Source organism: Oncorhynchus keta, chromosome 3 (assembly GCF_023373465.1).
Source record: "Oncorhynchus keta strain PuntledgeMale-10-30-2019 chromosome 3, Oket_V2, whole genome shotgun sequence".
NCBI lineage: Eukaryota > Metazoa > Chordata > Actinopteri > Salmoniformes > Salmonidae > Oncorhynchus > Oncorhynchus keta.
Window position 1 is genome coordinate 28,653,206 of NC_068423.1, and position 72,089 is coordinate 28,725,294.

Consider the following 72,089-nt stretch of genomic DNA (forward strand, 5'->3'; position numbering starts at 1 on the left):
AAGCTACACTGGGCAAATACGTCTCCTGGTCTGACGAATCCCACTTCCTGTTGCGTCATGCTGATGGCAGAGTCAGGTTTTGTCATCAGCAGCATGAGTCCATGGTCCCATCCTGCCTGGTGTCAACGGTACAGACTGGTGGTGTAATGGAGTGTGGGGAATGTTTTCCTGGCATTACGTTAGGTCCCTTGATACCAATTGAGCAACGTTTCCATGCCCACAAGAATGCAAGCTGTTCTGGAGGCAAAAGGGGGGTCTGACCTGGTACTAGATGGGTACACTGGCCACCTAATAAACTGGCCACTGAGTATATACTTACATACATTTGAACCTAATATACTAAATCATTCAAAGAAATGAAATGTTGAAATCTGTATGGCCATGATTCAATCCAAGGTGCGGTATAGCGCCAGGCACTATGAATCTGACAATGCTTATTTTATAGGCATTTTCCATGACGTTCGCAGAGATCGCATTTCATGGCAAATGCTGTGCATGTAGTCGGGTGCGACATAACGCGACTTGAAAATGAATCCCGGCCTATGTCTATAATATCTGTGTGTTTTATCTGTAGGTCCTCTATAGAGAATTTGATATCTGTGTGTTTTATCGGTAGGTCCTCTATAGAGAATTTGATATCTGTGTGTTTTATCGGTAGGTCATCTATAGAGAATATGATATCTGTGTGTTTTATCCGTAGGTCATCTATAGAGAATGTGACATGTTTAGTAAGTACTGTACTGTACTCTTAGTTAATCAAGATGGATGTACTGTGTGTAGACCTAATGTTTGCTAAACCAGTTACCTTGGCAACCGTTAATGCTTTAAAACCCCTTTTTCTCATTGCACAAGTCTAGGTAGTCCCTCCTTGTTTTCTTCCATTTGGTGTCTAATCGACATGACCCTGGTCATATCCAACAACGTTTTCATTCAGAAATGTACTTACTATTGTTACAGGATCTTTCCAGCAGCTAGACAAGGAGGGAGAAGGAGTGGCTGAGATGAACATCACTGAGGTGGGTCCTGGATCTGAGATGAATCTCTCTGACGTGGGTCCTGTATCTGAGATGAATCTCTCTGAGGTGGGTCCTGGATCTGAGATGAATCTCTCTGAGGTGGGTCCTTCATCTGAGATGAATATCTCTGAGGTGGGTCCCGTATCTGAGATGAATCTCTCTGACGTGGGTCCTGTATCTGAGATGAATCTCTCTGAGGTGGGTCCTGGATCTGAGATGAATATCTCTGAGGTGGGTCCTGGATCTGAGATGAATATCTTGAGGTGGGTTCTGCATCTGAGGTGGGTCCTGGATCTGAGGTGATTATTTCTGTGCTGGGTCCTGGATCTGAGATGAATATCTTGAGGTGGGTTCTGCATCTGAGATGAATATCTCTGAGGTGGGTCCTGGATCTGAGACAAATATCTCTGAGGTGGGTCCTGGATCTGAGACAAATATCTCTGAGGTGGGTCCTGGATCTGAGATGAAATATCTCTGAGGTGGGTCCTGCATCTGAGGTGATTATTTCTGTGCTGGGTCCTGGATCTGAGATGAATATCTTGAGGTGGGTCCTGCATCTGAGATGAATATCTCTGAGGTGGGTCCTGGATCTGAGACAAATATCTCTGAGGTGGGTCCTGGATCTGAGACAAATATTTCTGAGGTGGGTCCTTCATCTGAGATGAATCTCTCTGAGGTGGGTCCTTCATCTGAGATGAATCTCTCTGAGGTGGGTCCTTCATCTGAGATGAATCTCTCTGAGGTGGGTCCTGCATCTGAGATGAATATCTCTGACGTGGGTCCTGTATCTGAGATGAATCTCTCTGAGGTGGGTCCTGCATCTGAGATGAATATCTCTGACGTGGGTCCTGTATCTGAGATGAATATCTCTGACGTGGGTCCTGTATCTGAGATGAATATCTCTGAGGTGGGTCCCGTATCTGAGATGAATATCTCTGAGGTGAGTCCTGGATCTAAGATGAATATCTCTGAGCTGGGTCCTGGATCTGAGATGAATATCTTGAGGTGGGTTCTGCATCTGAGGTGGGTCCTGGATCTGAGATGAATATCTCTGAGGTGGGTCCTGCATCTGAGGTGATTATTTCTGAGCTGGGTCCTGGATCTGAGATGAATATCTTGAGGTGGGTTCTGCATCTGAGATGAATATCTCTGCGGTGGGTCCTGGATCTGAGACAAATATCTCTGAGGTGGGTCCTGGATCTGAGATTAATCTCTCTGAGGTGGGTCCTTCATCTGAGATGAATCTCTCTGAGGTGGGTCCTTCATCTGAGATTAATCTCTCTGAGGTGGGTCCTGGATCTGAGACGAATATCTCTGAGGTGGGTCCTGGATCTGAGACAAATATTTCTGAGGTGGGTCCTTCATCTGAGATGAATCTCTCTGAGGTGGGTCCTTCATCTGAGATGAATCTCTCTGAGGTGGGTCCTTCATCTGAGATTAATCTCTCTGAGGTGGGTCCTGGATCTAAAATGAATATCTCTGAGGTGGGTCCTGGATCTGAGATGAATCTCTCTGAGGTGGGTCCTGGATCTGAGATGAATATCTCTGAGGTGGGTCCTGTATCTGAGATGAATCTCTCTGACGTGGGTCCTGTATCTGAGATGAATATCTCTGAGGTGGGTCCTGTATCTGAGATGAATATCTCTGAGGTGGGTCCTGGATCTGAGATGAATATCTCTGAGGTGGGTCCTGTATCTGAGATGAATATCTCTGAGGTGGGTCCTGGATCTGAGATGAATATCTCTGAGGTGGGTCCTGGATCTGAGATGAATATCTTGATGGGTTCTGCATCTGAGGTGGGTCCTGGATCTGAGATTAATATCTCTGAGGTGGGTCCTGCATCTGAGGTGATTATTTCTGAGCTGGGTCCTGGATCTGAGATGAATATCTTGAGGTGGGTTCTGCATCTGAGATGAATATCTCTGAGGTGGGTCCTGGATCTGAGACAAATATCTCTGAGGTGGGTCCTGCATCTGAGATGAATCTCTCTGAGGTGGGTCCTTCATCTGAGATTAATCTCTCTGAGGTGGGTCCTTCATCTGAGATTAATCTCTCTGAGGTGGGTCCTGGATCTGAGACGAATATCTCTGAGGTGGGTCCTGGATCTGAGACAAATATTTCTGAGGTGGGTCCTTCATCTGAGATGAATCTCTCTGAGGTGGGTCCTTCATCTGAGATGAATCTCTCTGAGGTGGGCCCTTCATCTGAGATGAATCTCTCTGAGGTGGGTCCTTCATCTGAGATTAATCTCTCTGAGGTGGGTCCTGGATCTAAAATGAATATCTCTGAGGTGGGTCCTGGATCTGAGATGAATCTCTCTGAGGTGGGTCCTGGATCTGAGATGAATCTCTCTGAGGTGGGTCCTGCATCTGAGATGAATCTCTCTGAGGTGGGTCCTGTATCTGAGATGAATATCTCTGACGTGGGTCCTGTATCTGAGATGAATATCTCTGAGGTGGGTCCTGGATCTGAGATGAATATCTCTGAGGTGGGTCCCGTATCTGAGATGAATATCTCTGAGGTGGGTCCTGGATCTGAGATGAATATCTCTGAGGTGGGTCCTGGATCTGAGATGAATATCTTGAGGTGGGTTCTGCATCTGAGGTGGGTCCTGGATCTGAGATGAATATCTCTGAGGTGGGTCCTGCATCTGAGGTGATTATCTCTGAGCTGGGTCCTGGATCTGAGATGAATATCTTGAGGTGGGTTCTGCATCTGAGGTGGGTCCTGGATCTGAGATGAATATCTCTGAGGTGGGTCCTGGATCTGAGACGAATATCTCTGAGGTGGGTCCTGGATCTGAGACAAATATTTCTGAGGTGGGTCCTTCATCTGAGATGAATCTCTCTGAGGTGGGTCCTGCATCTGAGATGAATCTCTCTGAGGTGGGTCCTGCATCTGAGATGAATCTCTCTGAGGTGGGTCCTTCATCTGAGATTAATCTCTCTGAGGTGGGTCCTGGATCTAAAATGAATATCTCTGAGGTGGGTCCTGGATCTGAGATGAATCTCTCTGAGGTGGGTCCTGGATCTGAGATGAATCTCTCTGAGGTGGGTCCTGCATCTGAGATGAATCTCTCTGAGGTGGGTCCTGCATCTGAGATGAATATCTCTGACGTGGGTCCTGTATCTGAGATGAATATCTCTGAGGTGGGTCCTGGATCTGAGATGAATATCTCTGAGGTGGGTCCCATATCTGAGATGAATATCTCTGAGGTGAGTCCTGGATCTAAAATGAATATCTCTGAGGTGGGTCCTGGATCTGAGATGAATATCTTGAGGTGGGTTCTGCATCTGAGGTGGGTCCTGGATCTGAGATGAATATCTCTGAGGTGGGTCCTGCATCTGAGGTGATTATCTCTGAGCTGGGTCCTGGATCTGAGATGAATATCTTGAGGTGGGTTCTGCATCTGAGGTGGGTCCTGGATCTGAGATGAATATCTCTGAGGTGGGTCCTGCATCTGAGGTGATTATCTCTGAGGTGGGTCCTGGATCTGAGACAAATATTTCTGAAGTGGTTCCTGGATCTGAGATGAATCCCTCTGAGGTGGGTCCTGGATCTGAGATGAATCCCTCTGAGGTGGGTCCTGGATCTGAGATCTCTGAGATGGGTCCTGGATCTGAGATGAATCCCTCTGAGGTGGGTCCTGGATCTGAGACAAATATTTCTGAGGTGGGTCCTTCATCTGAGATGAATCTCTCTGAGGTGGGTCCTGCATCTGAGATGAATCTCTCTGAGGTGGGTCCTACATCTGAGATGAATCTCTCTAAGGTGGTTCCTGGATCTGAGATGAATCCCTCTGAGGTGGGTCCTGGATCTGAGATGAATATCTCTGAGGTGGGTCCTGGATCTGAGATGAATATGTGTGCCGGTTCCAGTATCTCAGAACCGTCCGACCTTCTAGGATTTTCCCGCACAACAGTGACTAGGGTTAACAGAGAATAGTGCAACAAACAAAAAAACATCCATTCGTTGATGAGAGACTTTGATAAAATGGTTACAGAGTGTATATTCTTGGAAACAAATAACCATTTGGTGACCCTGCTGAAACATTAATTTCAAACCAAAAGGTTACATCCTGACATGCACAATCTAGGGCTAGATTCTATCAGGTCCTCTGACACCTGCATAGTGGTGGTTTTGGTGTCACGAGTTGGAACTGTGTTAGAGCTGTCAAATCCACAAGTGGCTACGGGCATGATATCTAAAGCGGACATTGCCATTGGCTGCACGGAGCTGCATTATGAGAGATCCCATGCAGCCTTGTTTACATGTTGGAACACTGGAAGTAGATACACCTCCGGCACCAAAACAAAACCAGCTGTACAGGTAAGGGAAAGTGGGATACCTAGTGAGTTGTGCAAATGAATCAGAGAGGTGCGGGGGACTGCCGTAATCGACATCTACGTTTTTCGGAGCTCGGGGAACATTGGGTTAACTGCCTTGCTCAGGGGCAGAATGACAGATTTTTACCTTGTCAGCTCGGGGGATTCAATCTAGTGTTGGCTATAGAGTGTTTATTCTTAATCTGATTGAATCTAGGCCTTAATGTCTAGTGTCCCTGAGAAATGCTACTTTTTAGTCGGTGTCAGCTAATCACACACTTATTGACTTGATTCTGGGCAACTTTAAGCAAAGTACTGAATTGTATTCTTGAAAATAAACCTGTGGCCGATCTCTGCGAAGCTGGAATTCAGCAATCCGACTCATCCCAAAGGGATTAGATCAAATCAAATTTTCTTGGTCACATACAGATGGGGTTGAGGTCAGGGCTCTGTGCAGGCCAGTCAAGTTCTTCCACACAGATCTCGACAAAAAACATTTCTGCATGGATCTCGCTTTGTGCATGGGGGCATTGTCATGCTGAAACAGGAAAGGGCCTTCCGCAAACTGTTGCCACATAGTTGGAAGCACAGAATCATCTAGAATGTAATTGTATGTTGTAGCATTAAAGATTTCCCTTCACTGGATCTAAGGGGCCCGAACCATGAAAAACAGCCCCAGACCATTATTCCACCTCCACCAAATTTTACAGTCGGCACTATGCATTTGGGGAAGGTAGCGTTCTCCTGGCATCCGCCAAACCCAGATTTGTCCTTTGGACTGCCAGATGGTGAAGCGTGATTCGTCACTCCAGAGTCCAATGGTGGCGAGCTTTACACCACTCCAGACAAAGCTTGGCATTACGCCTGGTGATCTTAGGCTTGTGTGCGGCTGCTCGGCCATGGAAACTCATTTCATGAAGCTCCTGACAAACAGTTCTTGTACTGACGTTGCTTCCAGAGGCAGTTTGGAACTCGGTAGTGAGTGTTGCAACCGAGGACAGACATTGTTTACTCGCTACGCGCTTCAGTACTCAGCGACTCTGTTCTGTGAGCTTGTGCGTCTTACCACTTCACAGCTGAGACATTTTTGCTCCTAGACATTTCCACTTCATAATAACAGAGCTTACAGTTGACTCTAGCAGGGCAGACATTCGACAAACTGACTTTTTTTGGAAAGGTGGCAGTCTATGGCGGGGCCACGTTGAAAGTCACTGAGCTCTTCAGTAAGGCCATTCTACTACCAATGTTTGTCTATGGAGATTGCATGGCTGTGTGCTCGATTTTATACACCTGTCAGCAATGGGTGTGGCTGAAATAGCCAAATCCACTAATTTGAAGTAGTGTCCACATACTTTAGTGTAAATAGTACATATATATATATATTATATTTCTCATATAATTATTAGTGAACTTTTTATTTATCTATTATTTATTTTATTCTTGATGCATCCATCTAATAGGATGCTAATAAAATAATTTAATAAAAAATAAAAATTTACATTTTCATGAAATAACTGTCACTAACAAAATACCGTTCTTGAACCATCTTTGGAAAAATTAAGATCTATTCTCGTATTTTGTCTTTGTTATTCCAAATCAAATAAATATGAGGTGATATATTATGTTTATATACAATTAACTAGGATAGTAAACGCTTGCTTATGGAAATTGGCTATTATAAGGGGAATTTTATTTTGTTATATTTTAGGAGAAATTCAATGCCAACCTTTTGGGACACAGCATTTGGCATGGTTGTGTTGGAAGCAGAATCGACGACGTCACTTCCCCCACGATATCTTTCGCGTGAACAGTAGATGGCGGTCATTTCATGGCTGAGAGAGAAGTGTGTCTGTAGGCTTCTGTAACTTGAGTCACGAATTGAAATGCAACTTGTTTTTTGAGTTATAATGAAAATATTTTATTGTACGGTGAGTCATTTGTTATTTAATTGTAAATTGTACAGGTTAAATGTGTTTGCCCCTCTCTGTGGAAATGGCTTTGAAGCAGGGCCCCACAGGTTTTTAGTCACTCAATACAATTTTCACATGTTTCTAATGTGCAAATCTCTCATTTACAATTAACTTTTAATATAACACAGTCATGTGAATACTGTGCAAACTTAAACTAAGTAATTTACTTCCTTTTATAGTTATTATTGTATCACTGTATTCAGTAGCTGATAGGTTGGTTTTGCATCAGCAGTTTTTCTCTTGTTATGTCACTCACTAGCCAGGTTTCCATAGAAACGATGGCGACAGATTTTCATACGAATATTCTAACATATTCATTAATAAAATATGCACATTTGTGCACAGAGATGTGTTTCCATGCAAAATTACTTGGTACGGATTTTGTTTTAAATCTGTGCGTAATGATGTAGTGCACATAAAAATACATTTGTGCAGTTAATTTCCCACGTGCCGAATAAAAAATACAAGTTAAATGGGTTTCCATATTATTTTCTAATGTTTTCCATTATATAGTGAATGTGCCCACTCCGGTATTGGCAGGTGTGCTCGAGCCAACAGTTCGTAGATAGTCTACATGATGAGATTTACTACGGACAAAAGAGCGAGATTATTTTAATTTATCAAACGGCAGCCAAGCATCGATCATCATGTCACCAGAATAAGACCCTGGATATTTATTGTAAATCAGCATCCAACTCGTCACCGTGCACTTTCACCACCCCGTGAAGTTCATCATAACTTATTTCATCTGCAGCCTAATAAACTGCCTGGTTTCCTGAGTCGTAGTGGGACGAACACACAACAGATGATCCCGTGACTCTATTTTACTTCGATATGACGGTTATTGTATCAACAGTCGTGCATAAAAGCGTTTCCACCACCATTTATCGCATCATTTATTTTACTAACAGGTTTGACAAAATGTTGAAAGTTTACCGAGAATTTAGCTGTTTCCATTAGGTTTATGACCTTTAATCCGACATAAAAGGTTGAATGGAAATCGGCCTATCGCATCCATATCATTCAATACCCACTACACAGGAATGGGAAAAGTACCCAATTGTCTTACTTGAGTAAAAGTAAAGATACCTTAATATAAAGTCACCCAGTAAAATACTACTTGAGTAAAAGTTTAAAAGTATTTGGTTTTAAATATACTTAACGATGCACTATGCAGAAATCCCTCTGCAATTTCCCGTTTCCTAAAATTCAAATAGTTTGCTTAATTTCAGTTTATGTGGCAAAACAAGCAAGTACAGTGTTGAGAATCCTTATACCATCTAAACAGCTGTGAAATATATTTTCCATAAACACAAATATTGTATTTTCTGTTGTTTGAAGCTGGTGTACAAAACAGAAAGTAAAAGACACAAAAACTAAATTTAAGAAGAAGGGAAGCATAGAAATAGCACACATAGAACAGATCTACCGCTTCGTACACTTGGTTTCAATGAGAACGACAGATCTATAACTCACATGTCTATATGAATTTTGCAGCTGTAAGCATCCCGAAGTAAATGTAATTGCTCAAAAATACTTAAGTATCAAAAGTAAAAGTATAAATCAATTCAAATTCCTTATATTATGGAAACCAGATGGCACAATTGTTGTCTCCCAACACAAAGTATTTGTGTTTAGTGAGTCTGCCAGATCAGAGGCAGTAGAGATGACCAGGGATGTTCTCTGTTTAGTGAGTCCTCCAGATCAGAGGCAGTAGAGATGACCAGTGATGTTCTCTGTTTAGTGAGTCTGCCAGACCAGAGGCAGTAGGGATGACCAGGGATGTTCTCTGTTTAGTGAGTCTGCCAGACCAGAGGCAGTAGGGATGACCAGGGATGTTCTCTGTTTAGTGAGTCTGCCAGATCAGAGGCAGTAGAGATGACCAGGGATGTTCTCTGTTTAGTGAGTCTGCCAGACCAGAGGCAGTAGGGATGACCAGGGATGTTCTCTGTTTAGTGAGTCTGCCAGATCAGAGGCAGTAGAGATGACCAGGGATGTTCTCTGTTTAGTGAGTCTGCCAGATCAGAGGCAGTAGAGATGACCAGGGATGTTCTCTGTTTAGTGAGTCTGCCAGATCAGAGGCAGTAGAGATGACCAGGGATGTTCTCTGTTTAGTGAGTCCTGTTTAGAGTCTGCCAGATCAGAGGCAGTAGAGATGACCAGATCAGAGGCAGTAGAGATGACCAGGGATGTTCTCTGTTTAGTGAGTCTGCCAGATCAGAGGCAGTAGAGATGACCAGGGATGTTCTCTGTTTAGTGAGTCTGCCAGATCAGAGGCAGTAGGGATGACCAGGGATGTTCTCTGTTTAGTGAGTCTGCCAGATCAGAGGCAGTAGAGATGACCAGGGATGTTCTCTGTTTAGTGAGTCTGCCAGATCAGAGGCAGTAGAGATGACCAGGGATGTTCTCTGTTTAGTGAGTCTGCCAGATCAGAGGCAGTAGAGATGACCAGGGATGTTCTCTGTTTAGTGAGTCTGCCAGATCAGAGGCAGTAGAGATGACCAGGGATGTTCTCTGTTTAGTGAGTCTGCCAGATCAGAGGCAGTAGAGATGACCAGGGATGTTCTCTGTTTAGTGAGTCTGCCAGATCAGAGGCAGTAGAGATGACCAGGGATGTTCTCTGTTTAGTGAGTCTGCCAGATCAGAGGCAGTAGAGATGACCAGGGATGTTCTCTGTTTAGTGAGTCTGCCAGATCAGAGGCAGTAGAGATGACCAGGGATGTTCTCTGTTTAGTGAGTCTGCCAGATCAGAGGCAGTAGAGATGACCAGGGATGTTCTCTGTTTAGTGAGTCTGCCAGATCAGAGGCAGTAGAGATGACCAGGGATGTTCTCTGTTTAGTGAGTCTGCCAGATCAGAGGCAGTAGAGATGACCAGGGATGTTCTCTGTTTAGTGGGTCTGCCAGATCAGAGGCAGTAGAGATGACCAGGGATGTTCTCTGTTTAGTGAGTCTGCCAGATCAGAGGCAGTAGAGATGACCAGGGATGTTCTCTGTTTAGTGAGTCTGCCAGATCAGAGGCAGTAGAGATGACCAGTGATGTTCTATTGATAAGTGTGTAAATTGGATCATGTCCCTGTCCTGCTGAGCATTAATTCAAAATGTAACAAGTACCTTTTGGGTGTCAGGGAAAATGTATGGAATAAAATGTACACTATTTGTAATTAGAATGTAATTAAAATGTACACTATTTGTAATTAGAATGTAATTAAAATGTACACTATTTGTAATTAGGAATGTAGTGAAGCAAAAGTCAAAGATGTCAAAAAATTATAAATAGTGAAGTAATGTACAGATAGCCTTTAAAAACTGCATAAGTACTAGTCTACATTTAAAGTATTTTTTGTTAAGTAGCCTATGTTATACCACTGCCACTGCAACTCTCCAGCACCAGTCACAAAAACCTGACCCTACTGTAGCTATCGAGACTACTCTAGCATAGACTACAACACAATACCCATAAAACCTAGCGGTCAAACAAGGAAATGGTTCCAATCTTTTTTCCATCATTCATTTTTCCCATTTGGGGATTTTAGAAACGCGTAAAATAAGGGACGTGTTTTGTGTCGGCTTACGCTGACGTGACGTTTAGATAACCATGTAAATCTCTCTAGGACAAGGTGACTTTTATCAATATATTCATCTGTATTTACCCCCCCGCCCTCCAAATGACATGCTAATTAAATGCTAATGTGGCTAACATAAAGAACTACAAATGCCATGATGATCTGGCTGAGACTGACGAATTGAGGCAAAGTTAAGAACCTCTGGATGAACTATCTAATGTTAGCTAAATGTAGTAGGGAATAAATAGGCTATATTTCTTTAAATTAACAGTTCTGTGAACTGTCTTGTGCAAGTTTTAAATTGACACAATACCTGTTAATAAAGGTGTCAGCTAGAGATGACATGCAGGAGCATGCTGGGATTTATAGTTTTGCAAGATGTTTACTTTGTTGCTAATTAGCATTCTCGAATCTGAGTGTAAATAGAGCCGAATATATGAATAAAAGTCAACTTTGTCCGAAATAGATTTACATGGTTATCAAAACTACAGGCCAGGGTAAACCTACACGAAACACAGCTTTTATGTTAAATGTTTGTAAAATCCCCTATGGGAAAAATTATTGGAACCATTTTCCTGATTGACCGCAAGGATTTATGGGTATTGTGACATCTCCACTGTGGGGCTCTATCAGACCTCCTAGCTATTCACAATGAAGCACTCCAATAACCGAGAGAGAATATGCAATGAGTTGATCTCCCCCCAGCTGTGGTCTACGGTGAGTGGAGATGGGCTACAGAGTGGAGTTTTGACTGGCACACACGTTTTACCCTGTCATGCCTTCATCACGGTTCTCCCGTGGCCGTGAATGCAAGGATATTTTTTTTTTATCAGGTTAAAGAGGTCGAAAGGATTTCTTTTTGTATCAGGTTAAGGTGATTTGGTTTTGGTAGCCTAATTCTGCAGCAATAACTCCGGAGGCGCTTTAACTTTCAAGACGCGCTGTGCGCTCCTCTTCCAAAGATCAACATGATGTCTGCCATAGATACGGGTACATCTGTGTACCAACCAGCACAACTACTGAACTGGATCTATATGTCTCTACAAGACTCCCACCAGACCAATGACTTCGAAGCGTTCAGACCGGATTCTGAGAGTTCTCCACCGGACGAGAACAACTACAAACAGCGGTCCGCTGCTGCTGTCGACCTGAGCTCTGCGCTCAACTCAAACTATCTTAACAATTTCTTGCAACTTCAGAGAAATGAGGTAAAGTTGTGAAAAGTTTATTTTAAAAAACAACAACTATGAAATATGTGATTTGCACAAACTGCACAGTGTGTCATGCCAAACAACTTTGATTGAACTTCATCCAATATTGTATTCTGTCATTCATAGAACAATTATAATGTTGCCATCCTACATATTTTCACATTTTAATGCATGACCCACTTACAATTTTATTTTAGTTGGACGTACAGCAACGTACAGTAATATACAGTAAATGTACAGTAATATACAGTAAACGTACAGCAACGTACAGTAATATACAGTAAACGTACAGTAACATACATTAAACATTCAGTTAACGTACAGTAACGTACAGTAACGTACAGTAACATACATTAAACGTACATTAAACGTTCAGTTAACGTACAGTAACGTACAGTAACGTACAGTAACATACAATAACATAAAGTAACGTACAGTAAACATACAGTAACGTACAGTAACATACAGTAAACGTACAGTAACATACAGTAAACGTACAGTAACATACAGTAAACGTACATTAAACGTACAGTAAACGTACATTAAACGTACAGTAACGTACAGTAACATACAGTAACGTACAGTAAACGTACAGTAACATACAGTAACATACAGTAAACGTACAGTAAACGTACAGTAAACATACAGTAACGTACAGTAACGTACAGTAACGTACAGTAAACGTACAGTAACATACAGTAACGTACAGTAACATACAGTAACATACAGTAACGTACAGTAACATACAGTTACATACAGTAACATACAGTAACATACAGTAACATACAGTAACGTACAGTAAACATACAGTAACGTACAGTAAACATACAGTAACGTACAGTAACATACAGTAACGTACAGTAACGTACAGTAAACATACAGTAACGTACAGTAACGTACAGTAAACGTACAGTAACGTACAGTAAATGTACAGTAACGTACAGTAACATACAGTAAACATACAGTAACGTACATTAAATGTTCAGTTAACGTTCAGTTAACGTACAGTAACGTACATTAAACGTTCAGTTAACGTACAGTAACATACAATAACATACAGTAACGTACAGTAACATACAGTAACATACAGTAACATACAGTAAACGTACAGTAACGTACAGTAAACGTACAGTAACGTACAGTAAACGTACAGTAACATACAGTAACATACAGTAACATACAGTAACGTACATTAAACGTTCAGTAAACGTACAGTAACATACAGTAACATACAGTAAACGTACAGTAACGTACAGTAAACGTACAGTAAATCCCTAGCTCTGACATACCTGCCTCCATTGGGCCACAACAGTGTGGTGACTGGTGATTAGCTGCATGTAGGCTATAGTATGAATGAGCCCCTCTTTACACAGTACATAGTGCCTGGTGTGTGTTGAATGAGCCCCTCTTTCCCTACACAGTACATAGTGCCTGGTAGGGTGTGTCTGGTCTAGACCACTATATAGTTCCATGGGCTCTGGTCTAAAGTAGTCAGTGGGCTGCCAGAGGGAGGTATAGGGCAGGTTGAAAAAAATAGCCATAGGGCTCTGGTCCCAAACGAATACCCTCTGGTCAAAAGTTCCACTATATAGGGAATAGGGTGCACTATTTTTGACCAGGGACCGTAGGGCTATGGTCAAAAGTAGTGCACTATATAGGGAATAGGGTGCCATAGGGCTCTGGTCTAAAGTAGTGCACTATATAGGGAATAGGGTGCCATAAGGCTCTGGTCTAAAGTAGTGCACTATATATAGGGAATAGGGTGCCATAGGGCTCTGGTCTAAAGTAGTGCACTATATAGGGAATAGGGTGCCATAGGGCTCTGGTCTAAAGTAGTGCATTATATATAGGGAATAGGGTGCCATAGGGCTCTGGTCTAAATTAGTGCACTAGATAGGGAATAGGGTGCCATAGGGCTCTGGTCTAAAGTATTGCATTATATAGGGAATAGGGTGCCATAGGGCTCTGGTATTGCTAAAGTATAGGGCTCTGGTCTAAAGTATTGCATTATATAGGAATAGGGTGCCATAGGGCTCTGGTCTAAAGTATTGCACTATATAGGGAATATAGGGCTCTGGTCTATTATAAAAGTAGGGAATAGGGTGCCATAGGGCTCTGGTCTAAAGTATTGCATTATAATAGGGAATAGGGTGCCATAGGGCTCTGGTCTAAAGTATTGCATTAAAGTAATATATAGGGGAATAGGCTCTGGTCTAAAGTAGTGCACTATATATAGGGAATAGGGTGCCATAGGGCTCTGGTCTAAAGTAGTGCACTATATAGGGAATAGGGTGCCATAGGGCTCTGGTCTAAAGTAGTGCATTATATATAGGGAATAGGGTGCCATTTGGGACGTAGACCCTATGCAATGTTTCTATACTGCATGGGACCTGCTGATGCTGGTGGTGGTGCTGCTCAATTTGATTACCATCCCTCCCAGGAGAAGTCAGGAGAAGTCTGACACATAGACCGGTTACAGTATGTCAAGTACCACATCCATCCGGCGCGGAAGAAACTAGGATTTATTTGGCTTGTGAGATATGCTACAGAAGGCTAGGCTGTATCTTATTCGCTATATACTGCTTTCTTTGGGGGGGGGGGTCGCAAAAAACATGAACGTGAAGTTTATAGGAGCACATCAAATTTGGTGTCAAATGAAAGTAAAATCAAGGCATTCGTTCAACCATTTTCCAACCTAAAATAAAACAGATTTATGGTGACACAGATGGAAATGGGGTCTTGAAAAACTTCTAGTAGAAAGAGTAAGGTATTAAAAGTAAGGTATTATTGTTAAAGGTATCAGAAATACACACAAAAAAACACAATAATTTTGAAGTAAAGACTGCTGACAACTAATATCAACATTTATATTTAGTTTTGCAGAAATTATTTTGAATTCTGTAAGTTTTAGAAATATTACCTAATGTCTTGTCATTCTGTGAAACAAAAACCCACATTTTAAAGATATTTTCTAATTTTTCTTCCTCATGAGGAGGCAGGATCATGAAAGTTCAACATGTAAAGGTAGACCTACCAATTAGTTCAGTACAGTAGAGTTCAGTACAGTAGAGTACAGTACAGTATAGTTCAGTAGAGTACAGTATAGTTCAGTAGAGTACAGTAAAGTTCAGTACAGTAGAGTTCAGTACAGTACAGTAGAGTTCAGTACAGTAGAGTTCAGTACAGTAGAGTTCAGTACAGTAGAGTTCAGTAGAGCATATTTCAGTAGAGTTCAGTACAGTAGAGTTCAGTACAGTAGAGTTCAGTAGAGTTCAGTACAGTACAGTAGAGTTCAGTAGAGTACAGTAGAGTTCAGTAGAGTTCAGTAGAGTTCAGTAGAGTTCAGTACAGTACAGTAGAGTTCAGTACAGTAGAGTTCAGTACATTAGAGTTCAGTAGAGCATATTTCAGTAGAGTTCAGTACAGTATAGTTCAGTAAAGTATAGTTCAGCACAGTAGAGTACAGTACAGTATAGTTACATTGAGTACAGTACAGTACAGTAGAGTACAGTAGAGTACACTAGAGTAGAGTAGAGTAGAGTACAGTACAGTAGAGTACAGTTCAGTGCAGTATAGTTCTGTAGAGTTCAGCACAGTAGATGTTCAGCACAGTAGAGTTCAGCACAGTATAGTTACATTGAGTACAGTAGAGTACAGTAGAGTACAGTACAGTAGAGTAGAGTACAGTACAGTAGAGTACAGTTCAGTTCAGTACAGTACAGTAGAGTTCAGAAGAGTTCAGTAGAGTAGAGGCCAGTAGAGTAGAGTATACTACAGTAGAGTTCAGTAGAGTAGAGTTCAGTAGAGTAGAGTTCAGTAGAGTACAGTATAGTACAGTACAGTAGAGTTCAGTACAGTACAGTAGAGTTCCTTAGTGTATAGTTCAGTAGAGTATAGTTCAGTAGAGTATAGTAGAGTTCAGTTGAGTTCTGTACAGTAGAGTTCAGTAGTTTACAGTACAGTATAGTTCAGTACAGTACAGTACAGTAGAGTTCAGTACAGTACAGTAGAGTTCAGTACAGTACAGTAGAGTTCAGTAGTTTACAGTACAGTATAGTTCAGTACAGTACAGTACAGTATAGTTCAGTACAGTAGAGTTCCGTAGAGTTCAGTACAGTAGAGTTCAGTACAGTACAGTAGAGTTCAGTAGTTTACAGTACAGTATAGTTCCGTAGAGTTCAGTACAGTACAGTACAGTTCAGTAGTTTACAGTACAGTACAGTTCTGTACAGTAGAGTTCTGTACAGTAGAGTTCAGTAGTTTACAGTACAGTAGAGTTCAGTAGTTTACAGTACAGTACAGTACAGTTCTGTACAGTAGAGTTCCGTAGAGTTCAGTACAGTACAGTAGAGTTAGGTTCAGTTCAGTACAGTTCAGTACAGTATAGTTCCATAGTGTAGAGAAATAAAAGCTGAAATAAATCATTCTCTCTACTATTATTCTGACATTTCACATTCTTAAAATAAAGTGGTGATCCTAACTGACCTAAAACAGGGTATGTTTACTAGGATTAAATGTCAGGAATTGTGAAAAACTGAGTTTAAAATATATTTGTCTAAGGTGCATGTAAACTTCTGACTTCAACTGTATCTACCTTTGTGTACATATCCAGGATGCATCACCGTGAAGAGAATGCCATTCATAATTATGCACAGATCAAGTACCCATGATGCCTTTCTGTTACTATCATTTTATTACCTGGTGTTGATCCACTTCACCTACTGTAGTTTAATCACCAGGTGTCATATCCGACTCTCTTTCTGCAGACATCGTTGAACATTAATTACACATCCTGATCCATTCCACATCCTGATCCATTCCATTCCACATCCTGATCCAGTTCCATTCCACATCCTGATCCATTCCACATCCTAATCCATTCCATTCCACATCCTGATCCAGATCCATTCAATATCCTGATCCAGATCCATTCCTGATCCAAATCCTGATCCAGATCCATTCCCCATCCTGTTCCAGATCCATTCCACATCCTGATCCATTCCACATTCTGATCCAGATCCATTCCACATCCTGATCCATTCCACAGCCTGATCCAGATCCATTCCATTCCACATCCTGATCCATTCCACATCCTGATCCAGATCCATTCCACATCCTGATCCATATCCATTCCACATCCTTTCCCATTCCATTCCACATCCTGATCCCTTCCACATCCTGATCCATTCCATTCCACATGCTGATCCATTCCACATCCTGATCCATTCCACATCCTGATCCATTCCATTCCACATCCTGATCCATTCCACATCCTGATCCATTCCATTCCACATGCTGATCCATTCCACATCCTGATCCATTCCACATCAGGATCCATTCCATTCCACATCCTGATCCATTCCACATCCTGATCCAGATCCATTCCACATCCTGATCCATTCCACAGCCTGATCCAGATCCATTCCATTCCACATCCTGATCCATTCCACATCCTGATCCATATCCATTCCACATCCTGATCCATATCCATTCCACATCCTTTTCCATTCCATTCCACATCCTGATCCATTCCACATCCTGATCCATTCCATTCCACATGCTGATCCATTCCACATCCTGATCCATTCCATTCCACATCCTGATCCATTCCACATCCTGATCCATTCCATTCCACATCCTGATCCATTCCATTCCACATCCTGATCCATTCCACATCCTGATCCATTCCATTCCACATCCTGATCCATTCCACATCCTGATCCATTCCATTCCACATCCTGATCCATTCCACATCCTGATCCAGTTCCATTCCACATCCTGATCCATTCCACATCCTGATCCATTTCCATTCCACATCCTGATCCAGTTCCATTCCACATCCTGATCCATTCCACATCCTGATCCAGTTCCATTCCACATCCTGATCCAGTTCCATTCCACATCCTGATCCACATCCTGATCCTGATCCATTCCATTCCACATCCTGATCCATTCCACATCCTGATCCAGTTCCATTCCACATCCTGATCCATTCCGCATCCTGATCCAGATCCATTCCATTACACATCCTGATCCAGTTCCATTCCACATCCTGATCCATTCCATTCCACATCCTGATCCAGTTCCATTCCACATCCTGATACAGATCCATTCCATTCCACATCCTGATCCACATCCTGATCCAGATCCATTCCACATCCTGATCCATTCCACATCCTGATCCAGATCCATTCCTGATCCAGTTCCATTCCACATCCTGATCCAGTTTCATTCCACATCCTGATCCAGTTCCATTCCACATCCTGATCCAGTTCCATTCCACATCCTGATCCAGATCCATTCCACATCCTGATCCATTCCCCATCCTGATCCAGATCCATTCCATTCCACACCCTGATCCATTCCACATCCTGATCCAGTTCCATTCCACATCCTGATCCAGATCCATTCCATTCCACATCCTGATCCAGTTCCATTCCACATCCTGATCCAGTTCCATTCCACATCCTGATCCATTCCACAAGCTGATCCAGTTCCATTCCACATCCTGAATCCAGTTCCATTCCATTCCACAAGCTGATCCAGTTCCATTCCACATCCTGATCCAGATCCATTCCACATCCTGATCCATTCCCCATCCTGATCCAGATCCATTCCATTCCACATCCTGATCCATTCCACATCCTGATCCAGTTCCATTCCACATCCTGATACAGATCCATTCCATTCCACATCCTGATCCAGTTCCATTCCACATCCTGATCCAGTTCCATTCCACATCCTGATCCATTCCACAAGCTGATCCAGTTCCATTCCACATCCTGAATCCAGTTCCATTCCATTCCACAAGCTGATCCAGTTCCACAAGCTGATCCAGTTCCATTCCACATCCACATCCACAACACATAGTACGTAAGGACTTTTATTGAATCAAATTGAACAACAGCCTGTTGCTTCTTCACACACTGGTGCTATAGTCAGGGTTCATATCCGGATCATAGATACAATGGTACTGATTGTGCCAACCCAAAAGGGGGAATCAGAAAATGATCCTTGACAAAGGCATTCTGTTCCTCTCAGGAAATGGAATTCTTTCTGCTCGTAGAGGGAATGACAGCACATCTGGAAAGATAAAATAATGTCCACTTCTGTTGTGCAGAGTGAGGAGACTAGCAGACAGGAAAATATATCAAGTTGTGGCACAGACAGATAGCTAGGCAGTACTGTAATGGCACAGACAGACAGACAGACAGACAGACAGACAGACAGACAGACAGACAGATAGACAGACAGACAGACAGACAGACAGACAGACAGACAGACAGACAGACAGACAGACAGACAGACAGACAGACAGACAGACAGACAGACAGACAGACAGACAGACAGACAGACAGACAGACAGAGACAGACAGTCTAGACAGTCAGTACTGTAGGAGCCCTGGCAAGTATCTATCTAAACTCTGTCAGCTAATTGGCACAATCCTGTTTAGGCCTAATATCACAGATATGACCTTTTAACATGCTCTAAACCATGTGTTATTCACTCAATGCAGTGTGAGAGACAGGCTTGTCTGTAATCTGTCGTTCTGCCCCTGAACAGGCAGTTAACCCACTGTTCCTAGGCCGTCATTGAAAATAAGAATTTGTTCTTAACTGACTTGCCTGGTTAAATAAAGGTAAAATAAATAAATAATTGCCATTTTCAGCCAGATTCAATTCTTTCCCATTACTTTAATCACATATTGAAAAGAATGAAAAAAAATTGGTTATCAAATACATTTCAAGCCCATATTTCACTCAGGGCTCTATTCAATCCGTATCGCCGAAGTATCGTGGAAGTATCAGTGTTAAAATGTAAAGGTGATTTCCGGTTGAGCCGGCACATGCTGCGTTTACCGGGAATGCAGTCTTCTCGACCGCGGCGACGTTGCCTTTCATTTTCCCTTGCTGCTGTACAGTGGATGTTCACTGCTACAGATTCAATAGAGTCCTCGTTGTCTTCTGTCCTCAGGCCTTAAACAACCATTTGTATAGAAGGTCCTCTCCTCACGGCTCACTCAGCAATGTCGTAGACGGCCTGAGTTCTCTGACGGACCACTTCTCTGACCTGTCCGTCTCCTCTGAGTCACGCAAACCCAGCAAGCGACCTCCGCCCAACTACCTGTGCCATCTCTGCTTCAACAAAGGACACTACATCAAAGACTGCCCGCAGGTGAGCAGAGCATTGTCCCTACACACACACACGCACGCACGCACACACACGCACACACACACACACACACACACACACACACACACACACACACACACACACACACACACACACACACACACACACACACACACACACACACACACACACACACACACACACACACACACACACACACACACACACACACACATTCAAAGACTAACCCCAGCTGAGCTGGTTCTGGCGCCATCTGAGACCAAGCAGCTTCCCCTCTCCTTTTGGCAAAGCTACAGTCCGATGAAGGCCTGTACAGAACATTGCAGCCACCTTGCAAAACAGATGCCTTTTTTATTTATTTTGGCATATGTATCACTATCTAAGTAATGTTGAAGTGGTGAGGAAAGATCAGGACATACTCACCGCTCTCTGACCTGTGACAGGACATACTCACAGCTCTGTGACCTGTGTGTCAGGACATACTCACAGCTCTGTGACCTGTGTCAGGACATACTCACAGCTCTGTGACCTGTGTCAGGACATACTCACAGCTCTCTGACCTGTGTCAGGACATACTCACAGCTCTCTGACCTGTGTCAGGACATACTCTCCACTCTCTGACCTGTGTCAGGACATACTCTCCGCTCTCTGACCTGTGTCAGGACATACTCTCCCCTCTCTGACCTGTGTCAGGACATACTCTCCGCTCTCTGACCTGTGTCAGGACATACTCTCCGCTCTCTGACCTGTGTCAGGACATACTCTCCGCTCTCTGACCTGTGTCAGGACATACTCTCCGCTCTCTGACCTGTGTCAGGACATACTCTCCGCTCTCTGACCTGTGTCAGGACATACTCTCCGCTCTCTGACCTGTGTCAGGACATACTCTCCGCTCTCTGACCTGTGTCAGGACATACTCTCCGCTCTCTGACCTGTGTCAGGACATACTCTCCGCTCTCTGACCTGTGTCAGGACATACTCTCCGCTCTCTGACCTGTGTCAGGACATACTCTCCGCTCTCTGACCTGTGTCAGGACATACTCACAGCTCTCTGACCTGTGTCAGGACATACTCTCCGCTCTCTGACCTGTGTCAGGACATACTCTCCGCTCTCTGACCTGTGTCAGGACATACTCTCCGCTCTCTGACCTGTGTCAGGACATACTCTCCGCTCTCTGACCTGTGTCAGGACATACTCTCCGCTCTCTGACCTGTGTCAGGACATACTCTCCGCTCTCTGACCTGTGTCAGGACATACTCTCCGCTCTCTGACCTGTGTCAGGACATACTCTCCGCTCTCTGACCTGTGTCAGGACATACTCTCCGCTCTCTGACCTGTGTGACAGTAAAGTCATTAAATAAGAGACAGTAACTGGAACTGGGCTGAGGCTGGGACTGGGCTGAGGCTGGGACTGGGACTGGGCTGAGGCTGGGACTGGGACTGGGACTGGGACTGGGACTGGGACTGGGCTGAGGCTGGGCCTGGGAATGGGAATTGGACTGGGCCCGGGCCTGGGCTTGGGAATGGGACTGGGCTTTGGAATGGGACTGGGAATGGGCTGAGGCTGAGGTTGGGCCTGGGAATGGGACTGGGCTTGGGAATGGGACTGGGGCTGGGACTGGCCTTGGGAATGGGACTGGGCTTGGGAATGGGACTGGGCTTGGGAATGGGAATGGGACTGGGCCTGGGCTGAGGCTGGGACTGGGACTGGGCCTGGGACTGGGAATGGGACTGGGCTGGGAATGGGACTGGGCTGAGGCTGGGACTGGGCTGAGGCTGAGACTACATAAGGACTCTATTGTTTCTCTAAAGGCTCCGCGGACAGAGAGGTCAGAGAGTAACGGCTGGTATTGTTCACTCAGAGGGTTGTTACCGAACAGATCTGGGTTTAAATACTAGCGTTTGTTAAAGCCTGCCTGGATTGACAGCTGGGTCAGGGTTCTCTCAACTGTTCTGTTGGTTTCGTTGGGCCAGGCAAGCTCAATCAAGCCCAGATAAAGTTCTTGAAATTATTTCAAATACTATTTGAACCCAGGTCTGCTGGCCTAGAGTCAGTCATCGCTCTGTGTCACAGGCAAATCAAAATGTATTTGTCACATGGTTTGTAATCAACAGGTTTGGAGACTAACAGTGAAATTCTTGCTGACAGGTCCTTTTCCAACAACGCAGAGTTAAAGATAAAATAATATAAACAGAGGAATAACAATAATAAGTTAGAATAACATGGTTATATACAGGAAGTACCAGGTAATAACATGGCTATATACAGGAAGTACCAGGTAATAACATGGCTATATACAGGAAGTACCAGGTAATAACATGGATATATACAGGAAGTACCAGGTAATAACATGGCAATATACAGGAAGTACCAGGTAATAACATGGTTATATACAGGAAGTACCAGGTAATAACATGGCTATATACAGGAAGTACCAGGTAATAACATGGATATATACAGGAAGTACCAGGTAATAACATGGCAATATACAGGAAGTACCAGGTAATAACATGGCTATATACAGGAAGTACCAGGTAATAACATGGCAATATACAGGAAGTACCAGGTAATAACATGGCTATATACAGGAAGTACCAGGTAATAACATGGCTATATACAGGAAGTACCAGGTAATAACATGGCTATATACAGGAAGTACCAGGTAATAACATGGCTATATACAGGAAGTACCAGGTAATAACATGGCTATATACAGGAAGTACCAGGTAATAACATGGCTATATACAGGGAGTACCAGGTAATAACATGGCTATATACAGGAAGTACCAGGTAATATTGACTATATACAGGGAGTACCAGGTAATAACATAGCTATATACAGGGAGTACTAGGTAATATTGACTATATACAGGGAGTACCAGATAATAACATGGCTATATACAGGAAGTACCAGGTAATAACATGGCTATATACAGGGAGTACCAGGTAATAACATGGCTATATACAGGGAGTACCAGGTAATAACATGGCTATATACAGGAAGTACCAGGTAATAACATGGATATATACAGGAAGTACCAGGTAATAACATGGCAATATACAGGAAGTACCAGGTAATAACATGGCTATATACAGGAAGTATACAGGTAGTAGCTGAGATGGGATGAGAGAACGAGGTAGTAGATCACACTGAGATGGGATGAGAGAACGAGGTAGTAGATCCCACTGAGATGGGATGAGAGAACGAAAAAATTCTCTCATCCCATCTCAGTGTAATCTACTACCTCGTTCTCTCATCCCATCTCAGTGTGATCTACTACCTCGTTCTCTCATCCCATCTCAGTGGGATCTACTACCTCGTTCTCTCATCCCATCTCAGTGGGATCTACTACCTCGTTCTCTTATCCCATCTCAGTGTGTCTACTACCTCGTTCTCTTATCCCATCTCAGTGTGTCTACTACCTCGTTCTCTCATCCCATCTCAGTGGGATCTACTACCTCGTTCTCTCATCCCATCTCAGTGGGATCTACTACCTTGTTCTCTCATCCCATCTCAGTGGGATCTACTACCTTGTTCTCTCATCCCATCTCAGTGGGATCTACTACCTCGTCCTCTAGTCCCATCTCAGTGGGAACTACTACCTCGTTCTCTCATCCCATCTCAGTGGGATCTACTACCTCGTTCTCTCATCCCATCTCAGTGGGAACTACTACCTTGTTCTGTAGTCCCATTTCAGTGGGATCTACTACCTCGTTCTCTAGTCCCATTTCAGTGGGAACTACTACCTCGTTCTCTACTCCCATTTCAGTGGGAACTATTACCTCGTTCTCTCGTCCCATCTCAGTGGGAACTACTACCTCGTTCTCTCGTCCCATCTCAGTGGGAACTACTACCTTGTTCGCTCATGCCATCTTAGTGGGATCCACTACCTCATTCTCTAGTCCCATCTCAGTGGGAACTACTACCTCGTTCTCTAGTCCCATCTCATTGTGAACAACTACCTTGTTCTCTCGTCCCATTTCAGTCGGAACTACTACCTCCTTTCTTCATCCCATCTCAGTGGGAGCCTACTACTTCATTCTTTCATCCCATTTCAGTGGGAACTACTACCTCGTTCTTTCATCCCATCTCAGTGGGAGCCTTCTTCCTCGTTCTTTCATCCCTTCTCAGTGGGAACTACTAACTCGTTCTCTAGTCCCATCTCAGTGGGAACTACTACCTCATTCTCTAGTCACATCTCAGTGGGATCTACTACCTCATTCTTTCATCCCATCTCAGTGGGAACTACTACCTCGTTCTTTCATCCCATCTCAGTGGGAACTACGACCTCGTTCTTTCATCCCATCTCAGTGGGAACTACTACCTCGTTCTCTAGTCCCGTCTCAGTGGGAACTACTACCTCGTTCTCTAGTCCCATCTCAGTGGGAGCTACTACTTCATTCTCTAGTCCCATCTCAGTGGGAGCTACTACCTTGTTCTCTAGTCCCATCTCAGTGGGAGCTACTACCTCGTTCTCTAGTCCCATCTCAGTGGGAGCTACTACGTCGTTCTCTAGTCCCATCTCAGTGGGAACTACTACCTCGTTCTCTAGTCCCATCTCAGTGGGAACTACGACCTCGTTCTTTCATCCCATCTCAGTGGGAACTACTACCTCGTTCTCTAGTCCCGTCTCAGTGGGAACTACTACCTCGTTCTCTAGTCCCATCTCAGTGGGAGCTACTACTTCATTCTCTAGTCCCATCTCAGTGGGAGCTACTACCTTGTTCTCTAGTCCCATCTCAGTGGGAGCTACTACCTCGTTCTCTAGTCCCATCTCAGTGGGAGCTACTACGTCGTTCTCTAGTCCCATCTCAGTGGGAACTACTACCTCGTTCTCTAGTCCCATTTCAGTGGGAACTACTACCTCGTTCTATAGTCCCATTTTAGTGTGAACTACTACTTCGTTCTTTAGTCCCATCCCAGTGGGAACTACTACCTCGTTCTCTACTTCTATCTCAGTGGGAACTACTACCTCGTTCTCTCGTCCCATTTCAGTGGGAACTACTACCTCGTTCTCTCGTCCCATCTCAGTGGGAACTACTACCTCGTTCTCTCGTCCCATCTCAGTGGGAACTACTACCTCGTTCTCTAGTCCCATTTCAGTGGGAACTACTACCTCGTTCTCTCGTCCCATCTCAGTGGGAACTACTACCTCGTTCTCTCGTCCCATCTCAGTGGGAACTACTACCTCGTTCTCTCGTCCCATCTCAGTGGGAACTACTACCTCGTTCTCTCGTCCCATCTCAGTGGGAACTACTACCTCGTTCTCTAGTCCCATCTCAGTGGGATCTACTACCTCGTTCTCTAGTCCCATCTCAGTGGGAACTACTACCTCGTTCTCTAGTCCCATCTCAGTGGGAACTACTACCTCGTTCTCTAGTCCCATTTCAGTGGGAACTACTACCTCGTTCTCTCGTCCCATCTCAGTGGGATCTACTACCTCGTTCTCTCGTCCCATCTCAGTGGGAACTACTACCTCGTTCTCTAGTCCCATCTCAGTGGGAACTACTACCTCGTTCTCTCGTCCCATCTCAGTGGGATCTACTACCTCGTTCTCTAGTCCCATCTCAGTGGGAACTACTACCTCGTTCTCTAGTCCCATCTCAGTGGGATCTACTACCTCGTTCTCTAGTCCCATCTCAGTGGGAACTACTACTTGTACGCATTGGAATTTTTCCGCTACTCAGGAGAAGAGACGTGGGGAGAGCAGGAAAGGGAAGGTGCATCTGATGCTGTGGATAAACTGTTATAGCCAATTTTGTGGCTAATTGAGGTGAGACACGATTTATGCTGATTGATTATGCCCGTATGAACTACAAATGGAGACATCCACCCCAAAGCGGGAAGGTTTAAAAAAATACTTAATTGTCAAAGTTCCGTAGCATTTCAGAAAGAGAAATGCTTAGGATCTCTTTGTGCCGACTACTGATCTACTACCAGACCGTGCTAAATTAATTCTAGCCTGGTCCCAGATCTCTTTGTGCTGTCTTATCAACTCCTATGGTTATTGCCATATGAGTTGGCAAGACAGCACAAAGAGATCTGGGACCAGGCTAGAATTAATTTAGCACAGTCTGGTTTTGAAAACAGATCTTTTCATCCAGGAAACAGGGTTACTGACTTCACATCTGCTACATCGTAAAAATGGCAGACAACTACTTTTCCTCTCCACCGCAACCCTAAAGTTTTGATGTCCGTCCCTGGCCTGTCTTACATCTCACTCGCTCTCCCATTTTTTTAAATAAACATTTTTTTTAATGCTTTTTAATTTTTTTTGTGTTACTTGATTCAACCATAAAGTTTTGATAAACTCTGTATTTGAATCTCAGTCACCCTCCCATGTTTTGAAATGTAAAGCTCGCCCACAGCTGTACAAGTCATCAACTAGACCATGGCCAACAACCTGACCACTGTTGGTTTGTGGACTAAGGCAATGTGTGATATAGCTATCATTGATTCACTTTGATATATTAACCTGGGTCCATAAAGACAGCTCTATGTGATAGACTATCCATAAAGACAGCTCTATGTGATAGACTATCCATAAAGACAGCTCTATGTGATAGACTATCCATAAAGACAGCTCTATGTGATAGACTATCCATAAAGACAGCTCTATGTGATAGACTATCCATAAAGACAGCTCTATGTGATAGACTATCCATAAAGACAGCTCTATGTGATAGACTATCCATAAAGACAGCTCTATGTGATAGACTATCCATAAAGACAGCTCTATGTGATAGACTATCCATAAAGACAGCTCTATGTGATAGACTATCCATAAAGACAGCTCTGTTTGAGTAATCCATGCGTGTGTTTCCTTGTACACATGTTTTTTTAGGAAGGAGGTATAGTATCCATGGAAACAAGGGACAGACTGTATCATCACAACATAAACAAACATACTTTGTTCTTATCCTTCTCTGATTAAAACGTTGTAATATGTATTAAAAGCTGAATTAAACCCTTTAACGAAAAAAACTTAAAGCTGAAAATATGTTCCTTTTCGGGTGACCCAACCAAAATTCACATAGAAATGTGAGTTAATAGATATGTAATTCTCATTGACCCTAAACTCAAAAGAAACAGTAGATCTGTTCTACGTGATCCATTTCTATGCTTCCCGTTCTTAAGTTTAGTTTGTTGTTGTTGTTGCATCTTTTACTTTTTTTTTTGCACACTGTGTAATATTTTGGGGCAAAAGTTAAGGAAAAGATGGGAGTGTAATCTAGTGCAAATTGTAATAAAGAAAATAAAAAAAATATGCCATTTAGCAGACGCTTTTATCCAAAGCGACTTACAGTCATGTGTGCATACATAATACATACTGTAGAATGTTCACTGTAGAATGTTCAAAGATTCTTGGAATGTGTAACAGTCAACCCCTGTGTGTGTGTGTGTGTGTGTGTGTGTGTGTGTGTGTGTGTGTGTGTGTGTGTGTGTGTGTGTGTGTGTGTGTGTGTGTGCGCCTTGTAGTTTCCTGTCAGCCGACTGCACTCAAATCATGGATAGTAAGGGGGAATGCCAAACAGGACACAACCTGCTTCAATTGACTGGAAATGAGAAGCTTCTCGTGTGTGTGTGTGTGTGTGTGTGTGTGTGTGTGTGTGTGTGTGTGTGTGTGTGTGTGTGTGTGTGTGTGTGTGTGTGTGTGTGTGTGTGTGTGTGTGTGTGTGTGTGTGTGTGTGTGTGTGTGTGTGTGCGGCTTTGCCTTTGGGGAAAATACTGCCTTTATAGCTTCACATAGACAGGACTTTAGACACCCATGTAGAGAGTGGCGAGGATTGATCCATTTTCAACCTGAAGACTGATTCTGACGTGTCATTGTTTCAGTAACATACTAGCGGGGTTTGTGGTATTTTGCATTAGCAATGTCTAATGGTTGTAATGAAGTAAACCTTTAACAGCATACCTTGGCGCTAACGGCCCAGAAAGAACAGCTGTACATGTGCTGCAGGACAAAAGGAAGGGCCTATCTAGTTGCTGTGTTTGGTTTTTATATATTATAGGACATTTAATCTCCTGGTGTTGTTGTCTGTCAGCGACTACAGGTACCAGTTAGACAGTTATTTCTCGTGAACAGAGAGGCATGTAACGTACATTGTGCAATTATGTGATATTTTAAAGTTCACAGATTTTAGGACACAGTTAAACCTCGTCCTGAACGAAACAGCCGGCTCAATGGGAAACCTCCATCGAAAAAAATCATTTTTAGTCCAGAACTTAATCTGTGTCCGGGAAACCAGTCCATAGAGTACCAAGAGGCATTGAAAAGGTAGAGAGAAGGAGGACTTTAGTCATTGTGGACTTATCAGCTGGTTCAGGTGGGAGGTCAGTTGGTTACCTAGGTAATACTGTTTGTATGTCTTCCCATGAACACAAAGCATATAAGATGCATCAGGTTTACTGGAGCGTGTATTTGTCCCAAGGGTGCTCATGGCCATATGTTATAGCTATTTTATTGGCACAAGTGACGTATTGTGATTCTCAAAATATAAATGCCCTTAATCCCTAAGAGCCAATCTGTTGAGGCTGTTGTTTGAGATTTTTTAGAAAACTTTAAATATACAAATAACACATTTGATCAAGTACAATTTTCATGAGAGAGAGAGACAGAGAGTGAGAGAGAGAGAGAGAGAGAGAGAGAGAGAGTGAGAGAGAGAGAGAGAGAGAGAGAGAGAGAGAGAGAGAGAGAGAGAGAGAGAGAGAGAGAGAGAGAGAGAGAGAGAGAGAGAGAGACCATTGTTTATCATGATAGGCTACCTACCGTCCATGCAGTTTATTAGACTACAGATGTGGTGTGGTATCCCATGGAAACAAGGAAACCACGCAGTTTATTAGACTACAGATCTGTTGTGTGGTATCCCACTCGACTCAGGAAACCATGCAGTTTATTAGACTACAGATGTGTTAAACGTCCCACTAACTCAGGAAACCACGCAGTTTATTAGACTACAGATGTGTTGTGTGGTCGTCCCACTAGGACTCAAAACCATACAGTTTATTAGACTACAGATGTAATTGTGTGGTCGTCCCACTAGGACTCAGGAAACCATGCAGTTTATTAGACTACAGATGTGTTGTGTGGTCGTCCCACTAGGACTCAGGAAACCATGCAGTTTATTAGGCTACAGATGTGTTGTGTGGTCGTCCCACTAGGACTCAGGAAACCATGCAGTTTATTAGACTACAGATCTGTTGTGTGGTCGTCCCACTAGGACTCAGGAAACCATGCAGTTTATTAGACTACAGATCTGTAATGTGTACTGTCCCACTCGGACTCAGGAAACCATGCAGTTTATTAGGCTACAGATCTGTTGTGTGGTCGTCCCACTAGGACTCAGGAAACCATGCAGTTTATTAGACTACAGATGTGTTGTGTGGTCGTCCCACTACGACTCAGGAAACCACGCAGTTTATTAGGCTACAGATCTGTTGTGTGTTCGTCCCACTAGGACTCAGGAAACCATGCAGTTTATTAGACTACAGATCTGTTGTGTGGTCGTCCCACTAGGACTCAGGAAACCATGCAGTTTATTAGGCTACAGATCTGTTGTGTGGTCGTCCCACTAGGACTCAGGAAACCAGGCAGTTTATTAGACTACAGATGTGTTGTGTGGTGTCCCACTACGACTCAGGAAACCATGCAGTTTATTAGACTACAGATGTGTTGTGTGGTGTCCCACTGACTCAGGAAACCATACAGTTTATTACACTACAGATCTGTTGTGTGGTCGTCCCACTAGGACTCAGGAAACCATACAGTTTATTAGGCTACAGATGTGTTGTGTGGTCACCCACTAGGACTCAGGAAACCATGCAGTTTATTAGACTACAGATCCGTTGTGTGGTCATTGTTTCCACTAAATCAGGAAACCATGCAGTTTATTAGACTACAGATCTGTTGTGTGGTCGTCCCACTGACTCAGGAAACCATGCAGTTTATTAGACTACAGATCTGTTGTGTGGTCGTCCCACTAGGACTCAGGAAACCATACAGTTTATTAGACTACAGATCTGTTGTGTGGTCGTCCCACTAGGACTCAGGAAACCATGCAGTTTATTAGACTACAGATCTGTTGTGTTTGCTGCAGTCGTCCCACTAGGACACAGGAAACCATGCAGTTTATTAGACTACAGATCTGTTGTGTGTTATTTCCCACTAGGACTCAGGAAACCATGCAGTTTATTAGGCTACAGATCTGTTGTGTGGTTTTAGGAAACCACGCAGTTTATTAGACTACAGATCTGTTGTGTGGTCGTCCCACTAGGACTCAGGAAACCATGCAGTTTATTAGGCTCAGATCTGTTGTGTGGTCGTCCCACTACGACTCAGGAAACCATGCAGTTTATTAGGCTACAGATCTGTTGTGTGGTGTCCCAAACCAGTCCATGCAGTTTATTAGGCTACAGATCTGTTGTGTGGTCGTCCCACTAGACTCAGGAAACCATGCAGTTTATTAGGCTACAGATCTGTTGTGTGGTCGTCCCACTACGACTCAGGAAACCATGCAGTTTATTAGGCTACAGATCTGTTGTGTGGTCGTCCCACTACGACTCAGGAAACCATGCAGTTTATTAGACTACAGATGTGTTGTGTGGTCGTCCCACTAAGGGTGCTCAGGAAACCATGCAGTTTATTAGGCTACAGATCTGTTGTGTGGTTCCCACTAGGACTCAGGAAACCAGGCAGTTTATTAGACTACAGATCTGTTGTGTGGTCGTTGTTTCAGAAACCATGCAGTTTATTAGGCTACAGATCTGTTGTGTGGTACACTAGGACTCAGGAAACCATGCAGTTTATTAGGCTACAGATCTGTTGTGTGGTCGAGACCCACTAGACTCAGGAAACCATGCAGTTTATTAGGCTACAGATCCGTTGTGTGGTCGTCCCACTAGGACTCAGGAAACCATACAGTTTATTAGGCTACAGATCCGTTGTGTGGTCGTCCCACTACGACTCAGGAAACCACGCAGTTTATTAGGCTACAGATCTGTTGTGTGGTCGTCCCACTAGGACTCAGGAAACCATGCAGTTTATTAGGCTACAGATCTGTTGTTTATCATGTGGTCGTCCCACTAGGACACAGGAAACCATGCAGTTTATTAGACTACAGATCTGTTGTGTGGTCGTCCCACTAGGACACAGGAAACCATGCAGTTTATTAGACTACAGATCTTTTGTGTGTTCGTCCCACTAGGACTCAGGAAACCATGCAGTTTATTAGACTACAGATCTGTTGTGTGGTCGTCCCACTAGGACTCAGGAAACCATGCAGTTTATTAGGCTACAGATCTGTTGTGTGGTCGTCCCACTAGGACTCAGGAAACCATGCAGTTTATTAGACTACAGATGTGTTGTGTGGTCGTCCCACTAGGACTCAGGAAACCATGCAGTTTATTAGACTACAGATGTGTTGTGTGGTCGTCCCACTACGACTCAGGAAACCATGCAGTTTATTAGACTACAGATCTGTTGTGTGGTCGTCCCACTAGGACTCAGGAAACCATGCAGTTTATTAGACTACAGATGTGTTGTGTGGTCGTCCCACTAGGACTCAGGAAACCATGCAGTTTATTAGGCTACAGATCTGTTGTGTGGTCGTCCCACTAGGACTCAGGAAACCATGCAGTTTATTAGGCTACAGATCTGTTGTGTGGTCGTCCCACTAGGACTCAGGAAACCATGCAGTTTATTAGACTACAGATGTGTTGTGTGGTCGTCCCACTAGGACTCAGGAAACCACGCAGTTTATTAGGCTACAGATCTGTTGTGTGGTCGTCCCACTAGGACTCAGGAAACCATGCAGTTTATTAGACTACAGATCTGTTGTGTGGTCGTCCCACTAGGACTCAGGAAACCATGCAGTTTATTAGACTACAGATGAAATAAGTTATGATGAACTTCACAGGGGGGTGAAAGTTTACGGTGACGAGTTTGATGCTGATTTACAATAAATATCCAGGTTCTTATTCATGGTGACACGATGATCGATGCTTGGCTGCCATTTTGACAAATAAAATTCTCGCTCTTATCCATAATAATCTCATCATGTAGAGTAGCCTACCCTCACAGCCTACTGTATCTGTGAGCTGTTGGCTAGAGCACACGTGCCAAGACCAGAGTAGACCGATTTAACGCAACAGTGTTTGTGACAAAACTCTCAGTAGAGTTGAAAACTTAAGCGAAAAAGTACATTCTGTGTTCACTACATCGTCCAACAAGTCCGCTTGGTAGAAACACACCACAGGTGGGGAAATGAGCATATTCTTGAATATTTGCATGAAAATCTGTCGCTAATTGGATGGAAACCTTAGCTACTGTTTGAGGAGATCTTAATTTACCCTACACAGGTTATAGAACACTGTAGCCATCCGATTGCTCTCAGGACATTTGAAGAGATTGTCTCTTGTCAGCTTTTGTGCGTCTTTCATCAGTTGTCCCTGGCCGTGCCATGCGCTTCGTTGGACCGGGTGGAAACGGTGAAGTGTGCAGTGCTCTTTGACACCATATGTGTGACACTGTGTGTTTTGCTGTGTGGAGGGAAAGCTGTTTCCTCCGGCAGCAGGAAGATCACGGCTCTTTCTCTCTCTCTGGGCTGTCCCAAATGAACCCTATTCCCTCCAAATGAACCCTATTCCCTCCAAATGAACCCTATTCCTCCCAAATGAACCCTATTCCTCCCAAATGAACCCTATTCCCTCCAAATGAACCCTATTCCTCCCAAATGAACCCTATTCCTCCCAAATGAACCCTATTCCTCCCAAATGAACCCTATTCCTCCCAAATGAACCCTATTCCTCCCAAATGAACCCTATTCCCTCCAAATGAACCCTATTCCTCCCAAATTAACCCTATTCCTCCCAAATGAACCCTATTCCCTCCAAATGGAACCCTATTCCTCCAAATGGAACCCTATTCCTCCAAATCAACCCTATTCCTCCCAAATGAACCTTATTCCTCCCACATGAACCCTATTCCTTCCAAATGAACCCTATTCCTCCCAAATGAACCCTATTCCTCCCACATGAACCCTATTCCTCCCAAATGAACCCTATTCCCTCCAAATTAACCATATTCCTCCCAAATGAACCCTATTCCCTCCAAATGAACCCCATTCCTCCCAAATGAACCCTATTCCTCCCAAATGAATCATATTCCCTGCAAATCAACCCTATTACACCCAAATGAACCCTATTCCACCCAAATGAACCCTATTCCTCCCAAATTAACCCTATTCCTCCCAAATTAACCCTATTCCTCCCAAATGAATCATATTCCCTGCAAATCAACCCTATTACACCCAAATGAACCCTATTCCACCCAAATGAACCCTATTCCTCCCAAATGAACCATATTCCTCCCAAATGAACCCTATTCCCTCCAAATGAACCCCATTCCTCCCAAATGAACCCTATTCCTCCCAAATGAATCATATTCCCTGCAAATCAACCCTATTACACCCAAATGAACCCTATTCCACCCAAATGAACCCTATTCCTCCCAAATGAACCCTATTCCTCCCAAATCAACCCTATTCCACCCAAATGAACCCTATTCCACCCAAATGAACCCTATTCCTCCCAAATGAACCCTATTCCTCCCAAATCAACCCTATTCCTCCCAAATGAACCCTATTCCTTCCAAATCAACCCTATTCCCTCCAAATGAATCCTATTCCTCCCAAATGAACCCTATTCCCTCCTAATGGAACCCTATTCCCTCCAAATGAACCCTATTCCTCCCAAATGAACCCTATTCCTTCCAAATCAACCCTATTCCTTCCAAATCAACCCTATTCCCTCCAAATGGAACCCTATTCCCTCCAAATGGAACCCTATTCCCTCCAAATGGAACCCTATTCCCTCAAATGGAACCCTATTCCCTCCAAATGGAACCCTATTCCCTCCAAATGGAACCCTATTCCCTCCAAATGGTACCCTATTCCCTCCAAATGGAACCCTATTCCCTCCAAATGGAACCCTATTCCCTCCAAATTCCCTATCTGTCAAAAGTAGTGGCCTAAATAGGGGATACGGTACCATTTGGGACGCAGACTGTAACTGGGCTGATGAGAGAGTGGTGAGATAGGATACAGGCCATCATCACTAACTACAGACAGCGCCTGGCATCAGAACAACAAGGGGACTCTTCTTGGAGTTTGGATATGGAATGCAAAGTGTTGGATGGATAAATGTATTGAAAAAGTTGGGTACAATGTATTTAATCACATTTTGAAATATATTCACTGTTACTGTGATACATGGCTGCAGAAAAGCCAACACTCATATTCATTCCTAGAAAGGTTTGTCTCTGCTCTGAGGGAGTCCTAATGACAACAGATCAATGTCATTTGGCTGGTTGCCCCAACCTCCTTTAACCTCCAAAGAGGTGTTTTTAATTTAAACCAGTCGATGTTGAAATAATTTCTTTATGTTGGGTTTAGGATTTTTCTCCAGTTATACAAGTGGAGTGAAGCTCATCTGGGGTTGATTTCCTCCCCCCTCCCCCACCCCAAGTCCTGATTGGCCGACAGAGGCCAGCTGGGAGGGAAGGATGACAGAGAGGCTGAGGTATGTGTCCTGTAGAGGAGGAGGGCTGTGATTGGTCCATCACTGGGCTGGGCCTCCGCTATGCTCCTCAGGGAGCATAGCTGGACCATAGAACACTCCATAGAACTAGAGAACTACATGTTCTATAGGAATTCACTTTATGTTCTATTGGAACTCACTTCATGTTCTATAGGAACTCACTTCATGGTCAATAGGAACTCACTTCATGTTCTATTGGAACTCACTTCATGTTCTATAGGAACTCACTTCATGTTCTATAGGAACTCACTTCATGTTCTATAGGAACTCACTTCATGTTCTATAGGAACTCACTCCATGTTCTATAGGAACTCACTTCATGTTCTATAGGAACTCACTTCATGTTCTATAGGAACTCACTTCATGTTCTATAGGAACTCACTTCATGTTCTATAGGAACTCACTTCATGTTCTATAGGAACTCACTTCATGTTCTATAGGAACTCACTTCATGCTCTATAGGAACTCACTTCATGTTCTATAGGAACTGACTTCATGTTCTATAGGAACTCACTTCATGTTCTATAGGAACTCACTTCATGTTCAATAGGAACTCACTTCATGTTCTATAGGAACTCACTTCATGTTCTATAGGAACTCACTTCATGTTCTATAGGAACTCACTTCATGTTCAATAGGAACTCACTTCATGTTCTATAGGAACTCACTTCATGTTCTATAGGAACTCACTTCATGTTCTATAGGAACTCACTTCATGTTCTATAGGAACTCACTTCATGTTCTATAGGAACTCACTTCATGTTCTATTGGAACTCACTTCATGTTCAATAGGAACTCACTCCTTGTTCTATAGGAACTCACTTCATGTTCTATTGGAACTCACTTCATGTTCTATTGGAACTCACTTCATGTTCTATAGGAACTCACTTCATGTTCTATTGGAACTCACTTCATGTTCTATTGGAACTCACTTCATGTTCTATTGGAACTCACTTCATGTTCTATTGGAACTCACTTCATGTTCTATTGGAACTCACTTCATGTTCTATTGGAACTCACTTCATGTTCTATTGGAACTCACTTCATGTTCTATTGGAACTCACTTCATGTTCTATAGGAACTCACTTCATGTTCTATAGGAACTCACTTCATGTTCTATTGGAACTCACTTCATGTTCTATAGGAACTCACTTCATGTTCTATAGGAACTCACTTCATGTTCTATAGGAACTCACTTCATGTTCTATAGGAACTCACTTCATGTTCTATAGGAACTCACTTCATGTTCTATAGGAACTCACTTCATGTTCTATAGGAACTCACTTCATGTTCTATAGGAACTCACTTCATGTTCTATAGGAACTCACTTCATGTTCTATAGGAACTCACTTCATGTTCTATAGGAACTCACTTCATGTTCTATAGGAACTCACTTCATGTTCTATAGGAACTCACTTCATGTTCTATAGGAACTCACTTCATGTTCTATAGGAACTCACTTCATGTTCTATAGGAACTCACTTCATGTTCTATAGGAACTCACTTCATGTTCAATAGGAACTCACTTCATGTTCTATAGGAACTCACTTCATGTTCTATAGGAACTCACTTCATGTTCAATAGGAACTCACTTCATGTTCTATAGGAACTCACTTCATGTTCTATAGGAACTCACTTCATGTTCTATAGGAACTCACTTCATGTTCTATAGGAACTCACTTCATGTTCTATAGGAACTCACTTCATGTTCTATAAGAACTCACTTCATGTTCAATAGGAACTCACTTCATGTTCTATAGGAACTCAATTCATGTTCTATAGGAACTCACTTCATGTTCTATTGGAACTCACTCCTTGTTCTATTGGAACTCACTTCATGTTCTATAGGAACTCACTTCATGTTCAATAGGAACTCACTTCATGTTCTATAGGAACTCACTTCATGTTCAATAGGAACTCACTTCATGTTCTATAGGAACTCACTTCATGTTCTATAGGAACTCACTCCTTGTTCTATAGGAACTCACTTCATGTTCTATAAGAACTCACTTCATGTTCAATAGGAACTCACTTCATGTTCTATAGGAACTCACTTCATGTTCTATAGGAACTCACTTCATGTTCTATAGGAACTCACTTCATGTTCTATAGGAACTCACTTCATGTTCTATAGGAACTCACTTCATGTTCTATAGGAACTCACTTCATGTTCTATAGGAACTCACTTCATGTTCTATAGGAACTCACTTCATGTTCTATAGGAACTCACTTCATGTTCTATAGGAACTCACTTCATGTTCTATAGGAACTCACTTCATGTTCTATAGGAACTCACTTCATGTTCTATAGGAACTCACTTCATGTTCTATAGGAACTGACTTCATGTTCTATAGGAACTCACTTCATGTTCTATAGGAACTCACTTCATGTTCAATAGGAACTCACTTCATGTTCTATAGGAACTCACTTCATGTTCTATAGGAACTCACTTCATGTTCTATAGGAACTCACTTCATGTTCAATAGGAACTCACTTCATGTTCTATAGGAACTCACTTCATGTTCTATAGGAACTCACTTCATGTTCTATAGGAACTCACTTCATGTTCTATAGGAACTCACTTCATGTTCTATAGGAACTCACTTCATGTTCTATTGGAACTCACTTCATGTTCAATAGGAACTCACTCCTTGTTCTATAGGAACTCACTTCATGTTCTATAGGAACTCACTTCATGTTCTATTGGAACTCACTTCATGTTCTATTGGAACTCACTTCATGTTCTTTTGGAACTCACTCCTTGTTCTTTTGGAACTCACTTCATGTTCTATTGGAACTCACTTCATGTTCTATAAGAACTCACTTCATGTTCTATTGGAACTCACTTCATGTTCTATTGGAACTCACTTCATGTTCTGTAGGAACTCACTTCATGTTCTATTGGAACTCACTTCATGTTCTATAGGAACTCACTTCATGTTCTATAGTAACTCACTTCATGTTCTATTGGAACTCACTTCATGTTCTATAGGAACTCACTTCATGTTCTATAGGAACTCACTTCATGTTCTATAGGAACTCACTTCATGTTCTATAGGAACTCACTTCATGTTCTATAGGAACTCACTTCATGTTCTATAGGAACTCACTTCATGTTCTATAGGAACTCACTTCATGTTCTATAGGAACTCACTTCATGTTCTATAGGAACTCACTTCATGTTCTATAGGAACTCACTTCATGTTCTATAGGAACTCACTTCATGTTCTATAGGAACTCACTTCATGTTCTATAGGAACTCACTTCATGTTCTATAGGAACTCACTTCATGTTCTATAGGAACTCACTTCATGTTCTATAGGAACTCACTTCATGTTCTATAGGAACTCACTTCATGTTCAATAGGAACTCACTTCATGTTCTATAGGAACTCACTTCATGTTCTATAGGAACTCACTTCATGTTCAATAGGAACTCACTTCATGTTCTATAGGAACTCACTTCATGTTCTATAGGAACTCACTTCATGTTCTATAGGAACTCACTTCATGTTCTATAGGAACTCACTTCATGTTCTATAGGAACTCACTTCATGTTCTATAAGAACTCACTTCATGTTCAATAGGAACTCACTTCATGTTCTATAGGAACTCAATTCATGTTCTATAGGAACTCACTTCATGTTCTATTGGAACTCACTCCTTGTTCTATTGGAACTCACTTCATGTTCTATAGGAACTCACTTCATGTTCAATAGGAACTCACTTCATGTTCTATAGGAACTCACTTCATGTTCAATAGGAACTCACTTCATGTTCTATAGGAACTCACTTCATGTTCTATAGGAACTCACTCCTTGTTCTATAGGAACTCACTTCATGTTCTATAAGAACTCACTTCATGTTCAATAGGAACTCACTTCATGTTCTATAGGAACTCACTTCATGTTCTATAGGAACTCACTTCATGTTCTATAGGAACTCACTTCATGTTCTATAGGAACTCACTTCATGTTCAATAGGAACTCACTTCATGTTCTATAGGAACTCACTTCATGTTCTATAGGAACTCACTTCATGTTCTATAGGAACTCACTTCATGTTCTATAGGAACTCACTTCATGCTCTATAGGAACTCACTTCATGTTCTATAGGAACTCACTTCATGTTCTATAGGAACTCACTTCATGTTCTATAGGAACTCACTTCATGTTCTATAGGAACTCACTTCATGTTCTATAGGAACTCACTTCATGTTCTATAGGAACTCACTTCATGTTCTATAGGAACTCACTTCATGTTCAATAGGACCTCACTTCATATTCAATAGGAACTCACTTCATGTTCTATAGGAACTCACTCCTTGTTCTATAGGAACTCACTTCATGTTCTATAGGAACTCACTCCTTGTTCTATAGGAACTCACTTCATGTTCTATAGGAACTCACTCCTTGTTCTATAGGAACTCACTTCATGTTCTATTGGAACTCACTTCATGTTCTATAGGAACTCACTTCATGTTCTATAGGAACTCACTCCTTGTTCTATAGGAACTCACTTCATGTTCTATAGGAACTAACTCCTTGTTCTATTGGAACTCACTTCATGTTCTATTGGAACTCACTTCATGTTCTATAGGAACTCACTTCATGTTCTATTGGAACTCACTTCATGTTCTATAGGAACTCACTTCATGTTCTATAGGAACTCACTTCATGTTCTATTGGAACTCACTTCATGTTCTATAGGAACTCACTTCATGTTCTATAGGAACTCACTTCATGTTCTATAGGAACTCACTTCATGTTCTATAGGAACTCACTTCATGTTCTATTGGAACTCACTTCATGTTCTTTTGGAACTCACTTCATGTTCTATTGGAACTCACTTCATGTTCTATAAGAACTCACTTCATGTTCTATTGGAACTCACTTCATGTTCTTTTGGAACTCACTCCTTGTTCTTTTGGAACTCACTTCATGTTCTATAGGAACTCACTTCATGTTCTATTGGAACTCACTTCATGTTCTATAGGAACTCACTTCATGTTCTATTGGAACTCACTTCATGTTCTATTGGAACTCACTTCATGTTCTATTGGAACTCACTTCATGTTCTATAGGAACTCACTTCATGTTCTATTGGAACTCACTTCATGTTCTTTTGGAACTCACTCCTTGTTCTTTTGGAACTCACTTCATGTTCTATTGGAACTCACTCCTTGTTCTTTTGGAACTCACTTCATGTTCTATAGGAACTCACTTCATGTTCTATTGGAACTCACTTCATGTTCTTTTGGAACTCACTTCATGTTCTATTGGAACTCACTTCATGTTCTATTGGAACTCACTTCATGTTCTTTTGGAACTCACTCCTTGTTCTTTTGGAACTCACTTCATGTTCTATAGGAACTCACTTCATGTTCTATTGGAACTCACTTCATGTTCTATTGGAACTCACTTCATGTTCTATTGGAACTCACTTCATGTTCTTTTGGAACTCACTCCTTGTTCTTTTGGAACTCACTTCATGTTCTATTGGAACTCACTTCATGTTCTATAAGAACTCACTTCATGTTCTATTGGAACTCACTTCATGTTCTTTTGGAACTCACTCCTTGTTCTTTTGGAACTCACTTCATGTTCTATTGGAACTCACTTCATGTTCTATAGGAACTCACTTCATGTTCTATTGGAACTCACTTCATGTTCTTTTGGAACTCACTCCTTGTTCTTTTGGAACTCACTTCATGTTCTATTGGAACTCACTTCATGTTCTATAAGAACTCACTTCATGTTCTATTGGAACTCACTTCATGTTCTTTTGGAACTCACTCCTTGTTCTTTTGGAACTCACTTCATGTTCTATAGGAACTCACTTCATGTTCTATTGGAACTCACTTCATGTTCTTTTGGAACTCACTCCTTGTTCTTTTGGAACTCACTTCATGTTCTATAGGAACTCACTTCATGTTCTATTGGAACTCACTTCATGTTCTTTTGGAACTCACTCCTTGTTCTTTTGGAACTCACTTCATGTTCTATAGGAACTCACTTCATGTTCTATAAGAACTCACTTCATGTTCTATTGGAACTCACTTCATGTTCTTTTGGAACTCACTTCATGTTCTATTGGAACTCACTTCATGTTCTTTTGGAACTCACTCCTTGTTCTTTTGGAACTCACTTCATGTTCTATTGGAACTCACTTCATGTTCTATTGGAACTCACTTCATGTTCTATTGGAACTCACTCCTTGTTCTTTTGGAACTCACTTCATGTTCTATTGGAACTCACTTCATGTTCTATAGGAACTCACTTCATGTTCTATTGGAACTCACTTCATGTTCTTTTGGAACTCACTCCTTGTTCTTTTGGAACTCACTTCATGTTCTATTGGAACTCACTTCATGTTCTATAGGAACTCACTTCATGTTCTATTGGAACTCACTTCATGTTCTATAGGAACTCACTTCATGTTCTATAGGAACTCACTTCATGTTCTTTGGAACTCACTCCTTGTTCTTTTGGAACTCACTTCATGTTCTATTGGAACTCACTTCATGTTCTATAGGAACTCACTTCATGTTCTATTGGAACTCACTTCATGTTCTTTTGGAACTCACTCCTTGTTCTTTTGGAACTCACTTCATGTTCTATAGGAACTCACTTCATGTTCTATAAGAACTCACTTCATGTTCTATTGGAACTCACTTCATGTTCTATTGGAACTCACTTCATGTTCTTTTGGAACTCACTCCTTGTTCTTTTGGAACTCACTTCATGTTCTATAGGAACTCACTTCATGTTCTATTGGAACTCACTTCATGTTCTATTGGAACTCACTTCATGTTCTATTGGAACTCACTTCATGTTCTTTTGGAACTCACTTCATGTTCTTTTGGAACTCACTCCTTGTTCTTTTGGAACTCACTTCATGTTCTATTGGAACTCACTTCATGTTCTATAGGAACTCACTTCATGTTCTATTGGAACTCACTTCATGTTCTTTTGGAACTCACTTCATGTTCTTTTGGAACTCACTTCATGTTCTATAGGAACTCACTTCATGTTCTATTGGAACTCACTTCATGTTCTTTTGGAACTCACTCCTTGTTCTTTTGGAACTCACTTCATGTTCTATAGGAACTCACTTCATGTTCTATTGGAACTCACTTCATGTTCTTTTGGAACTCACTCCTTGTTCTTTTGGAACTCACTTCATGTTCTATTGGAACTCACTTCATGTTCTATAAGAACTCACTTCATGTTCTATTGGAACTCACTTCATGTTCTTTTGGAACTCACTCCTTGTTCTTTTGGAACTCACTTCATGTTCTATTGGAACTCACTTCATGTTCTATAGGAACTCACTTCATGTTCTATTGGAACTCACTTCATGTTCTTTTGGAACTCACTTCATGTTCTATAGGAACTCACTTCATGTTCTATTGGAACTCACTTCATGTTCTTTTGGAACTCACTTCATGTTCTATTGGAACTCACTTCATGTTCTATAGGAACTCACTTCATGTTCTATTGGAACTCACTTCATGTTCTTTTGGAACTCACTCCTTGTTCTTTTGGAACTCACTTCATGTTCTATAGGAACTCACTTCATGTTCTTTTGGAACTCACTTCATGTTCTATTGGAACTCACTTCATGTTCTATAGGAACTCACTTCATGTTCTATTGGAACTCACTTCATGTTCTTTTGGAACTCACTTCATGTTCTTTTGGAACTCACTTCATGTTCTATTGGAACTCACTTCATGTTCTATAGGAACTCACTTCATGTTCTATTGGAACTCACTTCATGTTCTTTTGGAACTCACTCCTTGTTCTTTTGGAACTCACTTCATGTTCTATAGGAACTCACTTCATGTTCTATTGGAACTCACTTCATGTTCTTTTGGAACTCACTCCTTGTTCTTTTGGAACTCACTTCATGTTCTATAGGAACTCACTTCATGTTCTATTGGAACTCACTTCATGTTCTTTTGGAACTCACTCCTTGTTCTTTTGGAACTCACTTCATGTTCTATTGGAACTCACTTCATGTTCTATAGGAACTCACTTCATGTTCTATTGGAACTCACTTCATGTTCTTTTGGAACTCACTCCTTGTTCTTTGGAACTCACTTCATGTTCTTTTGGAACTCACTCCTTGTTCTTTTGGAACTCACTTCATGTTCTATTGGAACTCACTTCATGTTCTATAGGAACTCACTTCATGTTCTTTTGGAACTCACTCCTTGTTCTTTTGGAACTCACTTCATGTTCTATTGGAACTCACTTCATGTTCTATAGGAACTCACTTCATGTTCTATTGGAACTCACTTCATGTTCTTTTGGAACTCACTCCTTGTTCTTTTGGAACTCACTTCATGTTCTATTGGAACTCACTTCATGTTCTATAGGAACTCACTTCATGTTCTATTGGAACTCACTTCATGTTCTTTTGGAACTCACTTCATGTTCTATTGGAACTCACTTCATGTTCTTTTGGAACTCACTCCTTGTTCTTTTGGAACTCACTTCATGTTCTATTGGAACTCACTTCATGTTCTATAGGAACTCACTTCATGTTCTATTGGAACTCACTTCATGTTCTTTTGGAACTCACTCCTTGTTCTTTTGGAACTCACTTCATGTTCTATTGGAACTCACTTCATGTTCTATAGGAACTCACTTCATGTTCTATTGGAACTCACTTCATGTTCTTTTGGAACTCACTTCATGTTCTTTTGGAACTCACTCCTTGTTCTTTTGGAACTCACTTCATGTTCTATAGGAACTCACTTCATGTTCTATTGGAACTCACTTCATGTTCTATAAGAACTCACTTCATGTTCTATTGGAACTCACTTCATGTTCTTTGGAACTCACTTCATGTTCTTTTGGAACTCACTCCTTGTTCTTTTGGAACTCACTTCATGTTCTATTGGAACTCACTTCATGTTCTATAGGAACTCACTTCATGTTCTATTGGAACTCACTTCATGTTCTTTTGGAACTCACTTCATGTTCTTTTGGAACTCACTTCATGTTCTATAGGAACTCACTTCATGTTCTATTGGAACTCACTTCATGTTCTTTTGGAACTCACTCCTTGTTCTTTTGGAACTCACTTCATGTTCTATAGGAACTCACTTCATGTTCTATTGGAACTCACTTCATGTTCTTTTGGAACTCACTTCATGTTCTTTTGGAACTCACTTCATGTTCTATTGGAACTCACTTCATGTTCTATAAGAACTCACTTCATGTTCTATTGGAACTCACTTCATGTTCTTTGGAACTCACTCCTTGTTCTTTTGGAACTCACTTCATGTTCTATTGGAACTCACTTCATGTTCTATAGGAACTCACTTCATGTTCTATTGGAACTCACTTCATGTTCTATTGGAACTCACTTCATGTTCTATAGGAACTCACTTCATGTTCTATTGGAACTCACTTCATGTTCTATTGGAACTCACTTCATGTTCTATTGGAACTCACTTCATGTTCTATAGGAACTCACTTCATGTTCTATAGGAACTCACTTCATGTTCTTTTGGAACTCACTTCATGTTCTTTTGGAACTCACTTCATGTTCTATAGGAACTCACTTCTTGTTCTTTGGAACTCACTTCATGTTCTATTGGAACTCACTTCATGTTCTATAGGAACTCACTTCATGTTCTATTGGAACTCACTTCATGTTCTTTTGGAACTCACTTCCTTGTTCTTTTGGAACTCACTTCATGTTCTATTGGAACTCACTTCATGTTCTATAGGAACTCACTTCATGTTCTATTGGAACTCACTTCATGTTCTTTTGGAACTCACTCCTTGTTCTTTTGGAACTCACTTCATGTTCTATAGGAACTCACTTCATGTTCTATAAGAACTCACTTCATGTTCTATTGGAACTCACTCCTTGTTCTTTTGGAACTCACTTCATGTTCTATAGGAACTCACTTCATGTTCTATTGGAACTCACTTCATGTTCTATAGGAACTCACTTCATGTTCTATAGGAACTCACTTCATGTTCTATAGGAACTCACTTCATGTTCTATTGGAACTCACTTCATGTTCTATAGGAACTCACTTCATGTTCTATAGGAACTCACTTCATGTTCTATTGGAACTCACTTCATGTTCTATAGGAACTCACTTCATGTTCTATAGGAACTCACTCCTTGTTCTATTGGAACTCACTTCATGTTCTATAGGAACTCACTTCATGTTCTATAGGAACTCACTTCATGTTCTATAGGAACTCACTTCATGTTCTATAGGAACTCACTTCATGTTCTATAGGAACTCACTTCATGTTCTATAGGAACTCACTCCTTGTTCTATTGGAACTCACTTCATGTTCTATAGGAACTCACTTCATGTTCTATAGGAACTCACTTCATGTTCTATAGGAACTCACTTCATGTTCTATAGGAACTCACTTCATGTTCTTTTGGAACTCACTCCTTGTTCTATTGGAACTCACTCCTTGTTCTATAGGAACTCACTTCTTGTTCTTTTGGAACTCACTCCTTGTTCTATTGGAACTCACTCCTTGTTCTATAAGAACTCACTTCATGTTCTATAGGAACTCACTTCATGTTCTATAGGAACTCACTTCTTGTTCTATTGGAACTCACTCCTTGTTCTATTGGAACTCACTTCTTGTTCTATAAGAACTCACTTTGAGTAGTGTTCTATATAGTGAATAGGGGTCCATAGGACTCTGGTCAGAAGTAGTGATCTATATAGTGAATAGGGGTCCATAGGACTCTGGTCAGAAGTAGTGATCTATATAGTGAATAGGGGTCCATAGGACTCTGGTCAGAATTAGTGCTCTATATAGTGAATAGGGGTCCATAGGACTCTGGTCAGAAGTAGTGATCTATATAGTGAATAGTGGTCCATCGGGGATACTGCCTTATTTCTCATTATGCAGTTTGACAGAAACTTAGACCAACATTCAATGTGATTATGAACTGCTTTTCCCTTCATCTTAACCACCGACGAGGCTGTTATCAAATCTGTTCATAATTCTGCTTCAGTGATTTGAGCTGGCAATGCTCCACAGAAACCCAATATGTTATCTCCTCCCTGCTAAAGTCGAGAAACACAATATGTTATCTCCTCCCTGCTAAAGTCGAGAAACCCAATATGTTATCTCCTCCCTGCTAAAGTTGAGAAACACAATATGTTATCTCCTCCTGCTAAAGTTGAGAAACCCAATATGTTATCCCTCCCTGCTAAAGTGATAGGAGGCTATTGGATTGATACACATTATGTGTATTTGGCAATGTAAGGTATTTCTAAATATACAATATGTGGACCAAGAGTCAAGACCAGTGGTCAGTGGTCGTAACGTCACCTAGAGCCAAGACCCACCTAGAGCCAAGACCCACCTAGAATCAAGACCCACTTAGAGTCAAGACCGCAGTCAGTGGTCGTCACGTCACCTAGAGTTAAGACCCACCTAGAGTCAAGACCCACCTAGAGTCAAGACCCACCTAGAGTCAAGACCAGTGGTCAGTGGTCGTAACGTCACCTAGAGTCAAGACCCACCTAGAGTCAAGACCCACCTAGAGTCAAGACCAGTGGTCAGTGGTCGTAACGTCACCTAGAGTCAAGACCGTGGTCAGTGGTCGTAACGTCACCTGGAGTCAAGACCCACCTAGAGCCAAGACCCACCTAGAGTCAAGACCCACCTAGAGTCAAGACCCACCTAGAGTCAAGACCAGTGGTCAGTGGTCGTAATGTCACCTAGAGTCAAGACCCACCTAGAGTCAAGACCCACCTAGAGCCAAGACCCACCTAGAGTCAAGACCCACCTAGAGTCAAGACCAGTGGTCAGTGGTCGTAATGTCACCTAGAGTCAAGACCCACCTAGAGTCAAGACCCACCTAGAGCCAAGACCCACCTGGAGTCAAGACCCACCTAGAGTCAAGACCCACCTAGAGCCAAGACCCACCTAGAGTCAAGACCCACCTAGAGTCAAGACCAGTGGTCAGTGGTCGTAACGACCCACCTCACCTAGAGTCAAGACCCACCTAGAGTCAAGACCCACCTAGAGTCAAGACCGTGGTCAGTGGTCGTAACGTCACCTGGAGTCAAGACCCACCTAGAGTCAAGACCCACCTAGAGTCAAGACCGTGGTCAGTGGTCGTAACGTCACCTAGAGTCAAGACCCACCTAGAGTCAAGACCCACCTAGAGTCAAGACCCACCTAGAGTCAAGACCAGTGGTCAGTGGTCGTAACGTCACAAGACCCACCTAGAGTCAAGACCAGTGGTCAAGACCCACCTGGTCAAGACCCACCTAGACGTCAAGACCTGAGTCAAGACCCACCTAGAGTCAAGACCCACCTAGAGTCAAGACCCACCTAGAGCCAAGACCCACCTGGAGTCAAGACCAGTGGTCAGTGGTCGTCACGTCACCTAGAGTCAAGATAGCAGGTAGCGGTTAAGCGATTTGGGCCAGAAACTGAAATGTCGCTGGTTGGAATCCCTGACCCGACTAGGCGAAAAATATGTTGATGTGCTCTTGAGCAAGGCACTTAACTTTCCTACGAGTCACTCTGGATAAGAGTGGCTGCTAAAATGTAAGACCCTTGTCAGTGGTCGTAACGTCAGTTGTCGTAACGTCAGTTGTCGTAATGCCACTGTCATTCAGTGACACCGAAGAAAGTCGTATGTGAAACATTGTTAGTTGATTCACGGCAAATTACAAATAAATAGAAGTGAAGGTCGGTCTGCGTTTTTTTTTTTTAACAGTTTGCAGTTTTTTACACTGTTTTTCTGGGTACTTGCTGTATCTGCCAAAAGCAGCACCTGGATGTAGAGGGCCTGCTGAGCACAGAGACTTCTCTCTGTATACTAAAATTAAATATGACCATTTGATGTTGTTTCATCTGTAAATTCAGTGCAATGCTTCTATATGCTTTGTCTCCAGGCTCGGCCGAAAGGGGAAGGCCAGACCCCATATCAGGGCAAGAAGAGATGTTTCGGGGAATACAAGTGCCCTAAATGCAAGAGGAAGTGGATGAGTGGGAACTCCTGGGCCAACATGGGACAAGAATGTATCAAGTGCCACATCAACGTTTACCCTCACAAGCAGGTGAATACTTCCATTTGGTTTATTATCCATGATATTAGCCTGGTCCCAGATCTGTTTGTGTTGTCTTGCATATAGGCCTACATATAAGACCAGGCTTCCATTACCTACCTCCATCCAATTGTTCTATTGTCTCAAGGACATTATTTCAACTGATTGTGTAACTTTGAAGTGTTTATTACTGATTTATAAACATTATAAACTAATAATTAACCGTTTTATAAACCCTATAAATATCGGTGGCCGGGCCTCCCGGGTGGCGCAGTAGTCTAAGGCACTGCATCGCAGTGCTAGTTGCGCCACCAGAGACTCTGGGTTCGAGGCCAGGCTCTGTCGCAGCAGGCCGCGACCGGGAGGTCCATGGAGAGATGCACAATTGGGCCAGCGTCGTCTGAGTTAGGGAGGGTTTGGCCGGTAGGGATATCCTTGTCTCATCGCACACTAGTGACTCCTGTGGCGTGCCGGGCGCAGTGCACGCTGACCAGGTCGCTAGGTGTACGGTGTTTCCTCACACATTGGTGCGGCTGGCTTCCGGCTGGCTTCCGGGTTGGATGCGCGCTGTGTTAAGAAGCAGTGCGGCTTGGTTGGGTTGTGTTTCGGCGGACGCATGACTCTCGACCTTCGTCTCTCCCGAGCCCGTACGGGAGTTGTAGCGATGAGACAAGATAGTAACTACTAACAATTGGATACCACGAAATTGGGGAGAAAAAAATTAAAATAAATATTGGTGGCCACTCCCTTGTAAAAGAGATCCTCTGACGTCAATGGAACCTGGATACATAAAAGGTGTTTTAAATAGCTTAATGTTACCTGTGTTTCTCTGTGTTTCTCTGTGTTTTAAATAGCTTAATGTTACCTGTGTTTCTCTGTGTTTTAAATAGCTTAATGTTACCTGTGTTTCTCTGTGTTTCTCTGTGTTTTAAATAGCTTAATGTTACCTGTGTTTCTCTGTGTTTTAAATAGCTTAATGTTACCTGTGTTTCTCTGTGTTTCTCTGTGTTTTAAATAGCTTAATGTTACCTGTGTTTCTCTGTGTTTTAAATAGCTTAATGTCACCTGTGTTTCTCTGTGTTTTAAATAGCTTAATGTAAAGTGTGTTACCTGTGTTTCTCTGTGTTTTAAATAGCTTAATGTCACCTGTGTTTCTCTGTGTTTTAAATAGCTTAATGTAAAGTGTGTTACCTGTGTTTCTCTGTGTTTTAAATAGCTTAATGTCACCTGTGTTTCTCTGTGTTTTAAATAGCTTAATGTTACCTGTGTTTCTCTGTGTTTTAAATAGCTTAATGTTACCTGTGTTTCTCTGTGTTTTAAATAGCTTAATGTTACCTGTGTTTCTCTGTGTTTTAAATAGCTTAATGTTACCTGTGTTTCTCTGTGTTTTAAATAGCTTAATGTTACCTGTGTTTCTCTGTGTTTTAAATAGCTTAATGTTACCTGTGTTTCTCTGTGTTTCTCTGTGTTTTAAATAGCTTAATGTTACCTGTGTTTCTCTGTGTTTCTCTGTGTTTTAAATAGCTTAATGTTACCTGTGTTTCTCTGTGTTTTAAATAGCTTAATGTTACCTGTGTTTCTCTGTGTTTCTCTGTGTTTTAAATAGCTTAATGTTACCTGTGTTTCTCTGTGTTTTAAATAGCTTAATGTTACCTGTGTTTCTCTGTGTTTTAAATAGCTTAATGTTACCTGTGTTTCTCTGTGTTTTAAATAGCTTAATGTTACCTGTGTTTCTCTGTGTTTTAAATAGCTTAATGTTACCTGTGTTTCTCTGTGTTTCTCTGTGTTTTAAATAGCTTAATGTTACCTGTGTTTCTCTGTGTTTTAAATAGCTTAATGTTACCTGTGTTTCTCTGTGTTTTAAATAGCTTAATGTTACCTGTGTTTCTCTGTGTTTTAAATAGCTTAATGTTACCTGTGTTTCTCTGTGTTTCTCTGTGGTTTAAATAGCTTAATGTTACCTGTGTTTCTCTGTGTTTTAAATAGCTTAATGTTACCTGTGTTTCTCTGTGTTTCTCTGTGTTTTAAATAGCTTAATGTTACCTGTGTTTCTCTGTGTTTTAAATAGCTTAATGTTACCTGTGTTTCTCTGTGTTTTAAATAGCTTAATGTTACCTGTGTTTCTCTGTGTTTTAAATAGCTTAATGTCACCTGTGTTTCTCTGTGTTTTAAATAGCTTAATGTAAAGTGTGTTACCTGTGTTTCTCTGTGTTTTAAATAGCTTAATGTCACCTGTGTTTCTCTGTGTTTTAAATAGCTTAATGTAAAGTGTGTTACCTGTGTTTCTCTGTGTTTTAAATAGCTTAATGTCACCTGTGTTTCTCTGTGTTTTAAATAGCTTAATGTTACCTGTGTTTCTCTGTGTTTTAAATAGCTTAATGTTACCTGTGTTTCTCTGTGTTTTAAATAGCTTAATGTTACCTGTGTTTCTCTGTGTTTTAAATAGCTTAATGTTACCTGTGTTTCTCTGTGTTTTAAATAGCTTAATGTTACCTGTGTTTCTCTGTGTTTTAAATAGCTTAATGTTACCTGTGTTTCTCTGTGTTTTAAATAGCTTAATGTTACCTGTGTTTCTCTGTGTTTTAAATAGCTTAATGTCACCTGTGTTTCTCTGTGTTTTAAATAGCTTAATGTAAAGTGTGTTACCTGTGTTTCTCTGTGTTTTAAATAGCTTAATGTCACCTGTGTTTCTCTGTGTTTTAAATAGCTTAATGTAAAGTGTGTTACCTGTGTTTCTCTGTGTTTTAAATAGCTTAATGTCACCTGTGTTTCTCTGTGTTTTAAATAGCTTAATGTTACCTGTGTTTCTCTGTGTTTTAAATAGCTTAATGTTACCTGTGTTTCTCTGTGTTTTAAATAGCTTAATGTTACCTGTGTTTCTCTGTGTTTTAAATAGCTTAATGTTACCTGTGTTTCTCTGTGTTTTAAATAGCTTAATGTTACCTGTGTTTCTCTGTGTTTTAAATAGCTTAATGTTACCTGTGTTTCTCTGTGTTTTAAATAGCTTAATGTTACCTGTGTTTCTCTGTGTTTTAAATAGCTTAATGTTACCTGTGTTTCTCTGTGTTTTAAATAGCTTAATGTCACCTGTGTTTCTCTGTGTTTTAAATAGCTTAATGTCACCTGTGTTTCTCTGTGTTTTAAATAGCTTAATGTCACCTGTGTTTCTCTGTGTTTTAAATAGCTTAATGTCACCTGTGTTTCTCTGTGTTTTAAATAGCTTAATGTTACCTGTGTTTCTCTGTGTTTTAAATAGCTTAATGTTACCTGTGTTTCTCTGTGTTTTAAATAGCTTAATGTCACCTGTGTTTCTCTGTGTTTTAAATAGCTTAATGTCACCTGTGTTTCTCTGTGTTTTAAATAGCTTAATGTTACCTGTGTTTCTCTGTGTTTTAAATAGCTTAATGTCACCTGTGTTTCTCTGTGTTTTAAATAGCTTAATGTCACCTGTGTTTCTCTGTGTTTTAAATAGCTTAATGTCACCTGTGTTTCACTGTGTTTTAAATAGCTTAATGTCACCTGTGTTTCTCTGTGTTTTAAATAGCTTAATGTTACCTGTGTTTCTCTGTGTTTTAAATAGCTTAATGTTACCTGTGTTTCTCTGTGTTTTAAATAGCTTAATGTTACCTGTGTTTCTCTGTGTTTTAAATAGCTTAATGTCACCTGTGTTTCTCTGTGTTTTAAATAGCTTAATGTCACCTGTGTTTCTCTGTGTTTTAAATAGCTTAATGTAAAGTGTGTTACCTGTGTTTCTCTGTGTTTTAAATAGCTTAATGTTACCTGTGTTTCTCTGTGTTTTAAATAGCTTAATGTTACCTGTGTTTCTCTGTGTTTTAAATAGCTTAATGTTACCTGTGTTTCTCTGTGTTTTAAATAGCTTAATGTTACCTGTGTTTCTCTGTCTTTTTAAATAGCTTCATGTAAAGTGTGTTACCTGTGTTTCTCTGTGTTTTTAAATAGCTTAATGTTACCTGTGTTTCTCTGTGTAGAGACCTCTGGAGAAACCTGATGGGTTAGATGTTTCAGACCAGAGCAAGGAGCACCCACAGCACCTGTGTGAAAAATGCAAGGTCCTCGGGTACTACTGTCGCCGCGTGCAATAATAACCTGTCGTTATCTGGCCGCAAGTTCATGGAGTTGCCCTCTAGACACTGATCTTGGGTCAGTTTAGCATTTTCTACACTAATGTTTAAGGTCGGGTCTGGGGGAGGGGAAGCTGATCCTAGATATCTACCTACAGTAGGGTAAACTTCACCCCGAAGTCACGTTCACTTCCCTGGTTCACTTCCCTGGCCTGTAGTTGACTTCTCTGGTTCACTTCTCTGGCCTGTAGTTGACTTCCCTGGCCTTAAGTTGACTTCCCTGGTTCACTTCCCTGGTCTTCAGTTGACTTCCCTGGTTCACTTCCCTGGCCTTAAGTTGACTTCCCTGTTTCACTTCCCTGGTATTTAGTTGACTTCCCTGGTTCACTTCCCTGGTTCACTTCCCTGGCCTGTAGTTGACTTCCCTGGCCTGTAGTTGACTTCCCTGGTTCAATTCCCTGGCCTGTAGTTGACTTCCCTGGCCTGTAGTTGACTTCCCTGGTTCACTTCCCTGGCCTTAATTTGACTTCCCTGGTTCACTTCCCTGGGCTGTAGTTGACTTCCCTGGCCTTTAGTTGACTTCCCTGGCCTGTAGTTGACTTCCCTGGTCTTCAGTTGGCTTCCCTGGCCTTTAGTCGACTCACTGGCCTGTAGTTGACTTCCCTGGCCTGTAGTTGATTTCCCTGGTTGACTCCCTGGCCTGTAGTTGACTTCCCTGGCCTTTAGTTGACTTCCCTGTTTCACTTCCTTGGCCTTAAGTTTACTTCCCTGGTTCACTTCCCTGGCCTGTAGTTGACTTCCCTGGCCTGTAGTTGATTTCCCTGGTTGACTCCCTGGCCTTTAGTTGACTTCCCTGGCCTGTAGTTGACTTCCCTGGTTCACTTCCCTGGCCTTTAGTTGACTTCCCTGGCCTCTAGTTGACTTCCCTGGCCTTTAGTTGACTTCCCTGGCCTGTAGTTGACTTCCCTGGTTCACTTCCCTGGCCTTTAGTTGACTTCCCTGGCCTCTAGTTGACTTCCCTGGCCTTTAGTTGACTTCCCTGGCCTTTAGTTGACTTCCATGGCCTGTAGTTGACTTCCCTGTTTCACTTCCCTGGCCTGTAGTTGACTTCCTTGGCCTTTAGTTGACTTCCATGGCCTGTTGTTGACTTCCTTGGCCTTTAGTTGACTTCCCTGGCCTGTTGTTGACCTCCCTGGCCTTTAGTTGACTTCCCTGGCCTTTAGTTGACTTCCATGGCCTGTAGTTGACTTCCCTGGCCTGTTGTTGACTTCCCTGGCCTGTAGTTGACTTCCCTGTTTCACTTCCCTGGTCTTCAGTTGACTTCCCTGTTTCACTTCCCTGGCCTGTAGTTGACTTCCCTGGCCTGTAGTTGACTTCCCTGGCCTGTAGTTGACTTCCCTGGCCTGTTGTTGACTTCCCTGTTTCACTTCCCTGGCCTGTAGTTGACTTCCCTGGTCTTCAGTTGACTTCCCTGTTTCACTTCCCTGGCCTGTAGTTGACTTCCCTGGCCTGTAGTTGACTTCCCTGGCCTTTAGTTGACTTCCATGGCCTGTAGTTGACTTCCCTGGCCTGTAGTTGACTTCCCTGGTCTTCAGTTGACTTCCCTGTTTCACTTCCCTGGCCTGTAGTTGACTTCCCTGGCCTGTTGTTGACTTCCCTGGCCTGTGGTTGACTTCCCTGGCCTGTTGTTGACTTCCCTGGCCTGTAGTTGACTTCCCTGGCCTGTAGTTGACTTCCCTGGCCTGTAGTTGACTTCCCTGGCCTGTAGTTGACTTCCCTGGCCTTTAGTTGACTTCCCTGGCCTGTTGTTGACTTCCCTGGCCTGTTGTTGACTTCCCTGGCCTGTTGTTGACTTCCCTGGCCTTTAGTTGACTTCCCTTGCCATTAGTTGACTTCCCTGGCCTTTAGTTGACTTCCCTGGCCTTAAGTTGAATTCCCTGGTTCACTTCCCTGGCCTGTAGTTGACTTCCCTGGTCTTCAGTTGACTTCCCTGTTTCACTTCCCTGGCCTGTAGTTGACTTCCCTGGCCTGTAGTTGACTTCCCTGGCCTTTAGTTGACTTCCATGGCCTGTAGTTGACTTCCCTGGCCTGTAGTTGACTTCCCTGGTCTTCAGTTGACTTCCCTGTTTCACTTCCCTGGCCTGTAGTTGACTTCCCTGGCCTGTTGTTGACTTCCCTGGTCTTTGGTTGACTTCCCTGGCCTGTTGTTGACTTCCCTGGCCTGTAGTTGACTTCCCTGGCCTTTAGTTGACTTCCCTGGCCTTTAGTTGACTTCCCTGGCCTGTAGTTGACTTCCCTGGCCTTTAGTTGACTTCCCTGGCCTGTTGTTGACTTCCCTGGCCTGTTGTTGACTTCCCTGGCCTGTTGTTGACTTCCCTGGCCTTTAGTTGACTTCCCTTGCCATTAGTTGACTTCCCTGGCCTTTAGTTGACTTCCCTGGCCTTAAGTTGAATTCCCTGGTTCACTTCCCTGGCCTGTAGTTGACTTCCCTGGCCTTTAGTTGACTTCCCTGGCCTGTTGTTGACTTCCCTGGCCTTTAGTTGACTTCCCTGGCCTTTAGTTGACTTCCCTGGCCTTTAGTTGACTTCCCTGGCCTGTTGTTGACTTCCCTGGCCTGTCGTTGACTTCCCTGGCCTTTAGTTGACTTCCCTGGCCTGTTGTTGACTTCCCTGGCCTTTAGTTGACTTCCCTGGCCTTTAGTTCACTTCCCTGGCCTGTAGTTGACTTCCCTGGCCTTTAGTTGACTTCCCTGGCCTTTAGTTGACTTCCCTGGCCTTTAGTTGACTTCCCTGTTTCACTTCCCTGGCCTGTAGTTGACTTCCCTGGCCTTTAGTTGACTTCCCTGGCCTGTTGTTGACTTCCCTGGCCTTTAGTTGACTTCCCTGGCCTTTAGTTGACTTCCCTGGCCTGTTGTTGACTTCCCTGGCCTTTAGTTGACTTCCCTGGCCTTTAGTTCACTTCCCTGGCCTGTAGTTGACTTCCCTGGCCTTTAGTTGACTTCCCTGGCCTTTAGTTGACTTCCCTGGTCTTCAGTTGACTTCCCTGTTTCACTTCCCTGGCCTGTAGTTGACTTCCCTGGCCTTTAGTTGACTTCCCTGGCCTGTTGTTGACTTCCCTGGCCTGTTGTTGACTTCCCTGGCCTGTTGTTGACTTCCCTGGCCTTTAGTTGACTTCCCTTGCCATTAGTTGACTTCCCTGGCCTTTAGTTGACTTCCCTGGTTCTCTTCCCTTTGCCTTAAGTTGAATTCCCTGGTTCACTTCCTTGGCCTTAAGTTGACTTCCCTGGCCTGTAGTTGACTTCCCTGGTTCACTTCCCTTTGCCTTAAGCTCACTTACCCCTCCAGTGGTTAATGAAGAGTTGACGCTCATCTAATGTGTTGTGTATATCTCAGTAAAATAGGTCTGATCAACCGTCAATACTCTGTTGTTATTGTTATTATGTTTATAAAAACGTTTTTGACCTGTTTCTCTGTTCCCTACATGTGTGAATTGGGGACAATTCCATTTCACTTAAGTCTTTTCAGGATTCAATTACTTCCTGAATTGAAGTGGAATTGATCCCAAACCCTCGTGTGTGTGTTGTGTGTTTTATGCCGTAGTAGCTCCTGCCTACCTACCCGATGTTAAGCTGTACCTCTAGCCTTTTCGTCGTGCCATTTAACAAGCATCCTTTGTCCTGATGTTGTCCGCATTCTTATTGTGCTCACATTTTCTGAGAATATGTCTACTACACATGGTATTAAAAATGTATCGTATCCGTCCACTGTGTCCCGCATTGTGCCCAGTTTGATTCCCTGGGTTCCATCACTGTGTCCTCATGATTCTGACAGCCGTTCTTTCAAAGTAGTATTTGCTTGTTTATATTAAGACACAATTTGATGCCGTAAGTCAATGGTGCCGCCTGTGAAATATTTTTAGAAGGCGCGGGGCTACCGACGATTTTAAATGGTCGACTTACCTCCGGACGTTGTCCGGAAGATCAGATCGCAGTGCGTCTTTTATTAATCCGTCTACACCTGTCTGAAAATGTTGCCACAATCAGAACGTGGACACGATCATGACAAAGGATGCGTGTTAGAACCAGGTCTAAATGGGGCTTAAGTGACATCTGTTAGGCTGGGTTTAGACAGGTCTTTTGACCAATCACATCACATCTTTTTACGTCAAATCCTTTTTTCAGAGGTGATCTGATTGGTTAAAAGACCAATTAGTGAAAAGAAATATCAACATTGGGCTGCCTGTCTAAACGCAGCCTCTGTGTTTACAGGATTCGTTCATTTAGTCATTTGTTATAACAGTTGAAGTCGGAAGTTTACATACACTTAGATTGGAGTAATTAAAACTTGTTTTTCAACCACTCTACAAATTTCTTGTTAACAAACTATACTTTTGGCAAGTCGGTTAGGACATCTACTTTGTCCATGACACAAGTCCTTTTTCCAGCAATTGTTTACAGATTATTTCACTTTCACAATTCCACTGGGTCAGAAGTTTACATTAAGCTTACATTACACTAAGTTGACTGTGCCTTTAAACAGCTTGGTTAAATTCCATGATGCCGTGGCTTTAGAAGCTTCTGATAGGCTAATTGACATCATTTGAGTAAATTGGAGGTGTATCAGTGGATGTATTTCAAAGTCTACCTTCAAACTCACTGCCTCTTTGCTTGACATCATGGGAAAATCTAAAGAAATCAGCCAAGACCTCAGAAAATAGTACCCAAGTGTAAACACCATGGGACCATGCAGCCGTAATACCGCTCAGGAAGGAGACGCGTTCTGTCTCCTGGAGATGAACATACTTTGGTCTGATGAAACAAAAAATAGAACTGTTTGGCCATAATGACCATCGTTATGTTTGGAGGAAAAAAGGGGAGGCTTGCAAGCCAAAGAACACCATCCCAACCGTGAAGCACGGGGGTGGTAGCATCATGTTGTGGGGGTGCTTTGCTGCAGGAGGGACTGGTGCACTTCACAAAATAGATGGCTTCATGAGGGAGGAAAATTATGTGGATATATTGAAGCAACATCTCAAGACATCAGTCAGGAAGTTAAAGCTTGGTCGCAAATGGGTCTTCCAAATGGACAATGACCCCAAGCATACTTCCAAAGTTGTGGAAAAATGGCTTAAGGACAACAAAGTCAAGGTATTGGAGTGGCCATCACAAAGCCCTGACCTCAATCATATAGAACATTTGTGGGCAGAACTGAAAAAGCGTGTGCTAGCAAGGAGGCCTATAAACCTGACTCAGTTACACCAGCTCTGTCAGGAGGAATGGGCCAAAATTCACCCAACTTATTGTGGGAAGCTTGTGCAAGTCTACCCGAAACGTTTGACCCAAGTGAAACAATTTCAAGGCAATGCTACCAAATAGTAATTGAGTGTATGTAAACTTCTGACACACTGGGAATGTGATGAAAGAAATAAAAGCTGAAATAAATAATTCTCTCTTCTATTATTCTGACATTTCACATTCTTAAAATAAAGTGGTGATCCGAACTGACCTAAGACAGGACATTTTTACTAAATGATTAAATGTCAGGAATTTGTGAAAAACTGAGTTTAATTAATGTATTTGGCTAAAATGTATGTAAACTTCCGACTTCAACTGTACCTGTACTAGTATTTGAGTAATAATTCAGGTTTTACTTTATGTAAATGTGTTCATTCATTTCATATCTTAATAAAATACAAATATTCTTAATAATAGGCTGGGATTCCATCAAAGGTGTGTTTGTCAACAAACAACAACAACAACAAACGCATAGCACTTTTAAAAGTAATTTATGCTTGAGTGGTCATCCGCACTGTTTACCGAGATCTCCGTTAATGTCGGGGAAATGTGCCTTTAAGAAAAGGTGCGTTTGTCAACAGTGCAATGCACTTATCGACAACGCACATTTGATTGAGTCCTGGCTCCCGGTGAAGTGGATTATGTTGTTGGGGGTCAACAGCATATCTTATCAACTGTGAATTAACTACAAAATGATTATAAAGATGTCAGACCTGGATTTCACATGACCTGTTTATATATTTATTACTTTACTATCTATAATAATAATAATATATGCCATTTAGCAGACGCTTTTATCCAAAGCGACTTACAGTCATGTGTGCATACATTCTACGTATGGGTGGTCCCGGGAATCGAACCCACTACCCTGGCGTTACAAGCGCCATGCTCTACCAACTGAGCTACAGATCTCATGTTTCATTGGAAATATAGAACATAGACTAGTTACTGGATGTTTTTATCAGAGCCTGCTGTGGGTCAGAACCATATCTTCAGAGACTGCTGTGGGTCAGAACCATATCTTCAGAGACTGCTGTGTGTCAGAACCATATCTTCCCAGACTGCTGTGGGTCAGAACCATATCTTCAGAGACTGCTGTGGGTCAGAACCATATCTTCTGAGACTGCTATGGGTCAGAACCAGATCTTCAGAGACTGCTGTGGGTCAGAACCATATCTTCTGAGACTGCTGTGGGTCAGAACCATGACTGCTGGGTCAGAACCATATCTTCAGAGACTGCTGTGGGTCAGAACCATATCTTCAGAGACTGCTGTGGGTCAGAACCATATCTTCAGAGACTGCTGTGGGTCAGAACCATATCTTCCCAGACTGCTGTGGGTCAGAACCATATCTTCAGAGACTGCTGTGGGTCAGAACCATATCTTCAGAGACTGCTGTGGGTCAGAACCATATCTTCAGAGACTGCTGTGGGTCAAAACCATATCTTCCCAGACTGCTGTGGGTCAGAACCATATCGTCAGAGACTGCTGTGGGTCAGAACCATATCTACCGGACTGCTATGGGTCAGAACCATATCTACCGAGACTGCTATGGGTCAGAACCATATCTACCGAGACTGCTGTGGGTCAGAACTATATCTTCCCAGACTGCTGTGGGTCAGAACCATATCTTCAGAGACTGCCGTGGGTCAAAACCATATCTTCAGAGACTGCTGTGGGTCAGAACCATATCTACCGAGACTGCTGTGGGTCAGAACCATATCTTCAGAGACTGCTGTGGGTCAGAACCATATCTACCGAGACTGCTGTGGGTCAGAACCATATCTTCTGAGACTGCTGTGGGTCAGAACCATATCTTCCCAGACTGCTGTGGGTCAGAACCATATCTTCAGAGACTGCTGTGGGTCAGAACCATATCTTCAGAGACTGCTGTGGGTCAGAACCATATCTTCAGAGACTGCTGTGGGTCAAAACCATATCTTCCCAGACTGCTGTGGGTCAGAACCATATCGTCAGAGACTGCTGTGGGTCAGAACCATATCTACCGAGACTGCTATGGGTCGGAACCATATCTACCGAGACTGCTATGGGTCAGAACCATATCTACCGAGACTGCTGTGGGTCAGAACTATATCTTCCCAGACTGCTGTGGGTCAGAACCATATCTTCAGAGACTGCCGTGGGTCAAAACCATATCTTCAGAGACTGCTGTGGATCAGAACCATATCTACCGAGACTGCTGTGGGTCAGAACCATATCTTCAGAGACTGCTGTGGGTCAGAACCATATCTACCGAGACTGCTGTGGGTCAGAACCATATCTTCTGAGACTGCTGTGGGTCAGAACCATATCTACCGAGACTGCTGTGGGTCAGAACGAAATCTTCTGAGACTGCTATGGGTCAGAACCATATCTTACGAGACTGCTGTGGGTCAAAACCATATCTTCCCAGACTGCTGTGGGTCAGAACCATATCTTCCGAGACTGCTGTGGGTCAGAACCATATCTTCAGAGACTGCTGTGGGTCAGAACCATATCTTCAGAGACTGCTGTGGGTCAGAACTATATCTTCCCAGACTGCTGTGGGTCAGAACCATATCTTCAGAGACTGCTGTGGGTCAGAACCATATCTTCAGAGACTGCTGTGGGTCAGAACCATATCTTCCCAGACTGCTGTGGGTCAGAACCATATCTTCAGAGACTGCTGTGGGTCAGAACCATATCTTCTGAGACTGCTATGGGTCAGAACCATATCTTCAGAGACTGCTGTGGGTCAGAACCATATCTTCCCAGACTGCTGTGGGTCAGAACCATATCTTCAGAGACTGCTGTGGGTCAGAACCATATCTTCAGAGACTGCTGTGGGTCAGAACCATATCTTCAGAGACTGCTGTGGGTCAAAACCATATCTTCCCAGACTGCTGTGGGTCAGAACCATATCGTCAGAGACTGCTGTGGGTCAGAACCATATCTACCGAGACTGCTATGGGTCAGAACCATATCTACCGAGACTGCTATGGGTCAGAACCATATCTACCGAGACTGCTGTGGGTCAGAACTATATCTTCCCAGACTGCTGTGGGTCAGAACCATATCTTCAGAGACTGCCGTGGGTCAAAACCATATCTTCAGAGACTGCTGTGGGTCAGAACCATATCTACCGAGACTGCTGTGGGTCAGAACCATATCTTCAGAGACTGCTGTGGGTCAGAACCATATCTACCGAGACTGCTGTGGGTCAGAACCATATCTTCTGAGACTGCTGTGGGTCAGAACCATATCTTCCCAGACTGCTGTGGGTCAGAACCATATCTTCAGAGACTGCTGTGGGTCAGAACCATATCTTCAGAGACTGCTGTGGGTCAGAACCATATCTTCAGAGACTGCTGTGGGTCAAAACCATATCTTCCCAGACTGCTGTGGGTCAGAACCATATCGTCAGAGACTGCTGTGGGTCAGAACCATATCTACCGAGACTGCTATGGGTCAGAACCATATCTACCGAGACTGCTATGGGTCAGAACCATATCTACCGAGACTGCTGTGGGTCAGAACTATATCTTCCCAGACTGCTGTGGGTCAGAACCATATCTTCAGAGACTGCCGTGGGTCAAAACCATATCTTCAGAGACTGCTGTGGATCAGAACCATATCTACCGAGACTGCTGTGGGTCAGAACCATATCTTCAGAGACTGCTGTGGGTCAGAACCATATCTACCGAGACTGCTGTGGGTCAGAACCATATCTTCTGAGACTGCTGTGGGTCAGAACCATATCTACCGAGACTGCTGTGGGTCAGAACGAAATCTTCTGAGACTGCTATGGGTCAGAACCATATCTTACGAGACTGCTGTGGGTCAAAACCATATCTTCCCAGACTGCTGTGGGTCAGAACCATATCTTCCGAGACTGCTGTGGGTCAGAACCAGATCTTCCGAGACTGCTGTGGGTCAGAACCATATCTTCTGAGAATGCTGTGGGTCAGAACCATATCTTCTGAGAATGCTGTGTGTCAGAACCATATCTTCCCAGACTGCTGTGGGTCAGAACCATATCTTCAGAGACTGCTGTGGGTCAGAACCATATCTTCTGAGACTGCTATGGGTCAGAACCAGATCTTCAGAGACTGCTGTGGGTCAGAACCATATCTTCTGAGACTGCTATGGGTCAGAACCATATCTACAGAGACTGCTGTGGGTCAGAACCATATCTTCTGAGACTGACATCCTCAGCAATCTACAGTACACACTACACCATAATGACAAAGCAAAACAGGTTATATTTTTTTTGCAAATGTATAAAAATAAAAATAAACTTATTTAAATAAGTATTCAGACCCTTTGCTATGAGACTCAGGTGCATCCTATTTCCATTGATTATCCTTGACATGTTTCTACAACTTGATTGGAGTCCACGTGTCGTAAATTCAATTGATTGGACATGATTTAAAAAGGCACACACCTGTCTATATAAGGTCCCACAGTTGACAGTGCATGACAGAGCAAATACCAAGCAATGAGGTCTAAGGAATTGTCCATAGAGCTCTGAGACAGGATTGTGTCGAGGCACAGATCTGGGGAAGGGTACCAAAAAAATTCTGCAGCATTGAAGGTCCCCAAGAACACAGTGGCCTCCATCATTCTTAAATGTAAGAAGACTCTTCCTAGAGCACGGCCAAACTGAGAAATCGAGGGAAAAGGGTCTTAGTCAGGGAGGTGACCAAGAACCTGATGGTCACTCTGACAGAGCTCCAGAGTTCCTCTGTGGAGATGGGAGAACCTTCCAGGAGGACAACCTTCTCTGCAGCACTCCACCAATCAGGCCTTTATGGTAGAGTGGCCAGGCGGAAGCTACTCCTCAGTAAAAGGCACATGACAGCCTGCTTGGAGTTTGCTGAAAGGCACCTAAAGACTCTCAGACCATGAGAAAAAAGATTATCTGGTATGATGAAACCAAGATTGAACTCTTTGGCCTGAATGCCAAGCGTCACATCGGGAGGAAACCTGGCACCATCCCTACGCTGAAGCATGGTGGTGGCAGCGTCATTCTGTGCGGATGTTTTTCAGCGACATGGACTGGGAGACTAATCTGGATCAAGGCAAAGATAAACGGAGCAAAGTACAGACCTGCTCCAGAGCACTCAGGACCTCAGACTGGGGCGAAGGTTCACCTTCCAACAGGACAACGACCCTGATCACACAGCCAAGACAACACAGGAGTGTCTTTGGGACAAGTCTCTGAATGTCCCTGCCAGAGCCTGGACTTGAACCCGATCAAACATCTCTGGAGAGACCAGAAAATAGCTGTGCTGCAACGCTCCCCATCCAACCTGACAGAGCTTGAGAGGATCTGCAGAGAAGAATGGGAGAAACTCCCCAAATACAGGCGTGCCAAGCTTGTAGCGCCATACCCAAGAAGCCTCGATGCTGTAATGTCTGCCAAAGGTGCTTCAACAAAGTACTGAATAAATGGTCTGAAAAATTATGTAAATGTGATATTTCCGTTTTTTTTTTTTTATGAATTCAAAAATGTTTAAAAGCCTGTTTTTTCTTTGTCATTATGAGGTATTGTGTGTAGATTGATGAGGGAAAAAAAACTATTTCATACATTTTAGAATAAGGCTGTAACGTAACAAAATGTGGAAAAAGTCAAGGTGTCTCAGTATTTTCTGAAGGCACTGTACATGAAATGTATTGTGGGTGTTGTCTGACAGAAACGTTTCTGTCCAATACCTTTATGAAAACAGAACCAAACAACTGCACATGATTCATTTGAATCAATTAATTGATTATTCATCTCAATTGATTCAATCAAGTTGACTCCGATCTCTTATTTTAGATCCTGTCAATCATACAGTTCATCTTTCTATTTTATACACCACCTTTCCTGCATTTATTATTATGATATATATTACTAAATGGGGTCATTTGATAAGTATGCTTTCTGTTATGTTTCATGTATTTTACAGAAATAATTCATGGAAAAATATAGGTTTTCTGAACTGTGGTATTGTCTGTAATATGCAACAAATATCTAGTACGAAGGAAATATTAATGTATAATTATGGTCCTTCTGTAGCTCAGTTGGTAGAGCATGGCGCTTGTAACGCCATGTTAGTGGGTTCGATTCCCGGGACCACCCATACATAGAATGTATGCACACATGACTGTAAGTCGCTTTGGATAAAAGCGTCTGCTAAATGGCATATTATTTATATTATAATTACTATAATATGTATTAGTATAATCTGTATAATATGTATTAGTATAATCTGTATAATATGTATTAGTATAATCTGTATAATATGTATTAGTATAATCTGTATATGTATTAGTATAATCTGTATATGTATTAGTATAATCTGTATAATATGTATTAGTATAATCTGTATAATCTGTATTGGTATAATCTGTATAATATGTATTAGTATAATCTGTATAATATGTATTAGTATAATCTGTATAATATGTATTAGTATAATCTGTATAATATGTATTAGTATAATCTGTATAATATGTATTAGTATAATCTGTATATGTATTAGTATAATCTGTATAATATGTATTAGTATAATCTGTATAATATGTATTAGTATAATCTGTATAATCTGTATTAGTATAATCTGTATATGTATTAGTATAATCTGTATAATCTGTATTGGTATAATCTGTATAATATGTATTAGTATAATCTGTATAATATGTATTAGTATAATCTGTATAATATGTATTAGTATAATCTGTATAATATGTATTAGTATAATCTGCATAATATTTATTAGTATAATCTGTATTAGTATAATCTGTATAATATGTATTAGTATAATCTGTATAATATGTATTAGTATAATCTGTATTAGTATAATCTGTATAATCTGTATTAGTATAATCTGTATAATATGTATTAGTATAATCTGTATAATATGTATTAGTATAATCTGTATAATATGTATTAGTATAATCTGTATAATATGTATTAGTATAATCTGTATTAGTATAATCTGTATAATATGTATTAGTATAATCTGTATAATATGTATTAGTATAATCTGTATAATATGTATTAGTATAATATGTATTAGTATAATCTGTATAATCTGTATTAGTATAATCTGTATAATCTGTATTAGTATAATCTGTATAATATGTATTAGTATAATCTGTATAATATGTATTAGTATAATCTGTATATGTATTAGTATAATCTGTATAATATGTATTAGTATAATCTGTATAATATGTATTAGTATAATCTGTATATGTATTAGTATAATCTGTATATGTATTAGTATAATCTGTATAATATGTATTAGTATAATCTGTATAATATGTATTAGTATAATCTGTATAATATGTATTAGTATAATCTGTATTAGTATAATCTGTATAATATGTATTAGTATAATCTGTATAATATGTATTAGTATAATCTGTATATGTATTAGTATAATCTGTATAATATGTATTAGTATAATCTGTATATGTATTAGTATAATCTGTATAATATGTATTAGTATAATCTGTATATGTATTAGTATAATCTGTATAATATGTATTAGTATAATCTGTATAATATGTATTAGTATAATCTGTATATGTATTAGTATAATCTGTATAATATGTATTAGTATAATCTGTATAATATGTATTAGTATAATCTGTATAATATGTATTAGTATAATCTGTATAATATGTATTAGTATAATCTGTATATGTATTAGTATAATCTGTATATGTATTAGTATAATCTGTATAATATGTATTAGTATAATCTGTATATGTATTAGTATAATCTGTATAATATGTATTAGTATAATCTGTATAATATGTATTAGTATAATCTGTATAATATGTATTAGTATAATCTGTATATGTATTAGTATAATCTGTATAATATGTATTAGTATAATCTGTATAATTCGTATACTATGTATTAGTATAATCTGTGTAATTTGTATAATCTGTGTAATTAGTATAATGTGTATAATTTGTATAATCTGTGTAATTAGTATAATGTGTATAATCTGTATAATCTGTGTAATTAGTATCGGTATTAAGGATGGTTCATACTTTTTTGATTATCTATAATGAAAATTCATTATAATGGTTTTGTTGATTATTTTGTAATAACAAGTTATATATTGTTATCTGTGAAAATATATGCTTATTGTGCTTGTATCTACAGTGGGGAAAACAAGTATTTAATACACTGCCAATGTTGCAGGTTCTCCTACTTACAAAGCATGTAGAGGTCTGTAATTTCTATCATAGGTACACTTCAACTGTGAGAGACGGAATCTAAAACAAAAATCCAGAAAATCACGTTGTATGATTTTTAAGTCATTGATTTGCATTTTATTGCATGACATAAGTATTTGATACATCAGAAAAGCAGAACTTAATATTTGGTACAGAAACCTTTGTTTGCAATTTCATAGATCATACGTTTCCAGTAGTTCTTGACCAGGTTTGCACACACTGCAGCAGCGATTTTGGCCCACTCCTCCATACAGATCTTCTCCAGATCCTTCAGGTTTCGGGGCAGTACGGACATTCAGCTCCCTCCAAAGATTTTCTATTGTTTTCAGGTCTGGAGACTGGCTAGGCCACTCCAGGTCCTTGAGATGCTTCTTACGGAGCCACTCCTTTACTTGCCCTGGCTGTGTGTTTCGGGCCGCTGTCATGCTGGAAAACCATGACCCATCTTCAATGCTCTTACTGAGGGAAGGAGGTTGTTGGCCAAGATCTCGCGATACATGGCCCCATCCATCCTCCCCTCAATACGGTGCAGTCGTCCTGCCCTCTTTGCAGAAAAGCATCCCCAAAGAATGATGTTTTCACCTCCATGCTTCACGGTTGGGATGGTGTTCTTGGGGGTTGTACTCATCTTTCTTCTTCCTTCAAACACGGCGAGTGGAGTTTAGACCAAAGAACTCTATTTTTGTCTCATCAAACCACATGACCTTCTCCCATTCCTCCTCTGGATCATCCAGATGGTCATTGGCAAACTTCAGACAGGCCTGGACATGAGCTGGCTTGAGCAGGGGGACCTTGCGTGCGCTGCAGGATTTTAATCAATGACGGCGTAGTGTGTTACTAATGGTTTTCTTTAAGCCTGTGGTCCCAGCTCTCTTCAGGTCATTGACCAGGTCCTGCCGTGTAGTTAAGGGCTGATCCCTCACCTTCCTCATGATCATTGATGCCCGACGAGGTGAGATCTTACATGGAGCCCCAGACTGAGGCTGATTGACCGTCACCTTGAACTTCTTCCATTTTCTAATAATTGCGCCAACAGTTGTTGCCTTCTCACCAAGCTGCTAGCCTATTGTCCTGTAGCCCATCCCAGCCTTGTGCAGGTCTACAATTTTATCCCTGATGTCCTTACACAGCTCTCTGGTCTTGGCCATTGTGGAGAGGTTGGAGTCTGTTTGATTGAGTGTGTGGACAGGTGTCTTTTATACAGGTAACGAGTTCAAACAGGTGCAGTTAATACAGGTAATGAGTGGAGAACAGGAGGGCTTCTGAAAGAAAATCTAACAGGTCTGTGAGAGCCAGAATTCTTACTGGTTGGTAAGTGATCAAATACTTATGTCATGCAATAAAATGCAAACTAATTGCTTAAAAATCATACAATGTGATTTTCTGGATTTTTGTTTTAGATTCCGTCTCTCACAGTTGAAGTGTACCTATGATAAAAATGACAGACCTCTACATGCTTTGTAAGTAGGAAAACCTGCAAAATCGGCAGTGTATCAAATACTTGTTCTCCCCACTGTATGTTACCATTCCGAAGATGTATTTGACAAGAGTTTATGTTAAACCCAATGTAATATTGAATCTCTAATGGTATTACAAATGCAAATTGGCTTATATAATTATATTTATATATTATAGCCTCTTTTCGCACCAAAAACTAGTTATTCACCACAGTGCTATATGAAATAAAACTATTTAATGCTGCAGTGACTACTGTCTTTGTTTACAAGATCATTACTTGTTTTAAACTTTTTGTGTGCTTTGTATGAAATTAAATGTTTCATCCCACCTAGTAGAACAACTTAATTTACAGTTATAGGATAGGTTACGTGTGTATACTTTACTTCCTGAATGTACCTACAGTTATAGGATAGGTTACGTGTGTATACTTTACTTCCTGAATGTACCTACAGTTATAGGATAGGTTACGTGTGTATACTTTACTTCCTGAATGTACCTACAGTTATAGGATAGGTTATATGTGTATACTTTACTTCCTGAATGTACCTACAGTTATAGGATAGGTTACGTGTATACTTTACTTCCTGAATGTATCTACAGTTATAGGATCGGTTACATGTGTATACTTTACTTCCTGAATGTACCTACAGTTATAGGATAGGTTACGTGTGTATACTTTACTTCCTGAATGTACCTACAGTTATAGGATAGGTTACGTGTGTATACTTTACTTCCTGAATGTACCTACAGTTATAGGATAGGTTACGTGTGTATACTTTACTTCCTGAATGTATCTACAGTTATAGGATAGGTTACGTGTGTATACTTTACTTCCTGAATGTACCTACAGTTAAGCTGCAGTACATGTTGAGCGCCCTTCTCTATAAGCATGCTGAAAGTGGGGTGGCTATAGAGTCAGCTACCATCCTCAGTAGCTTTCCATCTAAGTTGTCAATGCCAGGAGGTTTGTCATTATTGATCGATAACAATAATTGTTCCACCTCTCCCACACTAACTTTACAAAATTCAAACTTGCAATGCTTTTCATTCATCATTCGTTTTTTTATGCATGAATACGATGGATCACTGTTCGTTGTTGGCATTTCCTGCCTAAGTTTGACCACTTTTCCAATGAGGTAATCATTAAAATAATTGGCAACATCAAATGGCTGTGTGATGAATAAGCTACCTGATTCGATGAAAGATGGAGTTGAATTGGTCTTTCTGCTCATAATTTAATTAAAATACAAAAAAAAAAATTGTCCATCATTATTTATGTTATTGATCTTGGCTTCATAATACAGTTTCTTTTTCTTTTTGTTGAGTTTAGTCACATCATTTCTCAATCTGCAGTAAGTCAGCCAGTCAGATGTACAGCCAGACTTATTAGCCACTCCTTTTTTCCAATCTCTTTCAACAATAATCAAAAAAAAGCTTTTAGATTCCTCATCAATCCATGGAGCCTTAACAGATCTAACAGTCAGTTTAACAGGTTTATGTTTATCAATAATTAGAAGAAGCAATTTAATAAATTCCACAAGTGCAGCGTCTGGATGCTCCTCATCACATCACACCAACAAATCTTTTTTACATCATCCACATGAATCACAACAAAATCTTTTGTATGATCTCTTATATACTATTTCAGGCCCAGCTTTTGGAACTTTGGCTTTCCTGGATATAGCCACTATATTGTGATCACTGCATCCAATGGGTACAGATACAGCTTCAGAACAAAGTTCTACAGTTTTAGTAAACATGTGATCAATACATGCGGATGATCTTGTTCCTGTAGTGTTTTGTAAACACCCTGGTAGGTTAATTAATAACCTGAACCATATTACAGGGAGAAGCTTCCTCTTGAGCGGACAGCTTGATGAAAACCAGTCAATATTCAGGTCCCCAAGAAAGTTGACCTCTCTGTTTACATCACGAACACTATCAAGCATTTAACACATATTATTTAGATACTGTTAGCACTTGATCTATAACAACACCGCAACAGAAAAGGCTTCAGATGTGCCAAGTGAACCTGCAACCACAACACTCCAATAACACTTGACATAAGATCTTCTCTAAGCATTACAGGGATATGGCTCTGAATATATACAGCAACACCTCCCCCATAAACATTACAGGGATATGGCTCTGAATATATACAGCAACACCTCCCCCATAAACATTACAGGGATATGGCTCTGAATATATACAGCAACACCTCCCCCATAAACATTACAGGGATATGGCTCTGAATATATACAACACCTCCCCTATAAACATTACAGGGATATGGCTCTGAATATATACAACACCTCCCCTATAAATATCACAGGGATATGGCTCTGAATATATACAACAACACCTCCCCCATAAACATTACAGGGATATGGCTCTGAATATATACAGCAACACCTCCCCCATAAACATTACAGGGATATGGCTCTGAATATATACAGCAACACCTCCCCCATAAACATTACAGGGATATGGCTCTGAATATATACAACAACACCTCCCCTATAAACATTACAGGGATATGGCTCTGAATATATACAACACCTCCCCTATAAACATTACAGGGATATGGCTCTGAATATATACAACACCTCCCCTATAAACATTACAGGGATATGGCTCTGAATATATACAACACCTCCCCTATAAACATTACAGGGATATGGCTCTGAATATATACAACACCTCCCCCATAAACATTACAGGGATATGGCTCTGAATATATACAACAACACCTCCCCCATAAACATTACAGGGATATGGCTCTGAATATATACAACAACACCTATAGATGTTATATCCTTGTAGTGCTACTGCTGAATCAAATGAATTAATCTAAGTCAGTCTCAGAAATGGCTAATATATGAATGTTATCTGATGTTAGCAAGTTGTTGATTTCATGAACCTTATTTCTAAGGCTACATATATTAATATGGGCTATTTTCAGCCCTTTCCTGGGTAGCTGATCAGAGATAGACATAATATGGACAAGAGCAAATGAAGCCAGAGAAAAATATATATCCATTCAGCCGATGTGTGTGTGGCCAGTCTGTTTTTGGCAAGTCTGTTTGTGCCATCATACCAAATCATTGGCTTGACAATGACAACAATTGGCAAAAGCACAAACAGATCTGGGACCAGGCTATAGAAGGAGACAACAGATCTGGGACCAGTCTATAGAAGGAGACAACAGATTTGGGACCAGTCTATAGGAGGAGACAACAGATCTGGGACCAGGCTATAGAAGGAGACAACAGATCTGGGACCAGTCTATAGAAGGAGACAACAGATTTGGGACCAGTCTATAGGAGGAGACAACAGATCTGGGACCAGGCTGTAGAAGGAGACAACAGATCTGGGACCAGGCTGTAGAAGGAGACAACAGATCTGGGACCAGTCTATAGAAGGAGACAACAGATCTGGGACCAGTCTATAGGAGGAGACAACAGATCTGGGACCAGGCTGTAGAAGGAGACAACAGATCTGGGACCAGGCTGTAGAAGGAGACAACAGATCTGGGACCAGGCTATAGGAGGAGACAACAGATCTGGGACCAGGCTATAGGAGGAGACAACAGATCTGGGACCAGGCTATAGGAGGAGACAACAGATCTGGGACCAGGCTATAGGAGGAGACAACAGATCTGGGACCAGGTTATAGGAGGAGACAACAGATCTGGGACCAGGCTATAGGAGGAGACAACAGATCTGGGACCAGGCTATAGGAGGAGACAACAGATCTGGGATTACTGAATCTTCATCACACTTGTATAAACTGCCTTAATTTTGCTGAACCCCAGGAAGAGTAGCTGCTGCCTTGGCAGGAACTAATGGGGATCCATAATAAACCCCAGGAAGAGTAGCTGCTGCCTTGGCAGGAACTAATGGGGATCCATAATAAACCCCAGGAAGAGTAGCTGTTGCCTTGGCAGGAACTAATGGGGATCCATAATAAACCCCAGGAAGAGTAGCTGTTGCCTTGGCAGGAACTAATGGGGATCCATAATAAACCCCAGGAAGTGTAGCTGCTGCCTTGGCAGGAACTAATGGGGATCCATAATAAACCCCAGGAAGAGGAGCTGCTGTCTTGGCAGGAACTAATGGGGATCCATAATAAACCCCAGGAAGAGGAGCTGCTGTCTTGGCAGGAACTAATGGGGATCCATAATAAACCCCAGGAAGTGTAGCTGCTGCCTTGGCAGGAACTAATGGGGATCCATAATAAACCCCAGGAAGTGTAGCTGTTTCCTTGGCAGGAACTAATGGGGATCCATAATAAACCCCAGGAAGAGTAGCTGTTGCCTTGGCAGGAACTAATGGGGATCCATAATAAACCCCAAGAAGTGTAGCTGCTGCCTTGGCAGGAAATAATGAGGATCCATAATAAACCCCAGGAAGTGTAGCTGCTGCCTTGGCAGGATCTAATGGGGATCCATAATAAACCCCAGGAAGAGTAGCTGTTGCCTTGGCAGGTACTAATGGGGATCCATAATAAACCCCAAGAAGTGTAGCTGCTGCCTTGGCAGGAACTAATGGGGATCCATAATAAACCCCAAGAAGTGTAGCTGTTGCCTTGGCAGGAACTAATGGGGATCCATAATAAACCCCAAGAAGTGTAGCTGCTGCCTTGGCAGGAACTAATGAGGATCCATAATAAACCCCAGGAAGAGTAGCTTCTGCCTTGGCAGCAACTAATGAGGATCTATAATAAACCCCAGGAAGAGTAGCTTCTGCCTTGGCAGGAAATAATGGGGATCCATAATAAACCCCAGGAAGAGTAGCTGTTGCCTTGGCAGGAACTAATGGGGATCCATAATAAACCCCAGGAAGAGTAGCTGCTGCCTTGGCAGGAACTAATGGGGATCCATAATAAACCCCAGGAAGTGTAGCTGCTGCCTTGGCAGGAACTAATGGGGATCCATAATAAACCCCAGAAAGAGTAGCTGCTGCCTTGGCAGGAACTAATGGGGATCCATAATAAACCCCAGGAAGTGTAGCTGCTGCCTTGGCAGGAACTAATGGGGATCCATAATAAACCCCAGGAAGAGTAGCTGCTGCCTTGGCAGGAACTAATGGGGATCCATAATAAACCCCAAGAAGAGTAGCTGCTGTCTTGGC

At 41.8% G+C, this 72,089-nt stretch overlaps 1 protein-coding gene across 1 annotated transcript; it reads left to right on the forward strand.

The window, feature by feature from the left end:
- Positions 1-11,549: 11,549 nt before the first annotated feature.
- Positions 11,550-57,696, forward strand: LOC127915475 (zinc finger CCHC domain-containing protein 24-like). Its single transcript, XM_052495660.1, has 4 exons — positions 11,550-12,083; positions 20,062-20,262; positions 47,753-47,917; positions 51,895-57,696. The coding sequence occupies exons 1-4, from the start codon at positions 11,844-11,846 to the stop codon at positions 52,006-52,008; spliced, it is 720 nt and encodes a 239-aa protein (XP_052351620.1). The 5' UTR covers positions 11,550-11,843; the 3' UTR covers positions 52,009-57,696.
- Positions 57,697-72,089: the final 14,393 nt, after the last annotated feature.

Excerpts from the sequence above, each read along its gene's own strand:
- LOC127915475 (XM_052495660.1), top strand. The coding sequence starts at position 11,844 with ATGATGTCTGCCATAGATACGGGTACATCTGTGTACCAACCAGCACAA. Across the intron at positions 12,084-20,061 it reads TGCAACTTCAGAGAAATGAG|GCCTTAAACAACCATTTGTA; the intron begins GTAAAGTTGTGA and ends TTCTGTCCTCAG. Across the intron at positions 20,263-47,752 it reads ACATCAAAGACTGCCCGCAG|GCTCGGCCGAAAGGGGAAGG; the intron begins GTGAGCAGAGCA and ends CTTTGTCTCCAG.